The sequence below is a fragment of the Pleurodeles waltl genome, chromosome 11 (genome assembly GCF_031143425.1).
Source record: "Pleurodeles waltl isolate 20211129_DDA chromosome 11, aPleWal1.hap1.20221129, whole genome shotgun sequence".
NCBI lineage: Eukaryota > Metazoa > Chordata > Amphibia > Caudata > Salamandridae > Pleurodeles > Pleurodeles waltl.
In genome coordinates this window covers 578,230,341-578,302,429 of record NC_090450.1, presented here as the reverse complement: position 1 = coordinate 578,302,429, position 72,089 = coordinate 578,230,341, and positions in this window count along the sequence as shown.

The following is a 72,089-nucleotide window of genomic DNA, read 5'->3' as shown; positions in this document are numbered from 1 at the left end:
GAAATGGGCTACGTCTTTAACAGCCACTGATGCAGATTACATTTTTGACCCAAAATTACAAACTCAAGAATTTCTGCAATATGAAGTTGAATATCCAGTTCCCGCTGACACGTTACCTATTGATCAATATCAAGTAGTCATGTACACCGATGGCTCTGCGCAGCCGGCGGTTGGAACAAAACACCAATATTCGACTGCATGTGCGATAGTGAGCGGCCATATGGAGGGGGAGAAATTCTGCCCCCAACATACTTATACACAAACCCTAGGGGATTGTACGGCACAATTGGCTGAGCTAAAAGCTCTACTTATGGCAATAGAACATACGGATCCGACTCAGTTTACACTGATTGTGATTCGTATTATTGCGTCCAGTCTTTTAATGAATACCTACATTACTGGTGCTTGAATGGGTTCAGAGATTCAAAAGGCAACACTATAAAACACAGACTACTGTGGGCGAAGGTAGCAGACCTGAAGGAGACGCTACCCAAAGTCCATGTTGTACATACTCTTGGACACCAGCGCATTGGAATACACGTTGCTGGGAATACTTTGGCTGATGAAGCTGCGAAGTCGGCAGTGGCGGTTGCCACTGAGGCTGCAGTGACTCGTTTGAGTTCCAAACCAGACACAGACATTATGGCTGCCATAAAAGCTACGGTTGATGGCACGCCTGATTCTAAAGGATTTCCTAATAAATAGCGATACTTCATGGGAAGTATGCTTAACGCTGAGGTTGAAATACCACGCGTAGGCGTACGCGACATCCCCAATAAAGTTGTAAGACCACAATTGATTAAAGCAGCGCATGAGGGAGTGGCATCTGCACATGCTGGCGTGGCCGCCACAATTTTGCTATTGCAGGCCCGTTACTGGTGGCCTGGTCTCTATAAAGAGACTTAGCAGTATGTCCTTTGTTGTGACATCTGTCAACAAATTAAAATTTCAATAGCTAAGTGCCCGCCGCAGACACAACCTCTTAATATCCAACAGACCGTTACAATATGTGTACTTGGATCATTGCGGTCCATTAACACCGGATAGTGCATACAAATATATACTAGTAGCTGTAGATTCTTGCTCTAGATTTGTGTGGGTGTGGCCACAGCGCTCGGCTGACGCTCGAACTGTTATTAAAGATTTGCCTGTCTTTGTCAGTACATATGCAGTTGCGGCATTCCATTCGGACCAGGGCCCTGCTTTTGCCTCAATAGCATTCAGGGACACCATGGCTTTGTTGGGGGTCCAGCTCCAGTACTCGTCTCCATTTCATCCAGAGGGAAATTCTGTCGTGGAGCAATTAAACAGCGATTTAAAGCAATCCTTAACAGCCAGAGTCTTAGGTACGGGTCGTAGTTGGCTAACCCACCTGTATGGAGTTCAGAGAGCACTAATTAACTTGCCTAGAAGGTCCCTGGGGGGTCGTACTTCATATGAGTGCCTGTTCGGAACACAAATGTTTGTTCCGGATCTTGATGGTCCTGGTGTGGAGGCGGCGGAAACACCTTTTGACATAAATGATCGTGTCACTGTTTTGCAGGAATTACAACAGTTCCGTGAAGATAACTCTTCTAAAAGTGCTGCCTCCACAGGAATTAAGGATGTGCCAGCAACACCTACTGGCTGGATTCCCAGGATTGGGGATCTTGTTCATGAAAAGGTCGCAGTGAAAAAAGAATTTGGCCCTTCTTATTGAGCACCAGTCCCTGTGTTGGGGATACACGGAACAAGAACTGTTATTTTACCCCCATTGCCAGGTGCCAAAGAAAATCGCTTTGTTTCTATTGACAATGTCATGTTACAACATGTGGCCGATTCTGCACAGCAGACCAAGAGGAACGTCCAGTAGTTCCTGAATCCATCTCACTACTGGGGAAGATGTTCCGCTTCAAGTTATCGATACCATCACTATTGCCTCTCCGAGCTTGGGGAGGGTGGATGATGATCTCGCATTAGTTCCACTGACAACGAATAACTTAGAAACATTTGATCGAGTCACCATGACTACTGACGTGACGGATGGTGCTATCTACAGTGTACCACCACGAGAAACACCAACTCCTCCATTGAATACGGCGACACCTTTTTCACGAACTGCCTCTGGGTACTTTGCCAACAACAACGATGGTCTATCGGACTCGTTTGCCTCTTCGACTACTGATCTGTAGGGTCCCCGTAAGCTGATGTATTGGCTTAAAGATACGTATTTTGTTTTTCCATGGAATTATCTGTGGCTCTTATAGACTATGCTAGCATTTTTTCTTTGGATTGGGTTTGTGATTACCTTTTTCCTGCTGATACATGGTCATTTTCTTCCTGAGAGATCAGCGGTTGAACAGGTGGAGGAGGTGTTGAAGCCACATTTTTCATCACATAGGGTTCGAAGAGACTTGTCCTTTGTGAACATTTCTGCAGTACCAATTCCGGATGGGATTGTGTGGGATAAAGTAATGTTTGATATATACGGTCCCACTGAGATAATTCAAATACCGTATGTCCTAAAGTTATCTATGAATGATATAGTAGTACTGGGCATTGTATCTGATGATTGGGATGTGAAGACAGTTGATTCCATGATGACTGAATTACAATACTATACTGTCTATGAAAATTAAGGTGTTTACCAGTTTAAAGACAATTATGGTGACATGTTTTGATATAATTATTATGGGCACCACTTTATACATAAAGCAAGTAGTCCAAAACCGATATTTGACTATACACAATGGGAACATTGCCCGACTCCCCAGCAGGGAAGTTCCAAAACTTATTCTGACAAATTTATGTATTTTACTGGGCATCATCAAATGATTGCTAAGTCATATTTTTTTAAGTTAACTCCGTCTAAAGATAAGCAAATGTTGTTGACTAACACGAAATTTATATACTCAGATTCTTTTGTTTGCCGACTGTCGATTGAAGGTTATGAATATTGGTCAAATAATGTTGATTTGAAAAGTGTTTGGGGAACAAAACATTGGCAGACAAAGGGTAGAGAAACATTGTTTAGAGCTTTTCTCATTCCCGTCCAAATTATATTTTTAAATGAAACAGTGCAACAGACTAGCTGTTTGGGCTTAGCAACAATTAGAGAATTGAACATGCCTAGTATACCTGTCCCTGCAAAAATTAATAACTGGCAGAGATACATAAATGCCACTTTTAGTGAGCTTACATACTGGGTCCAGAATGGTACATTTAACACTTCAGTGACACATCCGGGCGGGTGGTTATTGTGGCCTATAGACACCAACGGGTGTCATCAACGTTTTGTCACCTCCTCAGGGCGTTTCCGGACGAGTTGGGCAGACCCTCGCTACATATCACCAGTACATGCTGAAATAATTATTACATATAGTGTGGGAAAATTGTGCCAACAATGGTTAAAATCATCCTCGCTAGATGCAGTCAAGACACATCTCCAGGGGTGTGGAATTTATTAAAATATCTACTTGTCCAGGGGACAGGTTGCTTCTCCAATCTACTTGTCCTGTATAAAGATCTACTTGTCCCTTTGTCGCCATGTAGTGTGGCGACAAATTATGGCAGCAATCTCATTATGTAAGTGCTCTGATAATAGCCTCTCTGATTATGCCAGGGCTACTACCATAGTACGGCTTGAATACGTGCAGTTTCAATCCCTACTGTAGCAATTTCCTTATTTTGCCACCTTTCTGCAGATCTGCATACTGGGGCTGGAGGAAGCAGTAAGCAATAGTTCCAGGGCTGGAATGCCTTTGAGTCTGCAAACCTACTAACCTGCATGTTTTAAACATTTTTACCAGCTTCTCTCTAATATTTTCCCATAATAAGAAAGGTTGGACATTTACTCCTGACAATGGCAGAATTAGTACTTCTTCCAGGGTTGGGAAGAAAGTGGCTGGAGTTAAAATGAACTTGCAAATGCTCAATAGATTTTTACATGAGCAAATCTACACATCGTATTTACCCATGCTAAAATACAGTTCACAAATATTTTATTGGGGTACGACATATACCATGGGTGCACTTTTGTGACTTTCTTTAAGAATTTGGGGCCACATGTAGGTAGGTTCAGATTTGCGACCTGCAAATTGCGAGTCGCAAATCCGAATGTAGGATGGTGTCCCTGACACCATCTGTGATTCGCAAGGGCTTCCCAAATGCCCACCTCATGAATAATCATGAGGTGGGTCGCAATTTGCGACCCCCTCGCGAATGGTGGCCCTCACAGGGATGGTGGCCTGCTGGAGACAGCAGAACACCATGTCTGTGACTGCTTTTCAATAAAGCAGTTTTTTTTGTTTTTTTTTTGTAACGCAGCCCGTTTTCCTTAAAGGAAAACGAGATGCATAACAAAAACGAAAAATGAAACATTTTCGTTTCATTTTTTCAGAGCAGGCAGTGGTCCGCAGGACTACTGCCTGCTCTGAAAAAATTTTTACAGTGACATTCACAATGCGGAAAGGGTCCCATGGGGATCCCTTCCCTTTTGCGAAAGTGTTAGCACCCATTTGAAATCGGTGCAAACTGCGATTGGTTTGCGCCCGCGTTCACGGTCACAAAACAAACCTACATTGCACTGCGAGTCGCAATTAAGAAGGGACCCCCCCTTACTAATTGCGAGTCGCAAACCCGTTTTGCGATTCAGTAACCAGGTTACCGAATCGCAAAACTGGGTTTGTGCATCGCAATGTGCTTTTTGCACGTCGCAAACAGCGAAAGTCGCTGTTTGCGACATGCAAAAAGCTACCTACATATGGGTCTTGGTCCCTAATTAGGTCTGGTGTTAACAAAGACATTTTGTTTTTATTAAACTTCTATTTCTCTCTCTTTCGGCTGGCTTTACTGCAAGTGATCGCATTCTGCTCTTCCACAAGGAGTATATTGCCCCACAAAGTAGTTTTGTTCAGTTTCAAGAACAACAGTGGCAATCAGTGACGTAACGAAACTGGAGGGTGCCCCTTTGCAAAGAACATGGAGGAGCCCCTCTACAGACTCACTCAGGGCAGGTGCTGTGCTGAAGGGACCCCCTGGAGGGCGGCTGCGGGGCCTTTGTTATGCCGCTGGTGGCAACGTGTGCTTTTAGAGTTCAAAAACTGTTTGGGGGGGTTTTGCCAGTGTTTGTTACAATATTGAGGGCCTGGTAGCTCCCACAACAATAAAGTGTTACAAAAGCCATGTCAAAACAAGACACGCATTGATGAAACTAAAAGACTTATAAAAATATGTCAGATCAGTTGGCTTTGTCAGTGTTTGTTTATTTTCATGCTTCCCATAATCGTGTTGAAAATGGTTACACTGATTTTCCATTAGAAATATTTTTGAGAAATACTAGCATGCATCAACACATTTTACTAAATGACACTTCATTTGCATCTAATCAGAGAGCATTCTGGGAGCATTATACTTAGCCTCATAGCCTAAACTTTTCAAACATGTGAATACACGTTTTTTTTTTTTTTGTACTGGAACCAACGTCAGTAGTGAAGTGTGACCTTAAAACATTTATTTACAGCACTCACCCTAATAATGAAGGCTTTCAAATAATGAACCATAAATACAAGTTCGAACAGCATTATCTTTTGGAAACACATTACCTCAACTGCAGAGAGTTCCACTCTCTGTAAACAGGCAGCCAAAGGGTTTGTGCTGCAGGGGGTTGGGCCTACTTGTCCCAAGGACAAAGTAAACATAAAAACTTGTTGCCCTTGACCCCAAACAAGATGTCCCGATAGGAATTCCACATCCCTGATCTCACTCTCCTGTCTAATAAAACTGACTTGCAAGATTTTTTGTCTGGCCCACCAAGTAGGAAGCGTTTCTTGTATGAAGTATACAATGAAATATGGAAACTTTCCCAGCAGGAGGCTGCAGCCCAGTTAAGGCAGATAGATCAGGAAAATTTGAAAACCGCATTAGCTATTGTGGATAATGGAATTCACACCTTGTCCGACCGAATATATACGATTAACAACATTGTTTTTTCTGCTATAGACATTATACGATCTGATATGTCTTCTTTATATCATGGACAAAGTCAGACCCGGTCCATTATGCAGTTGGGTTGGACACTTCAGACATTGAAGGCGGGTTGCGTTCCGTGGCAGCACATCAGTGCCAGGGAGATATTTCTTTCCTTTAATCTAACATGACAACAACAACTAATGGCTAAGAAGGAGGCGACTTATGTCATGCTCAACATTGAAAAATTAGAAAGGTTGCCTTTTACCGTGGCCGAAATCCCCTCTGCAGAGTGGTTGATACACGGGGTTATTAATCTGCCCATTTCTACGTTACAGTTCACTTCTTGTTTGAAACATGTTTCGGCAGGCAGATATGAGAAGTTGGGAGATAGTTATATCCATGAGGTGTGGGAGCTTCCCTTCTTGTACAAATGCCTCAATGGCATGAAAGAGGTCTTTGTTAGTGGTAGTGAATGCAAGACTTCAGTCAGCCATTCGATGATTTGTAAGCAGCTGTCCTTGCATGGGGCATGTAATGCCTCGGTTGCGACCTTGGCTTGCTATCTGAATGGAGTTCCGGTCCCCTTGATTAAACGCACATTCCAGGTGCTTTCAAACGGCAGCTACGTCCTCCTCAATAGTGAAGACTGTTGTGGCATGCGGGCCGGAATAGTTTACGTTGTTTCGGTCACTAAGGTCGTTACTTGCTGCAGGAGTGTGTTGTTTCCCCCCACTAAATTAAGGGAGGTAACAGATATCTGGCCTCACATTGCTACTTCCAAAGTGAATTTCGACAAGTTAAGTAGACTAAAGGCTTTATTGTTTCAAAAGCATGTGGCCCTGACATCTGCACGCGAGACCTACGCACTTCAAGTGGCAAGGTCATCAGTGGAAATACAGTCCCTGTTAAATACCAACTTTCCGAGCCACTTTGGTGAACTCGTGGGACGTATATTTAATGCGTCCAGCACAGCTGGATTAGCACATTTTTTCAAAGCCGTTGGTGTTGGTTTCGTTCACAGCTTCTCTTCCATATTCGGTTTAATACCTTCGGCTATTCATTCAATTTTTGGAAGCATTTTGGGGGGATTTCCGATAACTTTGGCTTTATTGGCCGGCATTTTGCTGTTGCTGTTGTTTTTCCGCAATGGCTGTCCCGCCGCAACAAGGACGAATGTGGGCGCTCCCATCAGCGCAGCTGTGTCGTGAACGCATGATGCAGCATTTTGGAGCAACACTCCTGGAACATTTGGGGTGTTACTGGTCTCTGTCATTCAGACCGGTTTTGGATTGTTTGCAGCCCGTGTTTCGGTGCCGTTGGTGTGATTTGGAACATGCACTGGACGTCTGTCTCTCACAGCGACGCCCCCCCAGTGGTTGATGCTGAGCTGTTGATGTTCCCGATAAGGGCTCATTACCAGACATGCACACTGCAGCTGCATTTGCTTAGTGAGGCTGCTTACGAGATACCCTTCCTGGAGGAAGTTGATATTAACTTGTTCACAGGCTCTGTACGGGATGCCGCCTTGGTTGACACTGGGGCTTTGGAACACACCTGCTCCTTGATAGTCTTTGGCATGGATTTTCCGGTTTTGTCATCTGCCGAAGTGGAGAACCTCCTGCTTTCCATGACCACTGTTTGAATTGGATCTGGTCTAAATTGACACTGTTACGTGAATTTGGCTCTTAGCCGCATGCTTATTTTTAAATTGAGGATTAGTGTGCTTTGGTGTCCTCTTAACTTGTTGAAATGTGATAGGGTTTTAATTATATTTTAGCTTCGGCCTAAACCACTTTCTACCAACAAGCGGATGGTGTAGTGTGGCCATTTTATTATAGCTTCATGCGCGTTAGCTTAACCTATTAGGCCTCTGTGCACTTTGCCCTAGATGCATTTTATTTAGCCTCGCACTGTAATTTTACAATTACCAGTTTCACTGTCTTGTTTTATTTCCTTCTATCACACTGTTTAGCTTACTTCAGCACTGTGTTCGCAAACAATACATTCTTGCTCACTCTGTGCTTCAGTCAAGGATACAGTCTGGTAAATTGCCGATAGACGTGGTAGAAGTTTAGTCTTTATGGTTCGTAGACAGTACACATTCTTATGCAGGAACATCGGGGTGTTAGTTCACATCAATAGTATAAAAACACTTTCTAGTCCCAGTACACGTAAGAGGGAGATTCCGACCAGGAACCCACAACTAGATGCTGACTGCCCTGTTGCAGATGCTGATCCAGATCACAGGCCTTTGCTAAGGTATGAGGGTTGATGTCCCCCCGGGGGAACCTGAAAGGCAGGCTTAGAGCTTCACATGCTGTGCTCAAAATATAACTTAGACAGGGAACGTACTCTAGTTGCACTATGATAGCATTATTCTTATGTTTCACTCTCCTCGTTATTATTTCAATCCTACTGTGTTGTATGGTTCTGGTTATTGCGGCTCACGCCTTGTTATCTAAAATGCAGTTGTTTTATTAAACCATTCTTTAAAACTCAAACTGCCTTTGTCATTTATATATATGAGACCACACTGTGTATGAAAGAACTGGTTGTGACCTGAGTGACCACGACTTCCCTGGGAAGCGCTAAGATGTCATGCGCTCGGCTGCCCAATTGTCTCTTCCCTTTCGGAGACATAAAGTACTGTTAGTTAGCCGGAGGTCAACCCGGATCTGGGGTGACAAGGGTCATTCGCCGTGGGTCAGACTTAGTCCCCCACACTGTGAACGATCTTACCACCCAAACAATTCAGTAGTCTCATTAGAATAATGAGAGCCTACGCGACAGTGCCAACCCAGGCCTGGACCCCTGAGGGTTGGCTTAAGGTGCTCTGTCAGCCTCTATGGGTCCAGCAGAACCAACACATCTCCTCTGCTGCACAGCACAACCCTAAGCAGAACCAACACATCTCTGCTGCTGCATGGATTTGACCTGTGACAAAGAACTGCATAGCCATCACAACTTGCAACGCCTTTGGAACTGCCTCTGCATGACACATGCTCAACTCAGACATTTACAACTCTTGACTTTGGCAGCCTCGAAGACGACACCGAATCGCACCCTTGCAGCTTCTCAGAACTTACACATTGCCCAATTGTGTGCCGCATCCTTGACTCCAGACTTCGCATTGCAAGCACTGTTGTTGGGAGTCTCGATGATGATAAAGGCCATTGCTTCGCAGCCTTACCGCATCTCAGAACTGATGCATCACTTCAGCTACATGACACAACTTCAACGCGGATCCTTACAATGTTCCGCAAACCAGGATTTATGGTACTGTGTTCAACTAGCGTGACGGTGTCTCTGTAGTGAGCCTGTGCTCCATTGTGGTCAGCCTGAATGTGTCACTTTGTCCTGGTCGCAGGCAACCACATATCCACAGTTGTCAATTTGTGCTTTTTCGCGCTATTTTCACTAAAATCTTTAAAATTGCATCTCTCATGTTCTTCTGATTGGATTGTTATACTTTTGATCTTTTTTATTTATTCTAGATGTTTCTAATTTCGTGTGGGATCCTTTTTGTTGGTGTTTCCTCTTTTACTGTTTGATGTGTTGCACAAATACTTTACACATTGCCTCTTTGTTAAGCCTGGCTACTCTGTGCCAAGCTACCAGAGGGTTCAGCACAGAAAAATGTAGGATTGGTTTGTGCCTCACCCTGACCAGGATTCTGTTTGCAGCATGACCAGAGTTCACACCCTAGTGAAAGAACAACTCAATTTCTCACATTGGTGAACAGTGGTGACAATTAGCACTTGCTTGTGGAGTACAAATGTGAAGTTTGAGCTGGTTAACCTGTAGTACTACATTGTGGGCCAGCTCAAGGAGTTCTGTAAGAAGAGAGAACTTCCAGTTAAGTGCACCACCTGAAAGGTAGAGCTGCAAATATGTTGACTTCCTGGGCAGACCCCCATTAATCAGTGGTTGAAGCCACAGGAGGGGACAATTAGATTAAGGGACCTGGATAAAACCCTCCATTGGCACCACCTGCAGTTGAAGGGTGTGACTTGACTCCTGAAGTGCAGCCCCTGCCAGGGAAGGGACCAGTGTCTCTTTCCGTAGCCTGTCTGCAAAGGAGCTGCCGGAAAGGAGGGAGGAGAGAGAGTTCAGACTGCATATGGCCCAGTTAAGGATGGATGAAAAAAACTGGGCATGGAGGCTGCAGAGAAGAAACTGGTCCTGGAGGGCTTGAAAGCTGAGGCAGAAAGAGCCTTAGAGGAAAATAAGTTGTTACTGGCTCATAAACTAAGTCTGAAGGAGCTAGACCTCAAGGCCAAGCAGGCAGTGATGGCGGCAGCATTTGTTCAGTGCTCTATGGAGACATGAGGGTCCATATTCCCAAAGGTCTGGTGCCTGACTTTGCTGTGGTGGATGACATTGACAAGTGGTTTGGGGCTTATGAGATTGTTTTACAGATGCACAGGATCCCTGTAGAGGATTGGGGGCTAGTTTGTGGAAGCACATCCCTAGCAAAGGGAGGGGCACCCCCTGGTCCTAGACAAGGAGGGCAAGATGAGTTAGAACTCATGAAGAAAGCCCTTGTTAGGAGGTTTGGCCCTACCCCAGAGAAGGTTGGGTGAAGGGCAGTGAAGTAAAGGATTATAATGGTTATAAAATTAAATTGCAAGGGAGCACATGTTCAGTCTTTGGTTTGCAAATCTGCACCAACACTTGATTGACAGTAAGCTCACCAAGCCCAGGGAGTTTGCTAAGGAGGTTGACTGCTCATTCACCACCAGGGTCCACAAGAAGGTATCTAGAGGGGGGTTCATAACAAGGGTGGACAGGCTTACCACAAAAAGAAGGAGGGGGAGGCAAAAAAAAAACTAAGAAGTCCCCTAAAGCCCCCTCGGGTCAGTTATCCCATCCCCAAACAAAGAGTCAGAAATAGTTCCTTGATCATAAGTCCTCCAGGAAGGCACTCCCTAAGTGATATGAGTGCCATCAAGAAGGGCACTTCAAGGGGGATGCTAAGTGTCCTAAGTGGGAACGTTCCCCGATAGGCAGTCACAGAAGTTGGCTGGTGTAACACTTAGAGAGGAGATTGTCCAAGCGAGTGGTGGGGACAGTATAGAGGTTACCTTAGTGTTCCTGGGTGACATATGGTGCAGAGAACTAACATGCCTAGTAATACTAGGAAATACAGTCAGTGGGTCACCATCAATGGGCAGAGGGTGGAGGCTCTGAGAGTCACTGAGGTCAGCATGATAACTGTCATATGTCATCCGGTGACCTCAGAGCAGGTAGTCCCTAATATATTCTTCCAGTTGCTGTAGCTGACAGTCATGAGAGTGGCTCAGGTTCCCTTTGAGTTGGGGGCAGGAGCTCCAGCTTCCTTGAGGGCAGCTGTAAGTCTGTCCTTGCCTGTGGATTGCTTGGCAATGACCTGTAGCACACCTTTTGGGAAGAGATGGAGCTCAGGTCACACTTGGAGATGTTAGGGCTGCATGAGTGGGTGTGCCTGACCACATGGTTCATGGCCTCCCGATGAGGTGGTCAGGAGGAACTGGAGCCTGGAAGAATTGCCCAAGTGTCTGCCAAAAAGAGGAAAGGCAAGGGGTGCGGGAAACTGCTCTAGAACTCCCTCGGCCTGGGAGGAGGCTGAACCTGAGGATGATGCTCTGGAGCTTACAGGGGATGATGTTACCACCTATCTGAGCTAAACAAAACTGGCAGTAGGAAGGGGGTTCTCCAGGGAGGAGTTCCACAAAGTGCAGATGGAGTGCCCTACTCTTGAGGGCCTACGACAGCAGGCCGAGGCTCAGACAGCTAGCGATACCTCTGGTGATCACCTGATTTACTAGGAGAATGATCTCCTGTAGAGTGAGCCTTAGGTAGCTGTGACAGGGAAACACGCGTGTTGGGGGTCCCCTGGTGCTACAAGGCCTTCCTACTATAGCTGGCTCATGATGTACCCATGGCAGGTCATTTGAGGCAGGGCAAGACCTTTGACAGGCTTGTCACCCATTGTTAGTGGCCTCGAATGAGGAGGGGACTCAGATGCTTTCTGCAGGTCCTGTCCTAGCTGCCAGGCAATAGCAAGGTTGAAGGAAAGCGCAAGGCTCCCCTGCAACTTTGTTCTGTTGTTGGCACCACCTTAAAAGAGTAGGCATTGATATTGGTGGGCCTCAGGACCCCAAGACTGCCATGGGCAACAGGTTCATCCTGGTTTTGGTGGACCATGCCACTCGATACCCGAAAGCAATCCATCTCAGGATGGTGCCTGCGCCCACACTGTCCAGGGCACTGATGGGGATTTTTACCCATGTGGGATTCCCCAACGACATGGTGTCAGAATGTGGTACCAACTTCATGTCGATGTACATGAACAACATGTGGAAGGAGTTCTCCACTCCTCACCACCCTCAAACTAATTGGCTTGTTCAGAGATTCAACAAAGAACCTTAAAGGCATGATCATGGGTCTGTCAGATGCCTTAAGTCGGAAGTTGGACATCCTCTTGCCATCCATGTTTTTTGCTTACCAGGAGGAGCCCCAGAAGGGGGTTGACTTCTGTCCCTTTGAGCTTATGGATTGGCACCTGGTGCAAGGACTTCTCAATCTGGTGAAGAAGGGATGGCCCAAGCTCCCAAGGAGACCCCCAGAATGTCGTCAGCTACATGCTGGCACTCCATACTCAGATGCAAAGCTAAGGCAAATCTAAAAGCCAGCCAGGAGGTCATGAAACAGTGGTAGGAACAGAAGGCCACACTGGTTGAATTTAAGCCTGGACAAAAGATTGAGTGACGGAGCTTGTGGAGCCCAGGGCCCTACAAGACCGTTGGTCTGGGCCCTATGAGGTGGAAGAGCGCAATAATGAGGTCACCTACCTGGTGGGTCTCAAAACTCCCAGGAACCCTTTTAAGGTTTTGCACATCTATCCCCTCAAAGCCCACTTTTATAGATCTGAGTTAACCATTCTCCTGGTCATGGATAATGGAGTGGAGGAGGAGAGTGAACCTGTCCGCAGCCTTTCTTCCAAGGAGCAGTATGAGACAGTGGAGGGTGTCAGCCTCTCTCCTACACTTACCGTAGAACAACCAACAGATTGCCACCAGTTGTTGGGGCAGTTTTCTTCTTTATTCTCCCTTACCCCAGGTTTCACTACATGTTGTACCCATAATATTGATACTGGAAACAGCACATCTGTGAAAAGTAAAATTTACAGTTTGTCTGATAAGGTGAGATCCAGCATCAAGGAGGAGGTCTCCTTGATTGGTTAAGCCAAGAGGTTTGGTCCCCTAGGCTAGCCCACCAGGTACTACCCCAGAACATAGATTCTGTGTGAATTACTGGGGGCTTAAAGCAATACCAAGACTTACGCACACCTCATCTCCAGGGATGATGAGTTCATAGATTGTTTGGGAGTTGGCAAGTGACTCAGCATGTTTGATTTTACACCTGGGTACTGGAAGATTGCCGGGTAATGACCTTTGGGTTGAAGAACGTCCCTGCTTCCTTCCAGAGGTTGGTCAACCAGGTTCTACGTGGGTTGGAGAACTTCAGTGCTGCCAATCTAGATGACATTGCCATCTTCAGCTCCACCTGGAAGGACCATTTGTGCCACCTCAGAGAGATGCTTCTGGCTCTGCTGAAGGCAGACGTGACTATCAAGGCCAGTAAGGGCCAGATAAGGCAGGGTTCAATAATCTACTTCAGTCACCAAGTGGGAGAAGGCAAGGTGCAGTCTTCCGGGACAAGATTGAAACCCTCCCCTGAACACCCCCCTCCCCTTCCATGACCCAGACAGATCCTACAGGATATTTGTCAAGGGCCATGACACCATGTAAGGAAATGCCTCTTTTTGCATGTCCACCCCCACATTTTTGGACTGATGCTGCTGGTTTTTGGACTCAGAGAGCACTGAGGCCTGCTAACCAGACCTCAGTGCCAGTGTTCTAACCCCTTACAAAGTGTATGTCGAATTGGCTATACCCAATTGGCAAGTACTGACTTACTTATAAGTCCCTAGTGTATGGTACTCATGGTACCAAGGGCATGTAAGGCAGAATCTCCACCCAGAGCTGCAGCACTGATTGTACTACCCTGAGTGTGACAAAGCACAAAATGGATCCCAGCCTGTGTCTGCAGACTGGAAGGGCAGAGCTTACACTGCTAGTTTGACTTTTCCATTTAAATTAATAGCAAAGCCACCACATCCTTTGACAATAATGTAAGTCTTGCCTAAAGAAGATATATAGGGCCCTATGGGAGGAACTATGTATGATTAAGTGTGACATATATTTTTCATCTGTCTTAGCAGCAACACTTGTTGTTTGGCTGCGAAAAATTAGTCGCCCTATTGACTAACACCACTGACTTACTTATAAGTCCCTAGTGTATGGTACTCAGGGTACCAAGGGCATGTAAGGCAGAGTGTCCACCCAGGGCTGCAGCACTGATTGTACCACCCTGAGTGTGACAAAGCACAAAATGACTCCCAGCCTGCCACTGCAGACTGGAAGGGCAATGTTTACGCTGCTGGTTTGACTTTTCATTCAAACTAATAGCAAAGCCACCTCTTCCTTTGACAATATATGTAAGTCTTCCCTAAGGGAGACATATATGGCCCTGTGGCAGGAACTGTATGTCATTAAGAATTACATATATTTTTCATGTGTCTTAGCAGCAACACTTGTCGATTGGCTGTGGAAAAATTAGTAGCCCTACGGGCTAACAGAAGGTTACGGGCTGACACCTTAGCCTGGCCGACTCCTGAATGTTACTGCCTAACTGGGTACTGTAAGGTGTCCCGTTGACTGTGGCATTAAGCCGGGCCTTATGCCAAGTGAAATGTAATGTTACTATTATTGTAATGCAACTTTTAGAAGGTTTACATTCTGTGACTCAGCTGGTCCAGTAGCCTCACGTTGGCACTGGCCAACAGGCACCTTTCTGCCCGCCTGGGGAGTTGTGTGAACAATAGCAGCCCGTGGAAGGGCAAGGTGTCACCTCCCCTTTGGGGGAAGCCTCTCGAGGTGTTAGCTCAAAAGTCAAGCTTCAAAAGGGAAGCCACCCTTAGATAACACTTCAAAGAGGCTGCCCTTTGTTCAGGTAGACTGACTGGAGACATGGCTGGAGGAGGAAGACCAATGCCCAAGCTGTTTTTTCCTTCGGCATGTAGCCCCCAGGTAGCCACAGCTCTAGGATAGGCTACCAAACTCTCCACAGTTGTAGGAAGGTTCAGACATCTTGAGAGGGACTAGAATAGTACACCCTGGGATTGCCAAATGTCACACTTCTCTGGAAATGTGTCACTAAGAGGGAGGGGACCTGGTATCCTATTGGCTAGTGGCAGCTTGGTCCCCTCAGGGCACTTTCCTGTGATAAATATGGCACCCTGAACCTCAGATCACATCGCAACAGGAAGCAGGACAAAAGAAGGACTGACCTGCTGTCATTGGTCCTGCACGAAGAGAGGCTGTACTGTCAGCTGAACTGCACCTGCTGCACTTTGATGTTAGCGAAGTTGAGACTGTGCCAGTTGCTCCTGGTGTGGAGAAGAGTCGGGCCCTAGCCCCAGATCAGAGCTGTGACTCCAAAGATCAGTTGGCTGATCCCCTGGAACCAGCTCCAGGGACAAAAGAGCTGAAGAAGCCCAAACCGGCAAATTGGTAGCCACCGCAGAAGATTTGCAGCTACATACTGTTGGGTGCCCCAAGAAGCTGGCAGCCAAAATTTTTAACCAAGTCTGAATAGACCTGGGAGTGTCATCAGAGCCCACATTGTCATCCAAGAGGGACACCATCCTCCACCGAAGGTTTTCGCTTCAAGTTCTGTATCCTGAGACCAGTAGCCCAGCAGCAGCTATCCTTCTACTGTTTTGAATAGGACTTTGTGGAACCCCGACCTCTGTGGCTAACGTCACACCACATCACCTGTGAACCAAGGACTCACCACAAAGGCCCCCCATGGACTGCACAAAAACCAGAGCATCTTAGAACATCGTTTCATCCTGCATCCTCAGCATCAGGACCACTCCATTATAGCCTAAGGCGGTTGTGTTGTAAAGTTCTGAACTGGACTGGAAACACTCTGGCGGCCAGGTAGCTGGCAAAATCTACCCCATTGTCCCCCCAAACCTTCATCCTGCCAGATTTTGTCACCCAAGCCGGGCCAGAGTAACCAAACTAACTTTTGAAAAGTTTCCAAACTTTTTGTTGCCCATTGCTTGTTTACGATTGGATTGAAAAGCGATAACATTTTCTAAAATCTGTACCTCCAGTGAATTTTGGTGATCAAGGTCTCTAAAAATATAGGGGGTCATTCTGACCCTGGCGGCCGGTGACCGCCAGGGTCACCGACCACGGGAGCACCGCCAACAGGCTGGAGGTGCTCCCGAGGGCATTCTGACCGCGGCGGTTCAGCCGCGGTCAGAAAGGGTAAACCGGCGGTCTCCCGCCGGTTTACCGCTGCCCCATTGAATCCCCCATGGCGGCGGAGCGTGCTCCGCCGCCATGGGGATTCAGACACCCCCTACCGCCATCCTGTTCATGGCGGGAATCCCGCCATGAACAGGATGGCGGTAGGGGGTGCCGCGGGGCCCCTGGGGGCCCTGCAAAGTATTTCAGTGTCTGCTTTGCAGACACTGAAATACGCGACGGGTGCAACTGCACCCGTCGCACCTTCCCACTCCGCCGGCTCCATTCGGAGCCGGCATCCTAGTGGGAAGGTTGATTTGCCCTGGGCTGGCGGGCGGCCTTTTGGCGGCCGCCCGCCAGCCCAGGGCAAATCTCAGAATCCGCAGCGGTCTTTCGACCGCGGTGCGGTGTTCTGACGGGGTTACTTTGGCAGGCGGCCTCCGCCGCCCGCCAAAGTAAGAATCACCCCCATAATCTGTTTTTATAACTTGGTGTATTTTTTTCTTTTGTGTTCTGTGACTTTTTTATTTCATTTTGTGGTACTGTTAAATGCTTTACACCAAGTTCCTTTTTGAAGCCTTGCTGCTTGAAGCCACAGCTACCCAGGGTTGAGGTAAATGTACAAATGCACCTGACTGGGCCCAAGACAGTTTTTGTGAGTGTATTCCATGGTAAGGTCACACAGCCATACCGTATAATACCAGGGGCGGCTCCTCCGTTAGGGCGGAGGAGCGACGCCTCCCTCTCAGAGCGCGTGTGCGTTTGGCCTGCCGTCTCGGGTCACAGTTGCCGGGCTGGAGAGAGCATGCACAGGCTCCAAGTCTGCCTGTGAGCACCCTGGCTGGGTGCTCCCAGCCAATCCTGATGCTGCTCTGAGCTGCGTCACGATTAGCCGCGAGGCAGGCTGGGAGCCTGAGCCTGCAGTGACGAAGCAGAGGAGACAGAGGAGCTGTGCGGCAGCGTTCAGGTGTTTTAAAAAAAAAAAAAATGTAATGTTTATTCCCTCCCTTGCCACAATCTGCGCGGCACCGAACCCCTTCTGCGCCCACGAGCCTCAACTGTCTGATACATCTAAATCCTCAAACACCATTGTTGCACCCTTGACAGAGGTGACTTCCAAGAACCAGCCACATCAGATGATCTGGAGAGAGGTATGCCAGAACATATTTGATACCATGAAGGAGGCTACATGCACTACAGCAGTGTTCAAGGCCCCTGAATTCTCCAAAGAATTTATTGTGCAAAAGGACGCCTCTGAGCATGGAATAGGGAATGTGCTCACACAACTGAATGAAGAGGGTCTGAATCAGCTTTTTGCCTTCATCAGTAGGAGGTTACTTCCTTGGGAACAAAGGTGAAGTGTAAAAGAGAGGAAAGCCTTTGCAGTGGTCTGGGCACTGAAGAAACTGTGACCATACCTTTTTGGTGCTCACTTCTGGATTCAGACAGACCACAGCCCCCTCAGATGGCTCATGCAGATGAGGGGTGAGAATCCTAAACTGTTGAGGTGGTCTGTCTTCCTACAGGGAATAGACTTTACAGTGGAACACCGTCCTGGAACTGACCACACCAATGCTGATGTTCTTCCGCCTTAGTGAAGAGAACGCCTAAGGGGATGGGTAGTTCAGCTGGAGTGGGGTGACATGGGGTAGACCTGCCATACTTGGTGTGGTTTTCCCCTAACCTTTTGCCTTCAGACCTCTTGCTTTTGCTGACTTTGTTTTTGCTGGCCTTAAGACTCTGCTAACGAGTGTTAAAATGCTTGTCCTCTACCCTTAAAATATGTTGATTTGGCGAGTACCCAATGGGCATATTTAATTTACTTGTAAGTCCCTACTAAAGTGTCACCTACTTAAGTATCACTTTAAACATATCTCAGGCCTGCCATTGCAGCCTGTGTGTGCCATTTCGACCTGGCAAAATAAACCTTTTGCCAGGCCCATATCTTCCTTTTTTAATACATACAAGTCACCCCTAAACCAAATCTGAAATTGCAATTCTACAAATGCCACTTTTAAAAAGTTGGCATTTTCTTGCCGCAGCAATTTGGTGCCATCAGTCTGTCTCTTGGTCACATAACTGGGTGTGGGTGACAGTTGAGATTTGTGTACTCCTCCTACACAGCCACACACAATGGGGAGCTTAGGTGTGACTGGATGGGCCATTAGTGGAAGGATGGGAGGGAGGAGGTGGACCCAGGCCCAAACCCATTTTGCTCTTGAATAGGCTGTGCTTAGTCTCCACACAAAGGGCTGCCCGCCCACTGCGGGTTAGTCTGCAGCCAGGGCCAGAAAGGCAGGGCACCTGTACACTTCAAAGGCAGTCCTCTAGACGCTTCTCCCAATTCAAAGACACAACTGTGTATGTATATATACTGGACCTCAAACACCAACTATTCAGTAAACCTCTGGGCCTGTGGAAACCTTCAGGAAGAAGGACTGCTGTGCTGCTACAAGGACTGCCACTCTGCTGGACTGCTGCTCTGAAGGAACTCATGTTCTGGTTTGCTGACCTACTCCCTGCTCCCCTCTTGCTTGGATGAGAAGGCCTGGACCTGTATCTCTTGAACCCAGAAACCACAGTGAAAACAAGGGCTAGCTGTTGGCCTACTGATCTGAAGCCTCAGGGACATAGGCTTCCAACAACCTTGCATCTACACCTGGGCTCTGCCACCTTTGAGTCTACTCTGCCAAGCAGAGCCACCCTAGTCCTGGATCCTTGGAAGTGGACTTAAGGTGCCCTGCCAGCCCCTGTGGATCCATTGGAACCTACGCATCTCCTTTGCTGCGCAGTGTAACTTCGAGCAGAACTGACACATGTCCGCTGGTCTGTAGATTGGACCTGTCACAAAGACCCACATTGCAATCTGCAATGCCTTCAGAACCATTGTTGCATGATGCATCCTTGGCACAGACTCTCACATCTGTACAGAAGCCACGACGACCGACTCCACATCACAGCCTCGCAGCTGCTTTGAACCAACACATAGCCCTGGCTGTGTGCCGCCTCCTCGACGCCAGACTTTTCATCGCAAGCACCATCAATAGGTATGGATTACAATGCAGGCCCTCACATTGCAGCATTGCTGCATCTTCAGGTATATGAAGCATCTTCATGGATCTTTGTAACGCTCCACAAACCAGGATTTAAGTTACTGTGTTCAGCGGGCCAAATTGGATCCCCATAGCTGGCCCATGCTCTATTGCGGTCAGCCTGAACTTGTTACTTTGTCCAGATCCGTGTGACCAGATATCCATAGTTGGTGCTTTGTGCTATTTGGCGCTATTTTCACTAAAGTTTTACAAATTGTATATCTCCGCTTCTACTGTTTTGATTGTTTTCATTTTGGCCTTGTTTTATTTATTAAAGAAAGTAATGTTTTCTAACTTGGTGTAGGAACTTCTTTGTGTGGTGTTTTCACTTTATTACTGTTTCTAGTGTTGCACAAATACCTTACACATTGCCCCTAAGTTAAGCCTAACTGCTCTGTACCCAGCTATCAGAGGGTTGAGTACCTGTTAATTTAGGGTTGGCTAGTGCCTCACCCTGACAAGGATTGTGTTTGCTGCTTGACCAAGGCTCACATCCCAATCATCCCACAAGCCAATTTCTCACAATCTCCGTAGAAACAGGAATAGCAAAGCTATGTTCTAACACGAAGTGTTGGAGATGAGCTCAACGGGGGTGCAGCATTGTTCACATTCTGTGAGAATGTGCAAGAGTAAAATTATGTTGATTGTATGGGGGACATTGAAGGGTTGATCTTGAGACAACATGCCCTCTTTCTGCAAACATGCCATTGCTTCAAGATAGTTCTACCATTCCAGAAATTGCACACCATGTCAGGCGCAGGTATTCTACTTAGCTAGCAGTAACTAGGATTGAAATCCTAAGGCTCTGGAAAATGGCTAAAGTCCCAAAATACGGCACATGGTTGACAGAAATTTTACCATTGGCTCATGTGAGAGAATTATGTACAGGTTAAATAATCAGCTACCTAAATTTGAAGAGATTTAGGGCTTTTTCAGACAGAGATCAGTGCCTCATAAATATCGCTATCACACACTGTATTAACTTTGCATTGCATAAAGACACTACCATCTTCTACCGATAAGAAAAAGTAAAGATTACCCTTTGTTTTTGCACCCTCACCGTGCTTGAGCAGTGATAATTTTATATTGGATGTGGATCTTCCCCCTCCTCACCACCCTTCCTATGTACACTCACTCCTCTGTGTTCTTATCTCTTGGAGATGTCGGATTGTGAGGGGAGTGAAGGAAAGGTACAAACTTTAAAGGAAGTGTTACTGTTACAGCCATGCTAGTGTAAATTTGTACCAAATTATTACTATTATTGTTCTGTGCTGCACTGCCCCTCCCCCAATAAGGAACAGACTTTTGTTTTAAGTTATATATATCTGTATATACCTATATATATAGATTTATGTGTGTCTGAAATTGATATTATTATTATGCATATACATTGCTTCTATTCAATAATATATATTTTTTTAAAAGTATTGTTGAAGCGGGGCATGCGGCAGAATGGGCGCCAGGGTGTCCCTCAGCATACCTTGCTGGCTTTCTTATGTCATAAGTAGTGCTTCTTCAGCTTTTGACCCTGCCAGAATCACCTCTTAAAGCCTTGAACCCTGCCTAAGCAATTTCAACAACTTGAACTTCAGAACAATACACACAATACAGAAGTAAGTTTCCATCAAACAAATATACAAAAAATTAAATATTTAATTTACACAAATTTAGAATAGGGTCTCAACTTAATTTTAGGCATCCAGTATCATCAAGTTCCTCGTCCAGTATCAAATCCCTTCACATTTATCAAGTTTTTTTTAATTTCAGTTTCAATTTCCTATGTAAATTTATTTTATGAATCTGGTAATATTTAATTTGCTAAGCAGTTGCCTCCCCCCGGAGTTGGCTTTGAGTACACCCAGGAGTCCATGGACCACTGGTTAAGAATCGCTGGATAGAGGATCAATGCAATGGTGTTTTACAGGCCTGTCAGACAATGAAAAGAGAAACTTAGGTCGACAAAGGGCCCAATGGCAGGTTTTATTCCACCTGGCAACCCATACCAAACCACAAGTCTAAATGTGCCCGTACCCCTTATTTCCCAACCATCTGCTCATTTTCCTCCACTTCTTTAAACTCTGCTGTTTTCCATCTAGGTTTTTCACTTCCTTCTTTAAGTTTTTTACGTTCAATTCTAAATGGCAGCTTCAACACTTGTAACTTCTCCTCTGTATTGCCGCATGTATTGTGACAGTGGAAACAACAGTTCAGTAGGGGTGTATTTATCGATAGTGCAGCAGGTGAGGTAGCACCAAGTTGTTGGAGGGGCCCACTGCACCCCAATTAAAGCAGTTTATTTACTATGAAACCAGCAAATTGAGCCAATTTTCTTGTTTGCATTAGGGCCAATACACTCTAGATACGCCGCTGATTCTTCCTCCATGATAATGAGGCTATGTCTTCAATTGCTGTCTATTGCCAACCAACACCAGTGACCTACCTTTCCCTAACTGGCCCACACACACTCGGTTTACACATGCGAGCACACATAATACAGGCGCTCGCACACTCATAAACTCACGTACGGCCTGCCATACAGTTATTTAATTATAGTTTACAAACAAATACATTCTGGCAAGCATTTGCTATGTTTAATTTTTACAACCAAATACATTCTGACTGACGGAGCACTCCCTCTGATGTTAGTTCCATTTTGCCCCTTGTTTCAACTGGCTTCGGTCGCAGTTTTTCCAATTGGCCACAGACAGTCACACTCATAACTGCTTCATCAGGGACACACGAGACTCACATTGTGAATGAATGCGGAGGGCCTAATTAGAGCTTACTTTTATATACATAATCAAGCTAAGATATAGGCCCTCTCCAATCCCTGGCTGGCTGTGGCAGCCCTGGGGAATTCTTCAGCAGCAACTCCGCATAAAGCTACAGAAAAGTTTAATGCGCTTACACGCTCATTGGCAGCAGAGCAGCACCTGACCTGCACTGGTAGACATAATTAACCGGACCCTGCCATGCCCACTTCACCCCTGTTGGTCAGAGTATTGGTATTCTCCCTGGCTAAGGGAAAATCTGGTTCATTTAAAGAACTGATGTTAGTAATTCATGAACGGACATCAGTAGGAGGCTGTCTCGGTTTATGGTGTATGCCTTTGGTGTGGCACCCTAAACTGAGTCCAGGCAACCCTTAGTGATAGTGAAAAGGTGTCCAGATAGCAAAAGTCTATATACACGAAATAACCAACAGAAATAGCATAAAATACACAGGCTCCTGTGGAGGGGGACACCCATATACTAAGTAAGTGGAATGCGAAATAGTGAACCCAACCAAGGTAAGTGTGGGAGTTAGCTAGGGGCTGGGGGTAGTTGGAAACACTAGCGGTAAGTACGGTAAATGTCCCCAGCGACCAGGTGCAAGGTACTTATCCACCCAGTCGTCCCATATACTAACACAGGGAGTAGTGGTTGGAGTTCTTGTGATTTAATACCCTTCCCAGTGGACCCAGAGGAAACCAACAGACAAGAGGAAGATTGGAGATTGCCCCCACCCGAGGAAACCCAGAAGTCAGGAGTACCGGGAGTTGAATGCAGAGGGGAGAAGGGACTCCCTTTGAAGGCAGTGGAAGTCTCAGATTGTCCAGCTGCTGTCACGACCCGTGGGCCAGGCTGGTGGAACCCAGGGACGGATTCCAGACCTGGAGGACCTGCAAAGGAAGGGGACAGAGCCCAGCACCCTTGGAGGTGCCCGGGTGGTGCAGGGGACAATGCCCACCCTCCTGGAGGTGAATTTCCTAAAAGTCAGTGGAGGAATAAGTTCAGCTGCGAGGTCCAGGAGCTGCAGGATCCCAGGAGTCGCCAACGAGCTGTCCCTCGATGGTCACCGGATTGCAGGAGGGTCAATGACCAGCCAGGTCACCATGAAGCACTGGCAGATGCAAGCAGGAGCTGAAGAGGTATTTGCAGCATTTTGTGAACCAGCAAGGTCCAGGAGACTCTTCCCTTGAGGGAGAGTCAAGGCTGGCCCTCAGCCTGCAAGAAGGCCAGGAGAAGTTGTTGGAGCCCCCACAAGCGATGGACACAGAGAGTTACAAGGATACCTCAGCAGCACAACAAAGCAGAAGTCACACGTTGCAGGAGTTGTAGGTCAGGGGCTGCTCTTCGAGTTGCAGAGTGCTGGAGGCTGGGGCTTCTTGGCACCTGGAAATCTCCTGGAGGAAGAGTCAAAAAGCCTTGGCAAGTGCAACAGTTGCGGTGCACAGTGGTTCTAGTCCAGTGGCAGGAGCAGGGGCCAACAGTCTCCCAAGTTGGTCAGAAGACAAGCAGGACCCAGAGGAAGCCACATACTCATCACCTGTGAAGCAGAGCCTTTCGATGTCCATGGAACAGCATAACCCATCAGCCGGTCAACATTGTCTTGAGGTACCTGTGGATGTAGGGGAGTGACTCCTTCACTCCAAGGGAAATTCCAGGTGCAAACAGGGTCCCTGTGACCCTGGAAGATGCACAGCCTTGGATGTTGCAGAATTCTTGCAGGATCTGGAGAAACAATGATGCAGTGGGAGCCTTCCCACCAGAAGCAGACATGTTTTGGTTCTAAAGCAGATCAGCAGTGGTTCCAGTGGCCAGGAGCAGAAGATGTCTTGCAGAAAGTTCCTTGTAGAGTCTTGCTTGACAAATCTGAGGACCCACCTGCAGGAGAGCCCTTAAGCAACCCTAAAAGGGTGTTGGTCATTCCCTGAAGTGACTCACCTATCAGAGGGGGTCAGGGACGTCATCTATCTAGCCTAACCAGTCAGCTACTCCCAGGGGCCTCTACCCATCTTGTTTTCAAGATGGCAGAATCAAGGGGCCACCTGGCAGAGCTCTGTGCACCTCCCTAGGGGAGGAGCTGGACAGGGGGATGGTCACTCCCTTGTCCTTTGTGCAGATTCACGCAAGAGTAGGAACCGGGGGTTCCGGAACTGATGCAAACCGGATTATGCAAGGCAAGCACCAAATGTGCCCTTCAAAGTAGTCTAGTGGTGCTCAGAGGCTACCCCACCCCAGCCCTTAGAAACCTAATACGCAGGGGGAGGTGGTCACACCTCTCCCTTGCAGGAAATCCTTTGTTCTGCCTCTCCAGCCTAAGCCAGGCTCGCCAGCAGGATGGCAGAATAGTTTCTGGAGTCAGCAGCAACATGAGCTGGCAGCTAGATCCCGTAAGGCTGCACAGGCAGAACTGGGGGATCCTCTAAGGAACTCCCAGAGTACATGGCATCATGCAACTAACACTGGAATCGAGTAGTTGCATGACTCCAACATGTTTGATACCAAACATGCCTGGTTCAGAGAAGCCATTATGTAGTTGGACCACTTGTGTTGACCAGTGTCCCCTACATACCTTAAGATGGCTTCACCGCACTTACAGAGTCCAGGAAATGGGGTCTGGGGTCTGTAGGTGCACCCTGCTAATACAGGGGTACCCTCACACTTAGGGACATGCACCCTGCCCTTGAGTTGAAGGGCCTACCAGAAGGGTGACTTAAAATATCTGAGTGCTGGGACCAGGATATAAGGCAAGCCTTATATCTGTGGTGAAAGGGTGCATGCACCATTTCACACAGGCTGCAATGGCAGACCTGCAGACATAGATTTCATGGGACCCCATGGGTGGCATAATGCATGCTGCAGCCCATGGGGCCCCCCTGGTGTACCAAAGCCCTGGGTACCTAAGTACCAAATATTAGGGACTTATATAGGTGCACCAGTATGCCAATTGTGGGTGCAAAAAGTTTACCAGCAACCTAATTTAGGTGAGAGAGCACAGACACTGTGGTCCTGATTAGCAGGATCCCAGTGAATTACAATATAAATACACTGACATCAGGCAAAAGGTGGGGGTAACTATGCTAGAAAGATGGCACTTTCCTATAACACCAAGGAGCTGCATGTAAAATGCAAGGCATATGTTTTTAACCTTAGGACTCGATTACAGAATGATTGTAATACGTTTCTGCTGGTCAGCCCAGTGGAAACATCGTACTATGATGGGGTGAGGCCACTGGCTTGACAGCGGGCTCACCCCCGCCGTATTGGCGGTCTCGGTGCCAGTGCCATCAAGATCATAATAAGCTCCTTCGTTTTTTTTCCCTCAGTCTTAAACTAGTCTAAAGTTGCTTCTTGGTTCTAATAAACTTTTATTAGTAAGTGCTACATAAAAAGTTATTGTTGTAATTACTCATATGGCTTGACACAATTGACATTCTTACATTGCATACATGTCACTTTCATATACAGCTTGGCTAGGTCAAAAACCTACTTCCTAACATATTTTATCTTGGAAGCACTTGTAAAGGCACACATGCTTTCTTGTCCATGCTTGGAGTGTCTTTTTTGTGTAGGAATGGCCTACTATCTCCAGGGGCAATGCCAGGTGGTAGATTGATACTGGAGTCTAGTATTGCTCCAGAAAACAATACCTTACACGAGAGAAAAGAACCTGGAGACCAGAAAAACCATCCAGCTGACAAGGCCAAGCAACAAGACAAGGAGCAAAAGATAATTAGCAGGAGAAGCTGAGGAATCCACAAAGCCCAGTAAGCGAGCAGTCAAGTAGAAACAGTTGCAACACAGCTGGACTGAAAATGGACGCCCCTTTTATAGTGCTAAATAGTATGTTTAGCCATCTGGAGTTGAGAGACAGAATATGAACCGAACCTATAAATATTAGTAGAATCATAATGTGTCTTTTTTTGAATTGCAAATAAATATAACACTTAAAGCAACAAGAAGCTACAAGAATAGGTGCAAAAATTTGTCAAGACTGAATCAATAGCGCTCCATATAGAAATACAAAGCTAGAAGACTGCAAAGGAGAACGCATTAGAGTCTGGTTTACAATACGGTTGCCTCTTTTCCCTGTATTAGGGGTGAGCATGCTAGTTTCTAACTCCTTAGGCTGATAAACAGGACGTACAACTTAGGAGATGACCTTCAAGAACATAGAAGATAACGTTTGCGCCTAGATTATAAACACAGCACTTGTTTACATTGTCATTCTCTTATCCTCCTCAGTCAAAGAACCTTTAGTGAAAGCCGCTCATTTGGATCATCTTCCAGATCAGGAACATTTGGTGGAATCTTGAGCACATGCCTGGAATGAGGTTTTTACAAGGAGTGTTTATGGGCGCTCAGTTCGTCTTTCCTGAAGACAGTTATCAATCTAAATGGTCAATTGAATGTGGTTGTGTAAGTATGCTGGCCAGCATCTTTCCCAAGTTCACCCTTGAGTTCATTTTTAGACGTTTTTGAAACAAGGTGAAGAGAGCTGAAACAGGCCAGTTGATCTCCCTAGCTAGGGCATGAATTTTGGAAATATAAATATGTAAATCCATGGCATCTGGCTGAGTTCCATAATCTCCTCTTGGGCAGAAAACGTGATGTCTTGGGGATCAAAATTTTTCTTGAATTCCATGACAAAAGTAGGAACATTTTTCAATAGTAGAATGCCATCTTAAACTGAATGAATAGCCTACACCAAGGCATTGCCCGTTGTATTGCTGACAATAATGTCCAGCTAGATCAATAAGTGGCATAAATGTAGGCCTTAAAAGTGAAATGGAAGTGGTAAGTGTCCAAAAAATGCCTTTAGTTTCCTGAGGTTGCTGTGAAATTTTAATTCTGCCAAGCCAGCCAAAGGACACTCCAAAGAGCATTGTAGAACAGCAGGGGATTATGGCAAGGAGGCATTTTCAGTAGTAAAACTTTGGACCTCAAAAGTTAGGTTCTTTACTGCTATTGGTAATTCTTGTACCTAATTCATTTCTTTACTCCTTTGGTGTTGTAACCTGTCAATAGCAGGCATTCTCGGCGACACTTGAAGTGTCCTTTTCACACGTAGGAATGCCCTACTATCTCCAGAGGCAGCACTAAACACCAGATTGATATTGAGAGTCTAGTACTGTTCCAGAAAGTAATACCCAGCAGGAGGGAAAAACTGGAGACCAGAAAAGCCTTCCAGCTGACTAGGCAAAGGAACAAGAAAAAGAACAGCCTAAAGAGGGGAATTGACGGAGTCCATCAAGCAAGCATCATGTAGAAACAATTGCCAAACAGCTAAACTCTTGCTAGGCACTCCTTTTATAGCTCGAAGCAGGATGTGAGGTATTCTAGGGATACGTTTGGCAGTCTTGGATTGGGAACAGAATATGAGTAAACCTTCAATTATCAGTATAATCATAATGTGTCTTTTTTTAATTGCAAATGAAGATAACACTTAAGGCAAGTTCATCAGTCCTGCAGAAAGAAGAATACTGTTCAACATAATTTTCTCCTGAATGCAGCATCAGAGAGAAGTCAACATGCAGGAGGAAATTGTGCAACAATTCTCTGTGTTGGTTTGATTGAATCGATAGATGTCAGAGAAACACAAGTTGACCGCTGCAGACAACATAGTAGCTTGGGTTCAGGGAAGGTGTTTATGTGGTCCCGATACTGCAGCGGAGAGATGGTCAAGAAAGGCTGTTCTGCGATTGGAACCCGCACAAGGAGACACCATTTGACGGCCAATCCCACTGAAATTTGCTCAGATCAAGCTCATTCAGCGGCGGCTCCTCCATTATGGTGGACGAGCGTGTTCCCTCCCCCCCCCCAACCCACTGTGAGCCAGCAGAGGGAAAGGTAAAAAATAAAATAATTATAAAACCATTTTATCATTTTAATTTTCGTATGGTCCTAGGGCCCATTGACACCAGGGCTGGGCGTACCATAATGCAGCAGGAGGAGGCACAGTGAATGCGCATGTTGGTTTGGCCGGCTGGCCAAGCCTGGTCAAACCGATTTGCACATTTAGATCTCCCAACCCGGCTGTGCTGCAACAGCTGGGTGGAGAAGAGGCACAGGCTTCCAGGCCCTGGGCGGGCAGTAAACCAGTCCACTCAGGCCAATCACTGCACTGCTATTATGCTGGAATCAGTGTTGTCAGCATGAGAGCAATGTTTTGATTGGGAGCTGGGAGCCTGCGCAGTGTGCTCCAGCCCTGCGGAATCAGAACCAGAGACAGGGGGCGGCGGGCAAGTAAGTAAAATTGTATTTTACTTACACACACACCTATCTCCCCACCCTCTGCCTCCTCACTTATAATCACTAGCACCCACCTCTGGGCTCATTAATAACTGACGGATGCAGGATTCCAGCAATACTTCCCCCACTACTTTCTTAAACCCACAAGGAGTGCCCCAGTCAAGGATGGAGGGTCCGTGTCCGGAGCAGAACATGAATCACACCTCTGGTGTGGTTGGAGGGTTTCATCTAGAAAGTAGGGTGAGCAGATTTTGAAAAACAAAAAGTGGGATACCCCACAAGCAAAGAAGCAGGATTACAGTTTTGCATCAACATATGGGCACAAACCTCACCAAATCGAGGAACTGAGGGGAAATAAATGCATTTCTCATGCACAGCATCCTCATAGTTAATTAAGTTGATTTTTTCTGAAGGCTGCTAACTAATCCTGCACCGCACACATGAATACTTGCCTTCTTCTGTGTTCATTCGACCCTCTCTAAAAGTTGGATTTTAAAACAGGGCTGCCTACTGCATGGTATTACAGGTGTGCACCTCTGCCCTTATTAATCCCAGCTATAAGCTACCTGGAATCTTGATATTGTTTTTGCTCAGCACACATAACATTCATGTGTGCTTTCTAAACCTTAGGCCTTTCATCATGGTTCTGAGATAAAGAAACTAGCTCTGTGGTTTTAAGCAGTGCGGTAAGCATGCTGTCTAGTAGCCATGAGAGTAAAGTCCATGTCCTGGGTCATATACATGGTTTGGCAATGTATCATGTTTCTAATCAACAGTTATGACCAGACCTTGTTTCTTTTCAGGGATAAGCAGCATGTGTGCAGACTTCACATGTGTAACTTTCCACTTAAATGTAATACCCAGACCCTGCACTGACATGCCCATGTGTGTTGTGTGACTGGTACCAGCAATCCATACTGTTTGTGACTGTGTAACTGTAGATTCTAGTGTGATGCATTTTTGATACACATGGTAAAAAATAGCAATCGCCATCAAAATGGAGTTTAGGTGACGCCTCCTCGAACAGTGGAATTGTACTGCTTGCTTTCCTGAACTTGAGGGTGTAGTCTTAAACAATGAAGTGCAGCAGGAGAGAGACATGGTTGCCTTGATTGTTCAGTTTCAAACTTTTAGGAAGTGTCTTGTGGTTATCTCTCTCCTGGGCACTGCCGTTTAGCTTATAGCAGGGGAAGGGCTGGTAGGTCAGAAGATTTTATTGTTGAGAAGAGGTAATTTTAATGTCAGAACCTTCCCCCACAATAACTCCTGTGAGTGCTACTCCCGAAGGTGCTTTTGTGTGCTTCAGGTGGTGTTAGCATTGTCACTACCTGCTATGAGAGCCTTCGCACTTGACAAACAAATGTACCTGCTCTTTAGAAAGAAAAATAAATTATGAAAAGGAACTATCCACAATAAACCGGTTTGCTGGACATTGAGAGTGGGGTCAACATCCTACTTGGTTCCATTCCAGGTTCTTCACTGACCAGGGGAGAAAATGATCCACAGAGTACTCAAAGGACTACTGAGATCCAGGGTTTGTTCCTTCCACAGCCAGCTTCCCACAAATGAGTGCCTGATGTCTGGCCATCTTGCTGTGGGTCTGCCTGGCCTGGAAAGTGAGGTATGGAGTTCCTCACCCTGCAGAAACAAACTGCCCAAGGAGGAGAAGCCCAACCACTCTGTGAGGAAGCCCTTAAGAATGGGACTGCTCTGGGGAATGTAATCAGTGCCGACCTGAGTCTAGTGAAGGTGTTCCAACCTGCCTATATGTTTCCACACCCAGACAAGTCAGGTGCATCATCTTGGGGCCCCAATATATGTCCACCATCACTGCCGCCAATATGCCTCTCATCTGCTAGAGGCTGGAGAAGTGGTCTTGACTGCTGCTATGTTGAACCTTGTGACTGAAGATCCAAGACTGCCACAGTGAGATGATTCTTGTTGGCGAGGGACCTTGAGATGCTGTAAGACCAACTCTTGCCTGGAGCCACCTTACTTCAGCATCAGTGCTGAAAGTCAGAGAAGGCAGGACTGATTGCTGTCACTTCTGAGAGCTACAAGCAGGACTGCTAAGCCATGCTCCGATTACCAGCTATGGAGTCGTTGTACACATTTGTTCCAAGCAGACAATCCAGCAGGTAACTTATGCCACATGAACTTGAACAGGGACTCTGCCTCCATTTCCTAAATCTACAGTAGGTTAGTTAACCCAGCGGCACTGAATCACCCTAAAGAACCTTATTAGTGAAGCACTTAGTGACAGGCCTACAGAGCGCAGAAACAGGAAGCTACTCTCACCATAATATAATGAGCTTGCCCTTGTGTTGATTTATGCTTGAATATATCTGTGTGTGTAGAACCCCATTAGATCCATCTTCAGACCTTATAGCTGATTAATATTTCTGTGAGTAGTGTTACTTTTTGATTTGTGTTTGAAGCACTTCGCTTTTTACAAAGTAAAGCAATGGGCATGACAGTACTGTTGTGTCTTTTGCTTCACAGTTTGAGTTCAGTGCCTCAACATCACACTATCTGCATTGGACTGCTTCTTGCCCTAATTACCCTGAGAGTCAAATGTGGAAAGGGTTTACTTGATGCCCAGTTTATGGTGATGTAGTAGCTCAGGCCCCAAGACATCAGTGGTAAAAAGCACCAAATTCCAGGGTTGTTTCTCTGTAACCTTTAATTGCCCTGTGCCCCTGAAACGGTTCTGACATAAGGACATGTGCTAAGTTTACTGAAATATACCAGAACAGCTGGTGAAAAACAGTGAGTGCCCTAGCAAATCCTGGGCGCCTGGTCACCATACTGAAGGGGAAGTTCTGATGCTACACTGGGGAATATGATATCCTGTGGCAGTGGGCAACCTTTTTCTGCAGTAATCTTCCCTTACTTGTGACGTCCTAAGTAGCTGCCTTGTATTGCCATGCCACAGAACTAAACCTGTGGAGAAATACATCACACCTTCCTGGCAGGAACAAAAACAACACGCTCCCAGTACCTTTCCAACCACACACCCTAGATGGAGTTGCTTGCTGTTGTAGTGTGGTTAGTTTTACGTATCCTTTGCGCATTAGCTTCAGGCTTTAGGCCTTTGTGCACTTTGCCCTGGATGTATTTTATTCATTTGCTTGCAGCTTAGAGCCTCTGTGCACTTTGCTCTAAATGCTTTTTATTAGGCTTCGTACTGTTATTTTTCAAATAGCCAGTTCTACTGTCTTGTTTTTTATTCATATCACACTGTTTAGCCTACTTCAGCACTGGAGTTCTCCATAACACATTCCTGTTCACTCTGTGCTTCAGTCAAGGATACAGTCTGGTACATTGCCGATAGACGTGGTAGGAGTTTAGTCTTTGGCATTCCTGCGTAGACGCTCACTGCCTCGTTGCAGATGCTGAACCAAGATCACAGGCCTTTGCTCAGGTATGAGGGCTGATGGCTCCCCAGTGATTCAGAAAGGCAAGCTAGAAGCTTAACATGCTGTGCTCGAAATAGATCAAGCAGAGGGAGAGTAGAAACTAATAGACACGATGATAGCTTTGTTCTTATGTTTTACTCTCCTGGTGACTATTTCAATCCAACTGTGTTGTATGGTTCTGGTTATTGCGGCTCACGCCTTATTATCTAAAATGCAGTTGTTTTATTAAAACATTATATAAAACTTATACTGCCTTTGTCATTTGTATATGAGATCATACTGTAAATGAGAGAGTTGGTTTGGATCTGAGTGTCCACGACTTCCCTGAGAAGTTCCAAAGATGTCATGCGCTCGGCTGTCCAATCATCTCTTCACCGTGGGAGAAATGAGGCACTGCTAGTTAGCTGGAGCAAAAAACTGATTTAGGGTGACAGAGTTCCTTACACGTGGGTCAGACTCAGTCCCCCACACTGTTATCTATCCTGCTGTTTGAGAAATCAAGTAGTCTCATTTAGGATAATGAGAGCCCACGCGACATGGCGCCACCAACGATTGGTCTGGCTCTAATATTTAGGTCCGGCTGACTCTCTCGGTCTCATACATATTTTGACTACTCGGTTCCGTAAGCAGAGACGTCCGTGGGGCTGAGGATTTCCACCGCCACGGGATAGGTACATCCTATTACTTAGTGGTTGGTTGTTCAAGCTTGAACTTTAAAAGGAAAACCCCGATATTGGTGTGCCTTCTCTGACCTAGTGCTATTTTTAAAAATGGCGAATCCTAATGTAGTGAATATAGCAATCAATATGCGACAACCGCTCACAGGACATCTGGTGGCACATGGACTGACGGTCCAAGGGGGTCCAGTCACTTTTGTGGTGGACGCCTGTAGGAGGCTGGACTGGCTTGTAGTGAGTACCAAGGGGTACTTGCACCTTGCACCAGGCCCAGTTATCCCTTATTAGTGTATAGGGTGTCTAGCAGCTTAGGCTGATAGATAATGGTAGCTTAGCAGAGCAGCTTAGGCTGAACTAGGAGACGTGTGAAGCTACTACAGTACCACTTAGTGTCATATGCACAATATCATAAGAAAACACAATACACAGTTATACTAAAAATAAAGGTACTTTATTTTTATGACAATATGCCAAAGTATCTTAGAGTGTACCCTCAGTGAGAGGATAGGAAATATACACAAGATATATATACACAATAGCAAAAATATGCAGTATAGTCTTAGAAAACAGTGCAAACAATGTATAGCTACAATAGGATGCAATGGGGAAACATAGGGATAGGGGCAACACAAACCATATACTCCAAAAGTGGAATGCGAACCACGAATGGACCCCAAACCTATGTGACCTTGTAGAGGGTCGCTGGGACTATTAGAAAATAGTGAGAGTTAGAAAAATAACCCTCCCCAAGACCCTGAAAAGTGAGTGCAAAGTGCACTAAAGTTCCCCTAAGGACAAAGAAGTCGTGTTAGAGGAATAATGCAGGAAAGACACAAACCAGCAATGCAACAACTGTGGATTTCCAATCTAGGGTACCTGTGGAACAAGGGGACCAAGTCCAAAAAGTCACAAGCAAGTCGGAGATGGGCAGATGCCCAGGAAATGCCAGCTGCGGGTGCAAAGAAGCTTCGACTGGACAGAAGAAGCTGAGGTTTCTGCAGGAACGAAAAGGGCTAGAGACTTCCCCTTTGGTGGACGGATCCCTCTCGCCGTGGAGAGTCGTGCAGAAGTGTTTTCCCGCCGGAAGAACGCCAACAAGCCTTGCTAGCTGCAAATCGTGCGGTTGGCGTTTTTGGACGCTGCTGGGGCCCAGGAGGGACCAGGAGGTCGCAAATTGGACCTGAAGAGAGAGGGGACGTCGAGCAAGACAAAGAGCCCTCACTGAAGCAGGTAGCACCCGGAGAAGTGCCAGAAACAGGCACTACGAGGATGCGTGAAACGGTGCTCGCCGAAGTTGCACAAAGGAGTCCCACGTCGCCGGAGACCAACTTAGAAAGTCGTGCAATGCAGGTTAGAGTGCCGTGGACCCAGGCTTGGCTGTGCACAAAGGATTTCCGCCGGAAGTGCACAGGGGCCGGAGTAGCTGCAAAGTCGCTGTTCCCAGCAATGCAGCCCAGCGAGGTGAGGCAAGGACTTACCTCCACCAAACTTGGGCTGAAGAGTCACTGGACTGTGGGGGTCACTTGGACAGAGTCGCTGGATTCGAGGGACCTCGCTCGTCGTGCTGAGAGGAGACCCAAGGGACCGGTAATGCAGCTTTTTGGTGCCTGCGGTGGCAGGGGGAAGATTCCGTCGACCCACGGGAGATTTCTTCGGAGCTTCTGGTGCAGAGAGGAGGCAGGCTACCCCCACAGCATGCACAAGCAGGAAAACAGTCGAGAAGGTGGCAGGATCAGCGTTACAGAGTTGCAGTAGTCGTCTTTGCTACTATGTTGCAGGTTTGCAGGCTTCCAGCGCGGTCAGCAGTCGTTTCCTTATCAGAAGGTGAAGAGAGAGATGCAGAGGAACTCGGATGAGCTCTTGCATTCGTTATCTGAAGTTTCCCCAGAGACAGAGACCCTAAATAGCCAGAAAAGAGGGTTTGGCTACCTAGGAGAGAGGATAGGCTACTAACACCTGAAGGAGCCTATCAGCAAGAGTCTCTGACGTCACCTGGTGGCACTGGCCACTCAGAGCAGTCCAGTGTGCCAGCAGCACCTCTGTTTCCAAGATGGCAGAGGTCTGGAGCACACTGGAGGAGCTCTGGACACCTCCCAGGGGAGGTGCAGGTCAGGGGAGTGGTCACTCCCCTTTCCTTTGTCCAGTTTCGCGCCAGAGCAGGGGCTAAGGGGTCCCTGAACCGGTGTAGACTGGCTTATGCAGAATTGGGCACATCTGTGCCCAAGAAAGCATTTCCAGAGGCTGGGGGAGGCTACTCCTCCCCTGCCTTCACACCATTTTCCAAAGGGAGAGGGTGTCACACCCTCTCTCAGAGGAAGTTCTTTGTTCTGCCATCCTGGGCCAGGCCTGGCTGGACCCCAGGAGGGCAGATGCCTGTCTGAGGGGTTGGCAGCAGCAGCAGCTGCAGTGAAACCCCAGGAAGGGCAGTTTGGCAGTACCAGGGTCTGTGCTACAGACCACTGGGATCATGGGATTGTGCCAACTATGCCAGGATGGCATAGAGGGGGCAATTCCATGATCATAGACATGTTACATGGCCATATTCGGAGTTACCATTGTGAAGCTACATATAGGTAGTGACCTATATGTAGTGCACGCGTGTAATGGTGTCCCCGCACTCACAAAGTTCAGGGAATTGGCTCTGAACAATGTGGGGGCACCTTGGCTAGTGCCAGGGTGCCCTCACACTAAGTAACTTTGCACCTAACCTTTACCAGGTAAAGGTTAGACATATAGGTGACTTATAAGTTACTTAAGTGCAGTGTAAAATGGCTGTGAAATAACGTGGACGTTATTTCACTCAGGCTGCAGTTGCAGGCCTGTGTAAGAATTGTCAGAGCTCCCTATGGGTGGCAAAAGAAATGCTGCAGCCCATAGGGATCTCCTGGAACCCCAATACCCTGGGTACCTCAGTACCATATACTAGGGAATTATAAGGGTGTTCCAGTAAGCCAATGTAAATTGGTAAAATTGGTCACTAGCATGTTAGTGACAATTTGAAAGTAATGAGAGAGCATAACCACTGAGGTTCTGGTTAGCAGAGCCTCAGTGAGACAGTTAGGCACCACACAGGGAACACATACATGCACACCTATGAGCACTGGGGCCCTGTGTGACAGGGTCCCAGTGACACATACATATAGGCCACAACCTTATGAGCACTGGGGTCCTGACTAGCAGGGTCCCAGTGACACATAACAAACATACTGAAAACATAGTGTTTTCACTATGAGCACTGGGGCCTAGCCATCAGGATCCCAGTGAGACAGTGAAAACAGTGACAAACATCCTGACATACACTCACAAACAGGCCAAAAGTGGGGGTAACAAGGCTAGAAAGAGGCTACTTTCTCACACAACCCCCTCCCCCAAACGAAGGACAATAAGGCTAACCTTGGCCAGTTGAGACTTTATTGTCTAAGTGGTGATAAGTAGAGAGTAGCTCTGCAATAGACTGGTTACTCCCTTTATCATCCACTATATGGTTACTTCCCTGTGGGGATGTAAACCACCTTGTTTGAAGTTTTTTAGCTAAGCAACAATGTGAAGATGTATTTTCAGAGTTTCTATCAGTAAGTTTTAGTTTAGAGCAGTGGGAATTGTCCACTGAACCTATTTGTAGTGATGGAAATGCCAGACAGGGATGCTGTCTCAGAAAAGCCATAGCTGGGCAAAAACTTTGTCCATATGGCTGGAAGAGAGAGCAGGGATGCTGTTTCTCTTGGGTTGGAGCAGGGCAGGGATGCTGTCCTATCAGCTCCACACTAGGGCAGGGATGCTGTCCTAAGTGTTGTGAGGCAGTGCAGAGTTTCTGCACTAAAGTTTCTCTGGGAGGGTTGGAGGGATGCTCCATGTTAACTAAAATGGTGCTCTTTTTCTCACCAATGTTAGTTATCCCACAGAGAGGTACTTCCACCTCAGGGAGTACAGTTTTGCCAACTGATGATTCCCTTGGAACAGGTGCCACCCCAGGAGAGGTTTCTCCCACCACAGGAATGGTATCCTGAATGGTAGGGTGGTTAGGGGATACTGTGATACCCTTTTTACCTGTTGATGGAGAGGGTTCCTGAGTTTTCAGGCCTTCTCTCCTTTGTTTTTTCATTTCAGTAGAAATGAGAGGGAACAATTCCTCAGGGATGCCCAGCATGGCTGCATGGGCATAAAACTCTACATCAGCCCAACCTGAGGCCTCTAGGTCATTACCTAAGAGACAGTCTACAGGTAAGCTAGGTGATACCACCACCTGCTTAGGGCCAGTAACTCCACCCCAACTAAACTGAATTATAGCTAAGGGAAGAAACTTAGTGGAGTTATGGACATCAATAATCTTATACTGTTGTCCAATGATGTGTTGATCAGGGTGCACTGGGTTTTCAGTCACCAAAGTGAAACTGGCACCTGTGTCCCTGTAAGCCACGGCCTCAACACCATTTATTGAAACTGTCTGCTTGTACTTATCCATTGTAAGGGGACAAGCAGCCAGTGTGGCAAGGCCAATGCCACTAGGTGTGACAGAAACTGTCTTGGGAGTGACTACCCCAGTTTCTACTATGGACCCAAAAGTGAACCCAACTACACCCTTAACTTGACTGTTGCCAGCAGTCCCACCACTAGTACCACTACTGCTAGGGGCACTAGAGCTTGATGTATTAGTGGTGGTAGGCTCAGGGGGTTTACCTGGACAGGACTTATCCCCTGGCCTATGGCCTCTATTTTTACACACAAAGCACCAAGGCTTTTTAATGTGTGTGGGTTGAGAAGAAGAGGAAGAATTAGTTTTATCCCCACCCTCTGAAGAGTGTTTAAGATTTGAAGTGGGATCTTTGGTTTTACCCTTATCCCCATGCTTATCTTGAGATTTTTCACCATCTTTCTTCTTATTGCCATCTTTGTCACCCCCTGTATGAACTTTTCTGTTCACCCTTGTTCTGACCCATTTGTCTGCCTTCTTTCCCAATTCTTGGGGAGAGGTCAGATCAGAGTCTACCAGGTACTGGTGCAACAAAGCAGACACACAATTATTAAGTATATGCTCTCTCAGGATTGTGTTATACAGGCTTTCATAATCAGTAACTTTACTGCCATGTAACCACCCCTCCAAGGCCTTCACTGAATGGTCAATGAAATCAACCCAGTCTTGTGAAGACTCCTTTTTGGTCTCTCTGAACTTTATCCTGTACTGTTCAGTGGTTAAGCCATAACCATCCAGGAGTGCATTCTTAAGAACTTGGAAATTATTAGCATCATTTTCTTTCACAGTAAGGAGCCTATCCCTACCTTTTCCACTAAATGATAGCCATAAGATAGCAGCCCACTGCCTTTGAGGGACATCCTGTACAACACAGGCCCTCTCAAGTGCAGCAAACCACTTGTTAATGTCATCCCCCTCCTTATAAGGGGGAACTATCTTGTGCAGATTCCTGGAATCATGCTCTTTTGCAGGATGACTATGGGGAATACTGCTGCTGCCACCATGGGTATCTAAACCCAACTTCTGTCTTTCCTTCTCTAATTCAAAAGACTGTCTATCCAAATCCAGCTGTTGCTTTTTAAGCTTCAGTCTGGTTTGTTCCACCCTCAACTTATTGAGTTCCCTCTCTAACATTCTGTCATCAGGGTTGGTGGGAGGGACATTTCTAGAAACAGAGCTATGATGGGAATGAACAGAAGGAGACCTGTCCCTTACAGAAGCCACCCTAACAGCTTGGTTTACAGAAACATTACTACCAGTATGGTGAGAATAAATGCTTTTGCTATGATGTGAGACAACACTATTTATATGGTGTGGCTCATCATCATTACCATCTATGCTAGATTGTCTAGTAATGGGCAGGCTAGGAAGTTTCTTTCCTGAATCTTTTCCTGGGGGAGTCCCTGAATCAGATTGAGAACTATTAGGTACTTTTTCAACAGATGGGGCACCTATGGCCTTATCCTGTTCTCTAAGCATGTTAAGTAACAGTTCCAAGGAAGGATTCTTCCCTACACTCAAACCTCTCTCTATACAGAGACTCCTTGCTCTTTTCCAGCTAAGGTTGTCATATGCAAGTTTGGACAGATCAACACTTTGGCCTGTGCCAGACATTTTTTTGAGAGAGTTAAAGTGATAGAAAAAGAGAAAAAAGTTTTTCGAACTTTTTGGAAAGACAGAAAAAAACTTTTAAAACTTTTATGAACTTTTTGAAAGTTTAGAAGTACTTTTCAGCACTTAGAGAAGAGTGAAAAGAGGAAATGCAAAACTTTTTGGCTATGTGTATATACACTGACCTTGTTTTGTATATTTTTCTCTTATGAAAAGTACAATGACAAGAGTGGTAAGTAGTCTCAAGCACTTATCCCACCACTGCACAACCAATGTAGGAGGCTGGACTGGCTTGTAGTGAGTACCAAGGGGTACTTGCACCTTGCACCAGGCCCAGTTATCCCTTATTAGTGTATAGGGTGTCTAGCAGCTTAGGCTGATAGATAATGGTAGCTTAGCAGAGCAGCTTAGGCTGAACTAGGAGACGTGTGAAGCTACTACAGTACCACTTAGTGTCATATGCACAATATCATAAGAAAACACAATACACAGTTATACTAAAAATAAAGGTACTTTATTTTTAGGACAATATGCCAAAGTATCTTAGAGTGTACCCTCAGTGAGAGGATAGGAAATATACACAAGATATATATACACAATAGCAAAAATATGCAGTATAGTCTTAGAAAACAGTGCAAACAATGTATAGCTACAATAGAATGCAATGGGGAAACATAGGGATAGGGGCAACACAAACCATATACTCCAAAAGTGGAATGCGAACCACGAATGGACCCCAAACCTATGTGACCTTGTAGAGGGTCGCTGGGACTATTAGAAAATAGTGAGAGTTAGAAAAATAACCCTCCCCAAAACCCTGAAAAGTGAGTGCAAAGTGCACTAAAGTTCCCCTAAGGACAAAGAAGTCGTGTTAGAGGAATAATGCAGGAAAGACACAAACCAGCAATGCAACAACTGTGGATTTCCAATCTAGGGTACCTGTGGAACAAGGGGACCAAGTCCAAAAAGTCACAAGCAAGTCGGAGATGGGCAGATGCCCAGGAAATGCTAGCTGCGGGTGCAAAGAAGCTTCGACTGGACAGAAGAAGCTGAGGTTTCTGCAGGAACGAAAAGGGCTAGAGACTTCCCCTTTGGTGGACGGATCCCTCTCGCCGCGGAGAGTCGTGCAGAAGTGTTTTCCCGCCGGACGAACGCCAACAAGCCTTGCTAGCTGCAAATCGTGCGTTTGGCGTTTTTGGACGCTGCTGGGGCCCAGGAGGGACCAGGAGGTCGCAAATTGGACCTGAAGAGAGAGGGGACGTCGAGCAAGACAAAGAGCCCTCACTGAAGCAGGTAGCACCCGGAGAAGTGCCAGAAACAGGCACTACGAGGATGCGTGAAACGGTGCTCGCCGAAGTTGCACAAAGGAGTCCCACGTCGCCGGAGACCAACTTAGAAAGTCGTGCAATGCAGGTTAGAGTGCCGTGGACCCAGGCTTGGCTGTGCACAAAGGATTTCCGCCGGAAGTGCACAGGGGCCGGAGTAGCTGCAAAGTCGCGGTTCCCAGCAATGCAGCCCAGCGAGGTGAGGCAAGGACTTACCTCCACCAAACTTGGGCTGAAGAGTCACTGGACTGTGGGGGTCACTTGGACAGAGTCGCTGGATTCGAGGGACCTCGCTCGTCGTGCTGAGAGGAGACCCAAGGGACCGGTAATGCAGCTTTTTGGTGCCTGCGGTGGCAGGGGGAAGATTCCGTCGACCCACGGGAGATTTCTTCGGAGCTTCTGGTGCAGAGAGGAGGCAGGCTACCCCCACAGCATGCACAAGCAGGAAAACAGTCGAGAAGGTGGCAGGATCAGCGTTACAGAGTTGCAGTAGTCGTCTTTGCTACTATGTTGCAGGTTTGCAGGCTTCCAGCGCGGTCAGCAGTCGTTTCCTTATCAGAAGGTGAAGAGAGAGATGCAGAGGAACTCGGATGAGCTCTTGCATTCGTTATCTGAAGTTTCCCCAGAGACAGAGACCCTAAATAGCCAGAAAAGAGGGTTTGGCTACCTAGGAGAGAGGATAGGCTACTAACACCTGAAGGAGCCTATCAGCAGGAGTCTCTGACATCACCTGGTGGCACTGGCCACTCAGAGCAGTCCAGTGTGCCAGCAGCACCTCTGTTTCCAAGATGGCAGAGGTCTGGAGCACACTGGAGGAGCTCTGGACACCTCCCAGGGGAGGTGCAGGTCAGGGGAGTGGTCACTCCCCTTTCCTTTGTCCAGTTTCGCGCCAGAGCAGGGGCTAAGGGGTCCCTGAACCGGTGTAGACTGGCTTATGCAGAATTGGGCACATCTGTGCCCAAGAAAGCATTTCCAGAGGCTGGGGGAGGCTACCCCTCCCCTGCCTTCACACCATTTTCCAAAGGGAGAGGGTGTCACACCCTCTCTCAGAGGAAGTTCTTTGTTCTGCCATCCTGGGCCAGGCCTGGCTGGACCCCAGGAGGGCAGATGCCTGTCTGAGGGGTTGGCAGCAGCAGCAGCTGCAGTGAAACCCCAGGAAGGGCAGTTTGGCAGTACCAGGGTCTGTGCTACAGACCACTGGGATCATGGGATTGTGCCAACTATGCCAGGATGGCATAGAGGGGGCAATTCCATGATCATAGACATGTTACATGGCCATATTCGGAGTTACCATTGTGAAGCTACATATAGGTAGTGACCTATATGTAGTACACGCGTGTAATGGTGTCCCCGCACTCACAAAGTTCAGGGAATTGGCTCTGAACAATGTGGGGGCACCTTGGCTAGTGCCAGGGTGCCCTCACACTAAGTAACTTTGCACCTAACCTTTACCAGGTAAAGGTTAGACATATAGGTGACTTATAAGTTACTTAAGTGCAGTGTAAAATGGCTGTGAAATAACGTGGACGTTATTTCACTCAGGCTGCAGTGGCAGGCCTGTGTAAGAATTGTCAGAGCTCCCTATGGGTGGCAAAAGAAATGCTGCAGCCCATAGGGATCTCCTGGAACCCCAATACCCTGGGTACCTCAGTACCATATACTAGGGAATTATAAGGGTGTTCCAGTAAGCCAATGTAAATTGGTAAAATTGGTCACTAGCCTGTTAGTGACAATTTGAAAGTAATGAGAGAGCATAACCACTGAGGTTCTGGTTAGCAGAGCCTCAGTGAGACAGTTAGGCACCACACAGGGAACACATACATGCACACCTATGAGCACTGGGGCCCTGTGTGACAGGGTCCCAGTGACACATACATATAGGCCACAACCTTATGAGCACTGGGGTCCTGACTAGCAGGGTCCCAGTGACACATAACAAACATACTGAAAACATAGTGTTTTCACTATGAGCACTGGGGCCTAGCCATCAGGATCCCAGTGAGACAGTGAAAACAGTGACAAACATCCTGACATACACTCACAAACAGGCCAAAAGTGGGGGTAACAAGGCTAGAAAGAGGCTACTTTCTCACAACGCCCATGCAGCCTATAGAACAGAACTTTTTTATTCTTGGGTCGTATTTCCAGCAGTTGATGGGGGTACAAACACTTTTCACGAATACACTGTTGCGAATGTCCCTGGACAATACAGGGCTTATGCATATTTAGAGATACCTTTATCTTATCAAGAACACCATAATTGGCTTGATGGCGCCCTCCCAGACACAGTAGCACAAGTTAGGTTAGGTCCACTAAGTAATGATGGTCCTACCTGGCCTTTATTGGCTACATATACACCTCATCCTGCGGCTGCTCAATTGACAGTGGCTGAAGTTCGTCGTTTATATACAGACTTAACGGCTACATATAGACGATTAGTTCAGTTTGTAATGCAGACACTAAATACAAACGCAGCGCGTGCTGCTCCGGCGCACCCACAAGCAGTGGTTCCGGGTATTAATCCAGCCACTGTGCACTCAGTTATGGGTAAAGTACCGGCTAAACGTGAGGAGACTCCATTTTGGCTGGCGCAGAAAATTAATACGCTGGAAGCAGTATTTCCCCATATGGGACCTCAGGATAAACATAGAATATTGACGATGTGTTTGCCGTATGGGATGGTTCCTCCGGTGGACCTTTGTAATACCTGGGGCACGGTGTTTGCCGCGCTCTACACTACGGCACACGGTACACCGACATTAGCTAATTTACCGGAAGTGCTTAAACAAATTCAAGATGAATATGGGGCTGCCCCTGCCTTAGATTTGGGCATGCAGTTAATGGGCAATTTTGCCGCAGTTTCTTCTATTATTTTGAGTAATCTCAAGGGAGAGGCAGTAGCACTAGCAGTGCGAATGCGTCTTCGGGACGTTCCGCAGATTAATCAGGAGCGAGAACTTCCGAGAATAATAGCAGAGATATATTCCAGTATTGGTCGCGATAGCCTAGGGGCTAGACCGCAAAAACACCAATTACAGGGTAAAAATAATGAAGATAATGCTAAACAACAGCAACCTGAGGGTGCTAAAAAGCGCTGGGAAAACAAACAGCAAACACCTAAGAAAGATGAGGGACAGTCTCCGCAACCGGAGACACCGCAGGATAGGTATAATCTCAGGAATAGGGATAATTTGAAGACGCCTGAAAGATATCAATATACTGATACACGCCAATCTCGTTCCTTTCAGGACTCCTCAGAGAAGAGAAGTGAGAGAGGTGGGCGGTCAGGGCGGAGAACCGAGTACGTGAAACCAAGACAGGATTCACAACGCTCGATGGAGGTTTCTATTAAACAAGAAGAGAAACCGCTGCAACAAAAACAGCAATTTAAAAAGAAGAAAGTGGCAGCAGTCTCAGTTAGACATGCCGCTCAAGAAGAGAGTTCTCTTGACGAACAAGACATGGGCGTTGGCACTGTTAGACAGCGCGGCAGAGGTCACAATAGTTCGCCGGAGTCTTCTAGAGCATCTGGAGGTGAAAGCAACTGATGACTTCATACCAGTCGAAACGGCGGATATGCGAGTCTCTGATCCTGATAGAGTATATAAAGTGACTCTGCAATTAGAAGGGGACATTGACCGCATTGTACACGCCATCTTTTGGGACCATGTGGTAAAATCATATGATGTTCTGCTGGCCGAACAAGATTGGCCGCCTGACTTTGTTCGCGACTGTCCAGTGGGGGAAGAGGTTATTACACCTTCCTTCTCACCACTTGTTCCGGGAGAACTAGCGGAGTCCTATAGTAAATTATGGGCTCTTGCACAGGCCCCCGCTCTATATAGAAATAATGTGGGGTGGGATAGACAATCACCTTATCATGTAATTCCAATAAAGGGCGAACCTCAGCCGCAGCCGCAGTATCCTATCAAATTTGAAGCAAGGGCATCGGTTAGGAATATTCTTACACAATTGGAGTACCAGGGTGTAATTGAGCCCTGTGTCTCGCCGATGAATAATCCCTTATTTCCGGTTGCTAAACCGGACCATTCATATAGGATAGTGATGGATTACAGACATTTAAATGGTCATACACTCGCATATGCAATACAGAATTCACATAGCGCAGCGCTTATGAATAATATAGTGCGTAAAAAAATACAAAACAAAGTTAGATATCTCGAATGGATTTTTCTGCCAAAATATAGCACCCGAAAGTCGGGACTATACCAGTTTCAGTGCGTTTGGTTCTCAGAAAAAGTTTTGTCGTTTGCCTCAGGGGTATAAGAATAGCCCAGGACTGTTTTCGGCTTGTGTAACTGAAATTCTGCACGAGTTGGACCCTGAAGCGTTATCATATGTTGATGACATATATCTGACAGACGATGAGATTCTGAAACATCTAAGGCGTGTATCACGCATTGTTGTGGGGTTTGCTGAAATTGGCTATAAGTTTAATTTTAAGAAATCGAAGATTGCCTTCCTCAGCGTCATTTTCCTGGGATATGAGTTGTCGAGAGAGGGCAGAAGCCTAGCGCCACATTTTTTGGAGAAATGTGCTCAATTGCAGCCTCCTAATACGATTCGGAAGCTCCAATCATTGTTGGGGTTTCTGAATTTTGGCAGAACTTACATTCCTGAATATGCTACGCGTATAAAACCCTTATACGAGTTGATTCGTCCGTATTTTTCGAGTAGATTTTGGACGATTGAACATACACATATACTACGAGATTTGCAGACTGATCTCTTAGCAGTTAAACACTTACACACACGGGACAATAAGACACATTTGGTCATCAGGGTGATACCTGGGGCTGTTGGGTTTACGTATGTCACCTTTAATGAGGGTGAGACAGTCCCGATTGCATACAAGACCCACTTGTATTCTGCTGCAGAACAACGATTTGCACAGACTGAGAAAATACTCACTGCAGTACAGATGGCTGTGATTAAAGAAAGACCGCTTGCCCAGGGCCAACACATCATTGTCGTTTCCCCGATACCGGCCTTAGAGGCTGTTACAAAAGCAAGTGTTCCTAATTCGAAAGCTTTACACCCGCAATGGATACAATGGGCTACGTCTTTGACAGCCACTGATGTAGATTACATATTTGACCCTAAACTGCAGACTCAAGAATTTCTTCAATATGAAATGGAGTACCCAGTTCCTGCTGGCACATTGCCTATTGACCAATATCAGGTGGTCATGTATACCGATGGCTCTGCGCAACCAGCGGTTGGGACTAAACAACGGTATTCTGCTGCATGTGCGGTGGTGAGCGGCACTATGGAGGGGGAAGTGTTCTGCCCCCGACATACTTATACTAAAACCTTGGGAGATTGCACAGCACAGCTGGCTGAGCTCAAAGCTCTATTGTTAGCGCTGGAGCACGCGGATCCGGCGATTTTAACCTTGCTGGTCTGTGACTCCTACTACTGTGTTCAGTCTTTCAATGAATATCTACACTATTGGAAGTTGAATGGGTTCAGAGATTCTAAGGGCAACACCATTAAACACAAATTGTTGTGGGGTAAGGTTGCGGATCTGAAAGAAACGCTTCCTAAGGTCCATGTTGTGCATACACTTGGACACCAGCGCGTTGGGATACACGTTGCTGGGAATACTTTGGCTGATGAAGCCGCGAAGTCGGCAGTGGCTGTTGCCACTGTGGCCGCAGTGACTCGTTCGAGTTCCAAACCAGACACAGAGATTTCGGCTGCCATAAAAGCTACGGCTGATGGCACGACATTTCCTAAAGGATTTCCTTCTAAGTATCGTTACTGCTTGAGTAGTGCGTTCAATGCTGTTGTTAATATTCCAGGCATTGGTGTACGTGATTTACCAAATAAAATTGAGAGACCTCGATTAATTTCTGCAGCACATGAGGGGGCGGCATCTGCACATGCTGGTGTGGCTGCCACTATTTCGCTTTTACAGGCTCGTTACTGGTGGCCTGGTCTCTATAAAGAGACAAAGCAATATGTCCTTTGTTGTGATGTTTGTCAACAAATTAAAGCTTCATCGGCTAGACGCCCGCAGCAGACGCCCCTTCTAATTTCAAATAAACCTTTACAGTGTGTGTACTTGGATCATTGTGGTCCGCTGACCCCAGACAGTGCATACAAATATATTTTGGTTGCTGTAGATTCGTGCTCCAGATTTGTGTGGGTCTGGCCACAACGCTCGGCTGACGCTCGGACTGTTATTAAAGATTTGCGCATCTTTGTCGATACATTTGCAGTTGCGGCTTTTCATTCAGGCCAGGGCCCTGCTTTTGCCTCCAAGGCATTCAGGGACACCATGGCTTCGTTGGGGGTCCAACTCCAATTCTCATCTCCATTTCATCCCGAGGGAAATTCTGTTGTGGAGCATTTAAATCGTGATTTAAAGCAATCCTTAACGGCCAGAGTTATAGGTACGGGTCGTAGTTGGCTAGCCCACCTGTATGGAGTACAGAGAGCACTTAATAACTTGCCTAGAAGGTCACTGGGGGGTCATACTTCATATGAGTGCCTGTTTGGAACACAAATGTATGTTCCTGATCTAGATAGTCCTGGTGTGGAGGCGGCAGATACGCCCTTTGACATAAATGATCGTGTCACTGTTTTGCAGGATTTACAACAATTCCGTGAAGATAACTTCTGCAAGTGCTGCCTCCTCAGGAATTAAGGATGAGCCAGTAACTCCTACTGGTTGGATACCCAGGATTGGGGATCTAGTGCGTGAAAAGGTCGCAGTAAAGAAAGAATTTGGTCCTTCTTATCGAGCACCTGTCCCTGTGTTAGGGGTTAGCGGCACGAGAACTGTGATTTTACCGCCGCTGCAAGGGGCTAAAGGAAATCGCTTTGTTTCCATTGATAATGTCAAGTTACAACATGTGACCGATTCTGCACAGCAGACCAAGAGGGACACCCAGTAGTTCCGGAATCCCTCTCACTACTGGGGAAGAAGTCCCGCTGCAGGTGATTTACACCGGCGCTGTTTCCTCTCCGAGCTTGGGGAGGGTGGAAGTTGATCTTGCGACTGTTCCACAGACATCTATTAATTTGGAATCTTTTGATCAAGTTGCTGTACGTCCTACTGATGTTTCTGAACATGTGGTTTATAGTGTGCCAAGGCGAGAGCCTCCATCTGCTTCTTTGTTCACAGTTGCACCTTTTGCAAGAACTGCCTCTGGCTGCATCAACGACACTGATGATGCAGTGTCCAGCTCCTCGTCCTCAATGTCTTCAGTCCGAGGTCCATGTAAGCTGCTGTGTTGGCTTAAACGCACATATTTTGTTTTTCCTTGGAACTATTTGTGGCTTTTTATGGCTGTTATGACTCTTTTTTTGTGGTTGGGATTTGTGGTTACTTTTTTTCTAGTAATACATGGTCATTTTCTTCCTGAACGATCTGACATTGAGCACGTGGAGACTGTGTTAAAACTACATTTTTCGTCTCATATGGTTCGAAGAGACTTGTCCAATGTAAACATTTCTGCAATACCGATTCCAGATGGGATTGTGTGGGATAAAGTAATGTTTGATATATATGGTCCCACTGAATTGATTCAAATACTGTATGTCCTCAAGTTATCAATGAATGATATTGTTATACCAGGCATTGTTTCTGATGATTGGGATGTGAAGACAGTAGATTCTATGCTGACAGACTTGCAATATTATACTGTCTATGACGATGAAGATGCTTACCTATTTAGAGATAATCATGGTGACATGTTTTGCTACAACTATTATGGACACCACTTTATTCATAAAGCAAGTAGCCCTAAGTCCATATTTGATTATGTGCAATGGGAACATTGCCCAACTCCTCCACAAGGGAGTTCAAAAACGTATTATGATAAATTTGCATACTTTTCTGGGCATAATCAACAAAATGCTAAGTCGTACTATTTTAAAGTTACTCCGTATGCTAATAAGCAAATGTTATTGACCGATACTAAATTACTGTATTCAAATTTGTTTGTGTCTAAACTTTCGGTTGAGGGGTATGAATATTGGTTTAAGACTGTTGATTTGAAAAGTGTCTGGGGAACGAAAAATTGGCAAATGCAAGGCAGGGACACATTATTTAGAGCATGTATTATCCCTGCGCAGATGATTTTCATCAATGACACGGTACAACAGACTAGCTGTTTGGGCTTGGCAACGATTAGAGTTAAATTTGCCTAGTATACCTGTCCCTTCCAAATTGAACAATTGGCACCGATATGTTAATGCTACGTTTAGTGAGTTTACACACTGGGTCCAGAATGGTACGCTTAACACTTCAGTGGTACATCCGTGCGGGTGGTTATAATGGCCTGTAGACACTAATAAGTGTCATCAACGTTTTGTCACCTCTTCAGGGGGGTTCAGGACTAGTAGGGCAGACCCTCGTTACATTTCACCAGAACATGCTGATATCATAACTACATACAGCGTGGGAAAGCTTTGTCAGCAATGGTTGAAGTCGTCCACGCGGGATGCAGTTAAATCACATCTCACGTTACTGTCTAATGATACTGACTTACAAGATTTTTTGTCAGGACCTAAGGTACCACGGAAGAAACAATTTTTATACGAAGTATATAATGAGATTTGGAAGCTTTCACAGCAGGAGGCAGCGGCCCGGTTGAGGCAAATTGATCAGGAAAACCTGATGCAGGCTTTGTCTGTTGTAGATAATGGCATGCATACCCTTTCTGACCGTGTTTACACAATTGACAGCATCGTTTCTTCTGCTATAGACATGATTAAATCAGATATGTCTTCTTTATATCATGGGCAGAGTCAGACGCGGTCCATCATGCAGCTAGGTTGGACTCTTCAGACCTTGAAGGCGGGTCGCGTTCCGTGGCAGCACATTCGTGCCAGAGAGATCTTTGTCTCCTTTAATTTAACTCGTCAACAACAGCTGATGGCTAAAAAGGAAGCGACGTATGTCATGTTGAATATTGAAAAATTGGAGAAACTGCCTTTCACGGTTGCTGAGATTCCGTCAGCTGAGTGGTTGATTCATGGGGTAATTAATCTGCCTATCTCCGCTCTGCAATTTACTTCTTGTTTGAAGCACATTCCGGTTGGTAGATATGAACGGTTGGGAGACAGTTACATACACGAGGTGTGGGAGCTTCCCTTTCTATACAGATATCTTAATGGTTTGAGGGAGGTTTTTCTTAGCGGTAGTGAATGCGAAACTTCTGTCAGCCATTCCATGGTTTGTAAACAGCTGTCCTTGCACGGAGCGTGTAACGCTTTGATTGCTAACTTAGCTTGTTATCTGAAGGGAGTTCCAGTCCCGGTTATTAAAAACACTTTCCAGGTGCTTTCAAACTGCAGTTACATTGTTCTTAACAGCGAACGCTGCTGTGGCATGGGTGCCAGAATAGTTTACGTTGTCGTTGTCACCAAGGCCGTTACGTGCTGCGGGAATGTGTTGTTTCCCCCCACTCAAATTAGGGAGGTAGCGGACATCTGGCCTCATATTGCTACTTCCAAGGTTAATTTCGACAAGTTGAGTCAACTAAAGGCTTTATTGTTTCAAAAGCATGTGGCCCTTACATCTGCTAGCGAGACCTACGCACTACAGGTGGCGAGGTCATCAGTGGAAATACAGTCCCTTTTAAATACTAACTTTCCGAGTCACTTTGGTGAACTTGTGGGACGTATATTTAATGCGTCCAGCACTGCTGGAATTGCACATTTTTTCAAAGCCGTTGGTGTTGGTTTTGCTCACACCTTCTCTTCCATATTCGGTTTGATACCTTCGGCTATACACTCTATTTTCGGAAGCATTTTTTGGGGTTTCCCAATTACTTTGGCTTTATTGGCTGGAGTCTTGCTATTGTTGCTATTTTTTCGCAATGGCTGTCCCGCCACGACGAGGTCCTATATTGCTGCTCCCGTCAGCGCAGCTGTGTCGTGAACGCATGATTCAGCATTTTGGAGCAACACTCCTGGGACATTTGGAGTGTGACTGGTCTCTGTCATTCCGACCAGTTTTGGATTGTGTGCAACCCGTGTTTCGGTGCCTTTGGTGCTCGTTTGAACATGCACTGGCTTTCTGTCTCTCACTGCAGCGCCCTCCAGTGGTCGAAACTGATCTGTTGATGTTCCCGAGTAGGGCTCATTCCCAGACTTTTGCACTACGGTTGCGTTTGCTTCTTGAGGCAGTTTATGAGATTCCCTTCCTGGAGGAAGATGGTATTGTCTCATTCATAGGCCCTGCACGGGGTGCCGCCGTGAATGGTTTTGGGGCTTTGGAACACACCTGCTCCATGGTACTTTGTGGCGTGGATCTTCCGATATTGACATATATCGAAGTGGAGGAACTCCTGCTTTCTATTGCTTCTGTCTGACAATTGGATTTTTTTTCTCTCCTGCAAAATTGACATTATATTGAATTTGGCTTTATCGTCACATGTTTCCTAAATTTATGACTTTGTTGTCTTCTGACCTTGTCGAAATATATATAGTTTTATGTATTGTTTATATCTGGGGCATACTTTTATATTATTGGAACCACTTGCTACCGACAAGGGGAGGGTGTAGTGTGGTTAGTTTTACGTATCCTTTGCGCATTAGCTTCAGGCTTTAGGCCTTTGTGCACTTTGCTCTGGATGTATTTTATTCATTTGCTTGCAGCTTAGAGCCTCTGTGCACTTTGCTCTAAATGCTTTTTATTAGGCTTCGTACTGTTATTTTTCAAATAGCCAGTTCTACGGTCTTGTTTTTTATTCATATCACACTGTTTAGCCTACTTCAGCACTGGAGTTCTCCATAACACATTCCTGTTCACTATGTGCTTCAGTCAAGGATACAGTCTGGTACATTGCCGATAGACGTGGTAGGAGTTTAGTCTTTGGCATTCCTGCGTAGGGACATTTTGTGATCACGCTGACATGTTAGTTATAAAATCACTTCCTTGTCCCAATACACGCAAGAGGGAGATTCCGACCAGGGAACCACAACTAGACGCTGACTGCCTCGTTGCAGATCCTGAACCAAGATCACAGGCCTTTGCTCAGGTATGAGGGCTGATGTCTCCCCAGTGATTCAGAAAGGCAAGCTAGAAGCTTAACTTGCTGTGCTCGAAATAGATCAAGCAGAGGGAGAGTAGAAACTAATAGACACGATGATAGCTTTGTTCTTATGTTTTACTCTCCTGGTGACTATTTCAATCCAACTGTGTTGTATGGTTCTGGTTATTGCGGCTCACGCCTTATTATCTAAAATGCAGTCGTTTTATTAAAACATTATATAAAACTTATACTGCCTTTGTCATTTGTATATGAGATCATACTGTAAATGAGAGAGTTGGTTTGGATATGAGTGACCACGACTTCCCTGAGAAGTTCCAAAGATGTCATGCGCTCGGCTGCCCAATCATCTCTTCCCCGTGGGAGAAATGAGGCACTGCTAGTTAGCCGGAGCAAAAACCGGATTTAAGGTGACAGAGTTCCTTACACGTGGGTCAGACTCAGTCCCCCACACTGTTATCGATCCTGCTGTTTGAGAAATCAAGTAGTCTCATTTAGGATAATGAGAGCCCACGCGACACTGTCTGTGTGGGTAAGTGCTTCAGTGCTACACATAGCGGTAGTATGTGCTATACAATGCTACAATTGAAATTCTGATGTGTTGGAGTAGTCCTGCAACTCCAGCTCCTGCTTACCCCCAGATCCAGTTGGGTTAGGAGGGATCATGTCATGAGGTGCTGTCCAGATGTACATCCCTCGAACAGTGGGATAGCAATGTTGCCATGCACCTAATGCAAGCAAGGAAAATGGGCTCCTTGCACCAGAGCTGGATACTAAAATACTACCATAATTAGGGCACAGTGTGACCCTCAAAACCCCAGGTCCTGTTTCTTCTTTATCTGCAACAATAACAATAGCTAGTCATCTTATCTTGTAAGGGGTCCATCTGAGATACCATTTACCTCATGTGGATCCCAATCCTGAGAGGTTGGAACCTATCAGATCATTGTCATTTGGTTGGAGTGGTATTACCTCACTCTGGCAGAATCTTCTCAAGGAAGGCTGAGGCCAGCAGCTGCAATCTAAAATTACCCCAGAACCCTTCGAGGGTATGTTCCCAAGGACCAGTCTGAAGCTGTGTAAGACTGTCTGATGTGGAGTGAAGGCTCCATCTGGAATTATGTCTTGATATGAATCATTTTTATTGATGTGGAGCCCCACCTACTGTAGCACCCCCAATCTAAACTGTATTTATGAAAAATTGAGGATTGCCTGTAGTGGAACCCTGATAGTGCTGGCTTATGATGTTGTCTGCCTTCTAGTTGTTCTTATGTCCGTACTGTTTCTGAGACTTTTTAATCTATTAATGGCAGTTGTTTATAGGCTGGGGTTAGATGGTTTATAGAGACTTCCTCCATCTTCTTGTTCATGAGTCCATGTTAGTGGATTAGAGGAAGAGGCTATTTGAGGAAGGTCTCTATTCCCTCTTCTAAAACCCTTGACAGTGATCACTTCAGTTCATCTGAGCGCTGATTATGACACCCCACCGCACCTCAGCATTGCCTAACATGTATAGATGCCACAGCAGATCATCTGCTTACATCACTCTCTATATTTGTGGTATCTGGGTCTGCCATTGGTGCCCAAATTGATTACTCTACCGCCCTCTATGGAGGCTAGCCCTACACCGGATCTCCTGCCACCTTCTTCATGAAAGACCACATCGCACCACACTCTGCAGAACTAAGGATGCACTAAGAGACCACTCCCACGCATAATGGAGGTTGGCCACTGGCCCCCAACAGACACTGCTCAAAGGTTTGTTGCTTGTTTCAATTACCTGTGGTGCAGGTGGAATTTACCTATGGTGTACATGGAGGATGTGTACAGTATCAGTTATGCTTCTGATGTTAAAAAATAGCATACAAAACAAGATGGTCATTTCCTCAGTGTTGAGGGGGGTACCACCTGAGATTCAGACCGAAAGACTTTTTACTACCCGGCTAGATCTGTCTGATGATAGCTTACCTCCACTCAGGGTTTCTGACTTGTGTGGGGCACAGTTGACATTCATTTGGTCATGAAGATTTCCCTGCTGTATTCTGATGAGGACAAACTAGCAGTCGCATATACCTCACTCAAGGAGTTTGCACTCTCTCCCTGGAAATTCACATTTCCCTGACAAGTTGCTGCCTAACCATCCTCTCACCTTCCTGACAGCCTGAGATGAAAGTCTGCAAAACTTGTCTACAGTTTTGCCACCTATAGTCATGATTTCTGAACCAAGCACCCAGCTTGACTCTCTGACTTCAGCTAGTGCCACCAAATTTCAAATAAATAATGAAACCTTAAACCACTAGATTCTACCAGTACTGAGGGACATCTGAACAGAATCTTGACTCTGGAAATAGCTGTTCAACCAAGGCTGACACAAAGCCTATTGGCAGTGGAGAAAGGCTACTTCTAGACACCTGCTGTAAAAGAAAACAAAGATGTTCTATCCACTGTAGAAGAGAGTGGGCTGCCTCCAGATCAGTAGGAAACATAGGAAGGCCGAAGCCACTGTGTAGCTTGTCACAAGGAAGTGGGCTGCCCATCAGCAATGACAAACTTACAGCCTGGCTGGTCATAACTAGCCTGAAGAGGTTTACTTCACTATAGAAGCTCTAGGAGAGATTACAAGACTCTCGAGAGTGAGACGTCTGTATGGCTATGACCATCTCATAATATTGTATGTATTTAGAGAGGCCTGCATCAGCCCAAGAGTGGCATTGGGCTTTTTCCTTTCACCTTGGATATTACAGCAGTGTTATTTTGTATAAGGAATGTTACCCTGACCCTGAAACTAATCTCTCTAACCCTAATAATTCCCGAAATATCAGCGTTTAAAAGTGTGACTAGACCGTAACCTGCAGTTTCCTATTTGGTAGTGGGCGGTAAAGGTCGATTGGACGCCCCACCGCCTGAAAATTTAAACTACAAATGTTCTTGAGATATGGGCTATAAAAGTTCAGTACCCTGAGAGTCTCCTGTGGCTTCCAACGTATTCCCAACACTAATCCATGTGTTATGACTGATTCTGGGCAGTAGTTAACCCTGTAACTGATCTCCTTTAGAAGTTTTGAACAATGTCTTCTCCCCTCTCACTCGTCACTGGAGCTCACTGCTTTCATTTATTTCTCACTGCAAGCTTGCATTTTGAACCAGACTTTGGGCACCCTAAAACGTAATTTGTTCTGTGACTGGAAACCCCAGGTCATTTTTGGCTGTTTTTTTGGGGGGTATTTAAAAAAATGTTGCGTGGCTGCTCACTTTAGCAAATGTTTAGCTGCCAGATTTGAAACCTACTCAGTGCTCTCCGTCCTCTGCCCCATGGATGCTGTGAAGTAGGGCATATGTCAAGCTTAACATAGCATGCTTTATGTGTTTTGACTTTCTTTCTGGAACCTTTACTGTTATTGGCTACATGCTGTAAAGAAAACCATAAAATGAGGACACAGACCTCTCCCTGTAGGATAAGATTGCCTCTGTAATTGCTTCTTACAGCTTTAGCGCTAAAACTATATGGGATCCAAACTAAAGCGAAGGAGCCGACTCTGATGGGATCACATCTTAGCCCAAGAATCTTTTGCTTGGTTTTATTGTTCGTTTTACTGGCTTGTCATTTCATATGTGAAAACAACCTATTCTTTTTAAGGGATATAGAGCGGAGTGGACTATGAAGTTTACTGCGTGTGAGTACAGTGCACACGAGGTCCAAAGCTCATACCCCACACTGCTGTACATTAACTGTCCAGCCTAGCTACCTCCAGTGACTGCATGAGGGCCCAGAGAATGGGTTTCATATCTTTACTCTTAAACTCCACTTGCCGTCTCTCCCCTCTAGGCTATGCCTCTCGCCTCAAATACCCCCCCCCCCCCCCCCCCCCGTATATTATTTATCGTCTTTCCCCTGCTCTCTCTTCTGTTTCCCACAAACTGTCTCTCCTCTCTTACTTCTCTTTCCTCATCTTTTCTCACTCTGGTTACCTCGCCCCCTCTGACAAATCCTCTCGCTTCGCTTCTACTTCTCTGCCTCCTCTGTTCCCCTTTAATTGTCACTGAAACCTCCCCTCGCCTGGCCCTTTCTTGTCTACTCGTTCCCCCCATCCTCTCTTTTCTTTTGCTGTCTGACACCGCCTGTTGTTTCCATCTCTCTTTTGCCACCCTCACCCCCTTAGTTTTTCCGCCCGATCTTTCATCACTGCCATCTTTGGGATTCCTCTGCTCTGCCCCCGGTGTTAGCTGTTGCCGCTCTTCTGCCTCCGGTTGTCGTGCCGGCTTGAGGGAAGCCCACATAGGCTATCCCGGGTTCGCACGGAGGGGGAGTATGGAGGCAGAAACACTCCCACATGCAGAGGCGGCGCCAGCCGTGCTGCACCTGCGCCACCGGAAGAACCGAGAAAAATAAACTGAAGTCATCTCTGGTGTCCCCACAGAGCTATGGGCTCAGTAGATGGATGTTTGTTGCAGCGCCGGAAGCAGGCGGAAAAATCAAATACCGCCTCGTTTTGGTGTCTGTAAATTTAACAGTTGTTCGCAATATTGAGCAATTGGGGCTCCGGTTGAAGGAGTGGAGAAGAGTGCAGGTTTCAAAGGATGGGGAGCAGCACAGTACCCAGGGGACAGACTGCCGTGCAGACGTGGTAGGAAGCAGCGAAGGGTCCTGGTTGAGCAGTGGTGGTTAGGCTTGGACTGCCCTGGCTACATAGGCAGTGAGGGACACTAGAATAATGCAATTTTTTGCCGCTGCTGTGTTTCCCTCACAGCTATAGATTTGCCTCAGTTTCCACTGAATCCATAGTCTACTGCATGATCTACAGAGTTTAACAACAACAAAATCTAATTCAGTCACATCATAAGTTTCTAAAAATGTGGTGACACGTATTCCTGCGTAGTGGAAGACCCTTCAGAAAGGTTGACTAGACATCCTACTGTTGTTATTTGCTCTATTTTGCTGATAAACTGGTACTAACGAGGTGAAATCTTTGCCCAGTGTTCCCATATGTAAAAATGTCAAACCAATGGCACCGTACTATTCCAAAATATGCTGCAACACATAGCATTATTTACCTTTTCTTACCCCATAATTTGGTTCTCCCTGCCTTATAATTTCAGTAGTCCTGTTTATAGGCCTCTCTGGCATTGCCCAAAGGATTAATGTAGGAGGCTGGCCTGGCTTGTCGTGGGTACCTAAGGTATTACACCTTATACCAGGTCCAGTTATCCCTTATTAGTGAAATGTAGGCAGTGTTCTAGCAGCTTAGGCTGTCTAGAGGTAGCTGTAGCAGAGCAGCTTAGGCTGAACTAGGAGACATGTAAAGCTCCTGCAATACCACTATAATTACCCAGTACTTATACACAATAAAATACAATACTCCGTGTTACCAAACATAAAAGTACTTTATTTTAGTGATACAAGGCCAAAAATATCTTAGAGGCAATACTCCTTCTGGAGGTAAGTATTATACACAATATATACACAAGTAACCAAAATCAGGTAAGTAAATAGTCATAGAATAGTGCAAACAGTGAAAATACAATAGATTGCAATAGGCCTAGGGGCAACGCAAACCATATATTAAAATAGTGAAATGCGAATGTCAAATTCCCCCCTAGGCAAGTGTAGTGTGTAGAGGGGCGCTGTGAGTGTAGGAAAACACCAAAGGTAAGTAAAGTACCCGACCACGGAGCCCAGGAAAGCAGGAGTAAGGTACAGCAAGTTTCCTCAGGACACACTACAAGTTGTATAAAGGATTTTGCAAGAACCAAGCAAGACTGCAAGCAACAAACAATGGATTCCTGGTCCTGAAGACCTGTGGAGAGAGGAGACCTAGTCCAGAAGTTGAAGAAGAGTCCAGTAAGGACAGAGCCCCTGCCAACCTAGAACAAGCATTTACAATGCATCGGGTCTCGCGTTTGCTCATGTTAGAGCTGATCGCGTTGTAAACTCCTAACCCGACTTTTCACCTATCGGGCAAAAGTGCATTTATGTACATAACCCGGAAAAGTGAAATCAAGTACGTAAAGCGCTCGACTTCTGCCAAGCGAGATCGGGCTCGTAAATTTGAGAAAAAAAAGTCCACGAGCCCGATGGAAAACAGCGATCCTCGCATGTTTTCTGTACTTGGTCGCTGCACTGGAGGAGGACTAGCCACCGGAAAAGGAATGCCATATGCGTGCCTTCGACTAATGAAAGCAAGCAGATTTTATTAGGGAAGCCCACCAACCAATAAAAAACACTGACGTGAAGTTGACAGGGCTCCGAGCCCTTTTATAAATACAAAAGAGTCTCGCTGCAAAACGCATGCGCTAGCGCATGCACCGCAGGCTCGACCCTAAAAAGGTGCAAGAGTGGACTCTCCGGTCAGAAGAAAAGTACAGAAGAGCACCAAAGAAGATGGCTGCGGGTTCCTGCATGGTGCAGGAGATGTCCCACATCGAGTTGTTGGATGTAGGCTGTTTGCGTCGCTGGATTACTCCGACATGCCTTGGTTCAAGCAAGTATGCGTTTTGTGTCAAAAAGGAGCTGCCTGGACCCAGGAGGGACCTGGGTGTCTCAACTCGGACTGAGGAGACAGAGGGGGCTCTCAGCACTTCAGAGAGCCCTCAGAAGACCAGGCAGCACCCACGGGAGTCCCAGAACACGGGGACAAAGAAGATAAAAAGTGCGGTCATCGCAGCACTACACTGGAAGGTCCCACGCCGCTGGAGATCAACTCAGAGAGGTGTGCTTCACAGGATGGAGTGCTGGGGACCTGGGCTACGCTGTACAGGAGACAAGGAGTTGCAGATGATGCTGTTCACGGGGGTACTGTCCCAGCACAGGGAGACAAGCTCTTACCTCCACTGAATTTGGACAGCTGGACCTTTGGACTTTCTGGGTCACTTCGCTCCAGCACCTGTGTTCCAGGGAGCGCGCTTGTCATCAGGAGAGGAGTCCATGAGTACCAGTTATCGTCGAAGGAGGGTGCCTGCAGAAGCAGGGAAGTGACGCAGTCACTCCATGGGAGATTCCTTCGGTTCTCCTGGTGCAGGGTGAAGACAGGCAGTCCTTAGAGTGCGCACACCTTGGAAACTGTTGCAAATGCTGGCTGGAGCTAGAGTTGCAGGTCACAGGAGTCGTCCTGGATTCTTTGTTGCAGTTACAGAGGTTCCTGGAGCAGTCTATGGTTGATCCGATGGTCAGGAGCTGAAGCAGAGGATGAAGAGGAGTCCTGGAGGAGTCTTGAAAACCGAATCTGAGGAAACGCCCAGAGGAGAGACCCTAAATAGACCTCAGAGGGGGATTGGCTACCTACCCAGGTATGCTCCTATCAGGAGGGGTCTCTGACATACACCTGCTGGCACTGGCCACTCAGTCTCCACACCTTGGAATCCAAGATGGCTAATGCCAGGGACACTGGAGGAGCTCTTGACACCACCCCTGGGGTGGTGATGGACAGGGGAGTGGTCTCTCCCCTTTCTTTTGTCCAGTTTCACATCAGAGCAGGGACTGGGGGTCCCTGAACCGGTGTAGACTGGATTATGCAAGCAGGGCACCGTTTGTGCCCTCCCGACATTTCCAGAGGCTCTGGAGGCTACCGCTCCCATGCCTGTAACACCTATTTCCAATGAGAGAGGGTGTAACACCCCTCTCCTAAAGGAAATGCATTGTTCTGCCTTCCTGGGATTGAGCTGCTCAATCCCCAGGAGGGCAGAAACCTGTCTGTGAGGTGGCAGCAGCTGGGGCTGCAGTGGAAACCTCAGAGAGCTGGTTTGGCAGCACTGGGGGTCCATGGTGGAGCCCCCAGGGTGCATGGGATTGGCCTCCCAATACCATATTTGGATTGGGGGACAATTCCATGATCTTAGACACCTCACATGGCCATCTTCGGAGTTTCCATTGTGCAGCTACATATAAGTATTGACATATATGTAGTGCACGCTTATAATGTTGTCCCTGCACTCACGAAGTCTGGGGAATCGACCCTGGACAACGTGGGGGCACCTTTGCTAGTGCAAGGGTGCCCTCATACTCAGTAACTTCGCACGTAACCTTCAGTAAATGAAGGTTAGACACATAGGTGACTTATAAGTTACGTAGTGCAGTGTAAAAATGTCTGTGAAATAGTGTGTGCTCTATTTCACCCAGGCAGCAGTGGCAGTCCTGATGAAAGGTTTGTATGCGCTCCTTATGGGTGGCACAAGAAATGCTGCAGCCCATAAAATCTCCTGGAACCCCAATGCCCTGGGTACCTAGGTACCATATACTAGGGACTTATAAGGGGGGGGGTCCAGTGTGCCAATCAGAATTGGAATATGGAGCCACGAAGCTGTAGTGACAAATTTGGTAAGTAGAGAGAGCATAAGCACTGGAGTTGTGGTTATCATAACTTCAGTGACACAGTCAAGCATACTGACAACACATATAGGACACAAACTATGAGCACTGGGGTCCTGGCTAGCAGGATCCCAGTGAGACAGACAAAACACACTGACAAACAGGCAGAAATTGGGGGTAACATGCCAAGAAAGATGGTACTTTCCTACACAACCCCCCCCCATCCCCCAAACGAGGGACAATAAGCCTAACCTTGCCCAGATGAGTCTTCATTGTCTAAGTGGACATATCTGGAGAGTCCATCTGCATTGGAGTGGTTACTCCCAGGTCTATGTTCCACTGTAAAGTCCATCCCCTGTAAGGAAATGGACCCCCCTCAACAATTTAGGGTTTTCTCCTTCCATCTGTTTTAACCATAAGAGAGGTTTGTGGTCTGTTTGAACAATGAAGTGAGTCCCTAATACGTATAGCCTTAACTTCTTCAGGGCCCAGACCACAACAAAGGCCTCCCTCTGTATCGCTGACCAACGCTTTTCTCTAGGGGTCAACCTCCTACTGATAAAAGCAACAAGTTGATCCTGGCCCTCTGAGTTCAGTTGTGATAGCACTGCCCCAACCCCCAGTTCAGATGCATCTGTCTGGACAATTCATTTTGATTTAAAAGCTCTTTGACAGCTAGCTGACCACAATAGCTTTTTAGGCATCTTTTTAGTGGTGAGGTCATTAAGAGGGGCAACAATGGAGCCATAGTTCTAAACAAACTTCCTGTAATACCCAGTGAGGCCAAGAAAGGCTCTGACCTGGGTCTGAGTAGTAGGGGGAGCCCAGTCTAACATAGTCTGTATCTTCCGCTTTAGTGGTTCAATATGTTCTCCACCTACCAGGAGGCCCAGATAAACCACTTTCTGCTGCCCTATCTGGCATTTTGAAGCCTTGATAGTGAGGCCTCCCTTTTGCAGGGACTCCAAAACCTTCCACAGGTGGACCAGGTGGTCATCCCAGGTGGAGCTAAATACAGCAATATCATCTAAGTATGCTGCACTGAAAGCTTCAAGACCTTGGAGGACTGTGTTCACCAGCCTCTGGAAAGTGGCAGGTGCATTTTTCAAACCAAAGGGCATAACTGTAAACTGACAATGCCCTCCAATGGTTGAAAATGTAGTCTTTGTCTTACCATCCTCTGATAACTTGATCTGCCAATACCCTGCAATCAAATCAAAGGTGCTTAGATACTTGGTAGAGGCCAGGGTATCTATGAGCTCATCTGCCCTGGGTATTTTGTGACAATCTGTTTTAGTTACAGTATTGAGCCCTCTATAGTCCACACAAAACCACATTTCTCTCTTTCCTTCTTTGCTATGAGGTTTGGGGACAAGCACCACTGGGCTGGTCCAGGGGCTATCTGGGTGCTCAATACCAGCTAGGTCCAACATTTTCTGCACCTCAAACTTAATACCATCTCTGACATGATCAGGCTAGCTATAAATCTTACTTTTGATAGGCAAACTGTCTCCAGTATATATGGTATGCTCACACCAAGAAGTGGTACCAGGTGTGAGTGAAAAAGGTTCAGAAAACTGGCCTAGTAAATTTGTGCAGACCTCCCTCTACTGTGAGGCTTTCTGAAAGCACAACTCCTTCCACTAAGCCATCAGCTTCAGTGTTGGAGAAGAGGTCAGGGAGAGGGTCACTCTCTTCCTCCTGCCCCTCATCTGTGGCCATGAGTAGGGCTAAATCTGCCCTATAATAGTAGGGTTTAAGGTGGTTGACATGAAGTACCCTAAGGGGACTTCTGGCAGTGCCAAGGTCTACCAAATGGGTGACCTCACCCTTTTCTCCACAATAAGATGTGGTCCACTCCATTTGTCCTGGAGTGCCCTTGGTGCCACAGGCTCTAAAACCCACACCTTCTGTTCTGGGTGGTACTCAGTCAGGACAGCCTTCTGGTCATGCCATTGCTTTTGAAGCTCTTCGTTGGCCTGAAGGTTTTTAGTGGCCTTTTTCATATACTCAGCCATCCTTGATCTTAGGCCAAGTACATAGTCCACAATGTCTTACATAGGGGGCTTCAACGGTTGCTCCCACCCCTCTTTCACAAGATCAAAGGGACCCCTCACAGGGTGACCAAAGAGTTCAAAGGGGCTATAGCCACTCCTTTCTAGGGTACCTCCCTGTAGGCAAAAAGTAGGCATGGCTGGAGGACATCCCATCTCTTTCTGAGATTTTCAGAGAGTCCCATGATCATGCCTTTGAGAGTTTTGTTAAATCTCTCAACGAGTCCATTTGTTTGTGGATGGATAGGGAGTGGTGAATTTCTAGGTTACACCACACTCCTTCCACATAGCTTTTAAGTATTCAGACATAAAGTTACTACCCCTGTCTGATATTACCTCTTTAGGAAAGCCCACCCAGGAAAGTATTCCCAGGGGGGCCTTTGCCACTGCAGATGCTGTAGTGGTCCTTAAGGGGATGGCTTCTGGATATCTTGTGGCATGGTCCACTACCACCAAGATGAACCTATTACCAGGAGCAGTTGGAGGGTCAAGGGGGCCAACAGTGTTAACCCCTACCGTTTCAAAGGGCACGCCAACCACTGGCAGTGGGATTAAGGGGGCCTTTGGGGTGCCACCAGTCTTGCCACTGGCTTGGCAAGTCACACAAGAGCGACAAAAATCTTTTGTGTCCTCTGACATATGAGGCCAGTGAGGGACAAGTCTGTCCCAGGTTTTGCTATGCCCCAGATGTCCAGCCAAGTGAATATCATGTGCCACAGTTAGGAGGAATTCCCTATACTGCAAGGGAATGATCAGTCTCATGGCAGCACCAGGTTTAGGATCCCTTGCCTCAGTATAAAGGAGATTGTTCTCCCGGTAACTCTGTGTGAGTCACTGATATCCCCATTTTGCTGTTTGACAGCTTGCTGTCTTAGACCCTCTAGTGTGGGACAGGTCTGCTGTGCCACACTCAGTTCCTGCCTGGCATGCCCCCCTGCACCCAAGAGTTCAGCTGTGTCAGCTTGAAGCTCCTCTGATGTAGCTTCTGCACAAGGAGTTTGGCGCCTTTTCATCAAAAGGGGAATCTTCTCTAGAGGTACGGATAGTGGACAAAGGTTTGCCCATGTTACCCCTAGTCTTTGGGAGCAAGTGGTCCATTGTTCCAGGATCCAAGTTTCCATGCCTTCCTTGCTGCTTGGCCTGAGCCCTGGTAAGAGCAAAGATGTGCCCTGGAATGCCCGGCATAGCTGCATGGGCCTCCAACTCTACTTCAGCCCAAGCTGAAGTCTGCAAATCATTGCCCAATAGACACTCTACAGGTAAGTCAGTGGGTAACACCACCTTTTTAGAACCAGTAGCCCCCCCTCAGTTGAGATTCACAACAACCATGGGGTGGCTAACATTGTTGTTATGGGCCTCAGTAACTTGGTGCTGATGACCAAGTAGGTGTTGTTCAGGGGAAACCAGTTTCTCCATCACCATAGTGGCACTAGCACTGGTGTCCCTGTAGGCCTCAACCTGAACACTATTTATTAGGGGTATTTGCTTGTACTTATCCATATTAAGGGGACAAGCAACTAAGGTGGAAAGGTCAATGCCACCATCAGAGACTAAAACAGCCTCAGTGGTCTCCCTAAGTAGACCAACCCCCACTACATTACCAAAAGTGAGCCCAGCTACACCCTTTGTTTAGCTATTTGTAGAGTTTTTCCTACCACCACTGCTATTACTAGGGGCACTAGTGGAAGCAGTGGGCGTTGTGGTGGTGGGAGGCTTGATATTTCTCTTGGGACAAGTGGGGTCCCTTGCCCAATGGCCTTTGTTCTTACATAATTAACACCAAGGCTTTTTCTGATGATTAGAAGAGGATTTAGACCCACCACCCCCAGAGGATTTTTGTGGGCCTGATGAGGACTCTGATGATTTTTTATCTTTGTCCCCACCCTTGTCATTGGACTTACCATACTTCTTCTTGCTGTCCTTGTCACCCCCTGTATGAACTTTTCTGCTCACCCTTGTTCTGCCCCATTTGTCTGCCTTCTTTCCCAATTCTTGGGGAGAGGTCAGATCTCAGTCCACAAGATATTGGTGCAACAAATCAGACACACAATTGTTAAGAATATGCTCTCTCAAAATCAGATTGTATGAGCTTTCATAGTCAGACACCTTGCTGCTATGCAACCAACCTTCTAAGGGCTTCACTGAACAGTCTACAAAATCTATCCAGTCCTGTGAAGACTCTTTTCTGGTTTCTCTGAACTTGATTCTATATTGTTCATTGGTTAAGCCAAATCCATCCAATAGTGCAGTTTTTAGAACATTGTAGTAGTCTGAGTCATCTTCTCTAATAGTAAGGAGTCTATCTCTCCCCTTGCCAGAGAAAGACAACTACAGGATAGCCGCCCACTGTACCTGAGGGACCCTCTGAACTTTACAGGCCCTCACACGTGCAGCAAACCACTTGTAACTGTCACCCGCCTCCTTGTAAGGGGGGACAATCTTGTGCAGGTTTCTAGAATCAAATGTGTTTTCTTTAACACTGGAACTTCTGAAACTACTGCTGCTGCTGCCACCATGGGGAACTAACCCCAGCCCCTGTCTCCCTTTCCACAGCGAGGGATTCCCTATCTAAGGCCAAATGTTGCTGCTACAGCCTCAGTCTGACCTCCTCCAACCTCAGCTTTATGAGTTCCCTATCTAGGGAATGATCCTCAGGGTTGGATGTGTGGGACACCTCTGATACAGAAGTGACATGGGAATGAGCAAAGGTTGACCTTTCCATAACTTGAGTTACTCTAGTGATCTGGCCTCTAGGTATGAAGGGTGCCCTACCTGTGTGTGACCCCTTCCCACTATCAGCTACACTAAGAGGTTTGTTAAGGGAAAGATCTGTGGAAGGACCCTCTCCTGGATCTTCAGGACCCTCTCCTGAATCTACCTGGGTGGAATCTCCCTCTGCCTCCCCTTCTGGTTGTACCTGACCATTAGGATGCTCCTGGTCATCTTGCAAGAGGAGATTCAAGAGAAATTCCTTGTTAGGGTTCCCAAATCCTAAGCTTCTTTCCAAACAGAGGCCACTCAGACTTTTGAAATTCAGACTTTCATAAGTGGTCTTAACAACCCTGGGGGTAGCCTCTACAACAGACATAGTAAGAGAAAAGGTTAGGGAGAAGAGTAAAAAGTTGGCATACTATTTAACCTAACTTTTTAGAGGAAAATAAAAAGCTTTTCAGAACTTTGAAAACTTTGAGAAAGTTTGAAAGAACCTATAAAAGTGAAAAAAATGACTGCTAGGTATAATTGTATATAGCTCTAAGTATTGGAGTACACTTTTCTTGTGTAAAGCACCAGTAACAAAGTGGTAAAGCAATTGCAAGTACTTATCCCACCGCTGCACCACCAATGTAGGATGCTGGCCTGGCTTGTTGTGGGTACCTAAGGTACTTAAACCTTACACCAGGTCCAGTTATCCCTTATTAGTGAAATGTAGGCGGTGTTCTAGCAGCTTAGGCTGTCTAGAGGTAGCTGTAGCAGAGCAGCTTAGGCTGAACTAGGAGACATGCAAAACTCCAGCAATACCACTATAGTTACACAGTACTTACACACAAAAAAGACAATACTCATTGTTACCAATAATAAAGGTACTTTATTTTAGTGACACAAGGCCAAAAATATCTTAGAGGCAATACTCCTTCTGGAGGTAAATATTATACACAATATATACACTAGTAACCACAATCAGGTAAGTAAACAGTCATAGAATAGTGCAAACAGTAGAAAATACAGTAGATTGCAATGGACCTAGGGGCAACACAAACCATATACTAAAATAGTGGAATACGAATTCCCCTCTAGACAAGTGTAGTGTGTAGAGGGGCGCTGGGAGTGTAGGAAAACACCAAAGGTAAGTAAAGTACCCCACCCAGAACCCAGGAAAGCAGGAGTAAAATACAGCAAGTTTCCTCAGGACACACTACAAGTCGTGATAAAGGATTTTACAAGAACCAAGCAAGACTGCAAGCAACAAATGATGGATTTCTGGTCCTGAAGACCTGTGGAGAGAGGAGACCAAGACCAGAAGCTGAAGAAGAGTCCAGGAAGGACAGGAGCCCCTGCCAACCTAGAAGAAGGTGCAAAAGTGGATTCTCCGGTCAGAAGAAAAATACAGAAGAGCTCCAAAGAAGATGGCTGCGGGTTCCTGCATATTGCAGGAGATGTCCCACGTCGGGTTGTTGGATGCGTTGCTGGATTCCGCCAACAAGCCTTGGTTCAAGCAAGTACGTGTTTTGCGTCAATAAGGAGCTGCCTGGACCCAGGAGGGACCTGGGGGTCTCAACTCAGACTGAGGAGACACAGGGGTCTCTCAGCACTTCAGAGAGCCCTCAGAAGACCAGGCAGCACCCACGGGAGTCCCAGAACATGGGCACAAAGAAGATGCAAAGTGCTGTTGTAGAAGCACTACCCTGGAAGGTCCCACGCCGCCGGAGATCAACTTAGGGAGCTGTACTTCTCAGGCTAGAGTCCTGGGGACCTGGGCTACGCTGTGCATGAAGAACTTTTGGAAGAAGTGCACAGAAGCCCAAGGAGTTGCAGATGACGCTGTGCACAGGCGTGCTGTCACAGCATGGGGAGGCAAGCTCTTACCTCTACCAAATTTGGACAGCTGGACCTTTGGACAGTCTGGGTCACTTCGGTCCACCACCTGTGTTCCCGGGAGCACGCTTGTTGTCAGGAGAGGAGTCCCAGAGTACTAGTTGTCATTGCGTTAGGGTGCCTGCAGAAGCAGAGAAGTGACTCAGTCACTCCATGGGAGATTCCTTTGGTTCTTCTGGTGCAGGGTGAAGACAGGCAGTCCTCAGAGCGGGCACACCTTGAAAACTGGTGCAAATGCTGGCTGGAGCTGAGGTTGCAGGTCACAGGATTCGTCCTGGATTCTTTGTTGCAGTTACAGCGGTTCCTGGAGCAGTCTGCGGTTGATCTGACGGTCAGAAGCTGAAGCAGGGGATGCAGAGGAGTCCTGGAGGAATCTTGCAAACCGAATCTGAAGAAACACCCAGAGGAGAGACCCTAAATAGCCCTGAGAGGGGGATTGGCTACCTACCCAAGTATGCATCTATTAGGAGGGGTCTCTGACATCACCTGCTGGCATGGGCCACTCAGAGGTCTCCAGAGGGTCCCCACACCTTGGAATCCAAGATGGCGAACACCAGGGACACTCTGGAGGAGCTTTGGGCACCACCCCTGGGGTGGTGATGGGCAGGGGAGTGGTCACTCCCCTTTCCTTTGTCCAGTTTTGCACCAGAGCAGGGACTGGGGTCCCTGAACCAGTGTAGACTGGATTATGCAAGGAGGGCACCGTTTGTGCCCTTCAAAGCATTTCCAGAGGCTGTGGGAAGCTACCCCTCCCATGCCTGTAAGACCTGTTTCCAATGGGAGAGGGGGTAACACCCCTCTCCTAAAGGAAATGCATTGTTCTGCCTTCCTGGGATTGAGCTGCTCAATCCCCAGGAGGGCAGAAACCTGTCTGTGAGCTGGTGCTGCAGTGGAAACCTCAGAGAGACAGTTTGGCAGCACTATGGGTCCATGGTGGATCCCCCAGGGTACACAGGATTGGCCCCTGAACACCAGATTTTGATTGGGGGGGACAATTCCATGATCTTAGACACCTCACATGGCCATATTCGGAGTTACCATTGTGCAGTTACATACATGTATTGACATATAAGTAGTGCACGGTTACAATGGTGTCCCCCACTCACAAATTCCGGGGAATTGACCCTTGACAACGTGGGGGCACCTTTGCTAGTGCAAGGGTGCCCTCACACACAGTAACTTTGCACATTGCCTTCAGTAAATGAAGGTTTAACATATAGGTGACTTATAAGTTACTTAGTGCAGTGTAAAAATGGCTGCAAAATAGTGTGTGCTCTATTTCACTCAGGCTGCAGTGGCAGTCCTGATGAAAGATTTGTATGAGCTCCTTATGTGTGGCAAAAAAAAATGTTTCAGCCTATAAGGATCTCCTGGAACTCCAATGCCCTGGGTACCTAGGTACCATAAACTAGGGGTTTATAAGGGGGGTCTAGTGTGCCAATCAGAATTGGAATATGGAGTCACTAAACTGTAGTGGCAAATTTGGAAAGTAGAGAGCATAAGCACTGGAGTACTGGTTAGCAGAACTTCAGTGACATAGTCAAGCATACTGACAACACATATAGGCCACAAACTATGAGTACTGGGATCCTGGCTAGCAGGATCCCAGGGAGACAGGTAAAACACACTGAAAAACAGGCAGAAATTGGAGGTAACATGCCAAGAAAGGTGGTACTTTCTTACAGTTGGCTTGACAGGCCAGTGTGTCAGCTTTTTTGGCTTCATGCTGGCCTGTTTTATGGTCTGGTAGATCGCTTTTACAGTTGATTGCTGTGCTGTTACCACAAATATTGTCTGCAGCAAACACAAATGCATGCATTCTCCCGTACCTTGCCAAACGGATATAGAGCTTGGCCTTTACGAGTTGAAAACTGACAGGCGTTTCAAACGTGGGACCCTTTGTTTAGCTATCTGTTTGGCTAACGGGGGCCACTTTTAATATGATGGCCGGTCCTGTTTCTGTCCCACTCTGACCCTCATGGTGGTTCCTGGAAGAGTAGTGGAGGGGCTCTTTGGGACAGTGCAAAACAGTGTCCTGGTTGGAAGAATGCAGGAACCAGAGGGGAAGCGGTGCATGATCTATGGGTAGGACACAGCACGGTCTGGTGGTTAGCACAGAGTGGAGGTTTGAGTAGCTCTAAGTCCAAGGAGTGGAGTACTGCAGCATGCGGTGGAGCACCCTAATTTCCATAGGGCAGAACAGGATAAGATCTCTGTGGAGCAGCATAGCATCCAGGCTGAGGAGTCATTAGTGTGTACTTTAACGAGAAGCTTTCCTACCAGGCACCAGCAGGGCAGTGCTCTCTTAATGGCAGGATAGTAACAGCCTGGCAACCACAGTTACAGCTTCTCCTCTTCACGGAAATAAAACAGCGTTAACACAGACAATGCCAGCTTCGCTCCTTAACACAAATGCTGGTCTGGCTGCAACAGGCACCAAACCAAGCTTCCTTTACTTCGTCGAACAGAAACAGTACAGCAGCAGTTGAACAACCTTTCTCCTGCTAGTTTTGGGTTGCTTCACTGATCGTGATTATGTGCTTTTTTTAACAGCATTACAAAGCAAACATTGTTTCGTCTTGGCTGACCTGAGCAGCCTGGTCCGATTCGACGTGTGGCCTCTGTTTTCTGGTGCTCTACGGTTTTTTATGATTGTTGTTTTCTAAAGTATCTCTTTTGTGGTACTCCACTTATACAAATATGAGACTGCCTGTTCTGCTTATCTTCTTGTGCTAATTGATTGTTATATGACGTTTTGTGCCAAAAACACAGGTCTTGCTCTCTTGTAAAGCACTCTAATGCCCCTGTGCCAAGTCCATGGTATAGAAAACCCCAAATAAATGACTACTGCATTAATTGGACACTGTGGCCCTCATTATGAACATGGCAGTCCGTTCCGCGCTGCCGGCAGTGGTGGTAGAAACCGCCAACAGAGGAGTGGGCCGGACCACCAAATAATGAACCAAATGAAAGACAGGCATCCCGCAAACCACCCACCGCCAGCAGAGGAGTGCTGACCACGACGGCAGAGTCTGCCCACAGGCCGACGGAAAGGCCCAACCCGCCCATCAAATAATGAACCACCAGTCCGCCGCCAGTTCCGAGGCGGGAACCACAGCTACACAAAGCCAGGCGGAAATGAACCAAATAGAAGGAAACACTCACCGGAGGCCCACAGAACGCGCCGAAGCATGCATGGATAGAGAGCTGTAGATCATGCCAGCCCTGCTCCTTGCCATATACCTCCACGACCGAGACCGCCGACGAAGACGACGACGGTAAGTACCGCAACCTACTGAACAAGGGAAGAAAGGGCACAGTCACATACCCACCCACCCTGCTACGCCCCTCCCAACCCTTCACAGCAGCACCTGTCTTACACCCCACAGCAAGAAGTACTTACCCGAAACAAGGCTAATCCAACTTGACCATAGTACATACAAGTGCCCCACACCTATTAACAATGAAACAAAGGACCAGGGTTCAACGGCGTGCCGCCGAAACACAGGCGACACAGAAACTTTAATGTGAAGCTCACAGAGCCAAACAGTCCAAACTGGGCCAATGGCCAGTCCGTATGGCTACAATTGCCATGGGCCACAACGGACTCAACCTGGCTCCCACAAGTGCATGGTACTCCACCTAATGGGGAAACATATGGGCATCCAGGCACCTCACGGAACAGGGGCAGGGGGTGGTGGGGATTTGCGACGGGGTTGGGCCTTGGACTTTCGTTTGGAAGGTGGAGGGGGTGGGTTTGTCCTTTGAAGGGGGTGGGAGCTGTTTAGATCGGGTGGAGCTAGATGGACTCGGCTCAGTCTGGGCCTTTTTTTAATCTGGGGATGGGGCACAGGAATGTGAAGGGCAGACAGGGGTGGGCTGTGATGTGGAAGTAGTGGAAAGGGCAAAGAGGTGAGCACGTTTGGGGACAAGACGGGGTGGCTAGTGGGTTGGAAGAGGTCAGCAAGGGAGAGGAAAAGTTTTATCTGAGCAATTGGGGTGGTCCTGGATGAGAACGTGTTAGTGGAGGCAGAGGGTGTGGATGTATGTGGTGTAGGGGTGCGTGTAGTGGGTGCAGGTGACTGGACAGAATGCTGTGGTGTGGTGGATGTCTGATGGGTGAGTGTCTTGGTGCGTTTGTGTGTTTTGGGGGGTGGACACAGTGGGAGAAGACAGACAGCTAGTGTGGATGTATGTTGTGTGGGTGTCTGCAAGGGAGAAAACAGACAGCTAGTGTGGATGTATGTTGTGTGGGTGTCTGCAAGTCTGGTGAGTGTGCTGCATGTGTCAACTACAGTAGTTGTGGTGAGTGCAGGTGAGGTGTATGGGGTGCATGTATGGATGTCTGCTATTGTGGTGAGTGCAGGAAGAGGAGCAGCAACAGTGACTGAAGGTGCAGTGCATGAGGGTGTGGATGTAGAGGGGACAGACAGGAAGGCGGAAGAGGTGGGCACACTGGGGGAAGGGGATGTTGTTGTGTGTGCATGTGTCAGTTGGCTGTGTGAATGTTTGTGGTGGGAGGTGTGGTGCTTGTGTTTAGAAGTGTGTTTCTTTTGTGTTGATGTGCTTGACTGCGTGTCTGAATGTGTGCCTTTGATGGGTGAAGGGAGTGGGGTGCTGGAAGGGGTAGAGGAGGTTGGAGGGGGGGACGGAATGGCCAGGGAAACTGGCTGCCATCTGAGAGGAGGCCAGAGCCTGAAAAGATCTCTGTAGGGCAGACAAGGCACCGTGAATGCCATCCAGATAGGCATTTGTCTGCTGAACCTCTGATGCTAGCCCCTGGATGGCATTGACGATGGTTGTCTGCCCTACAGAGATGGTTCTCAGGAGGTCAATAGCCTCCTCTGTGAGGGCAGCAGGGCTGACTGGGGCAGGGAAGGAGGTGCCTGGGACGAAGGAGAGGCCCACCTTTCTGGGTGGGCTGGCACAGGCAACTTGTTGGGGAGCAGAAGGGAGGGTGGTGATGGAATGGGGGGTGGTGGAAGATGTCACAGTAGTGGTGTGGCCACTAGGGTCCGCCACCGCCGGGGAGCTCCCATCGGAGGAGGTCTCGGAGTCACTACCTCCTGTGGTAGTTGCCTCCCCCGTGGAACTCCCATCGCCCTCCCACCCACTGGTCCCCTGGGCTTCGGTTGTCTCTGCCTCTGAGGATCCGTGGGCTGCTGCCTTCCCACTTTCCGGTGCCTCAGCTCCCTAGCCAGAAGTTGATGCTGTACCAAACCAACAGAAGACAACAGGGATGGGGAGACAAAACAGGAGAGACACTTGTAAATAGCTGAATGGAGGTACATAATGGCCAGACATACACCCACCCAGAAGACACACCCAACAGGAAGCACCGTTCACTATGGCCATGGCCATGCCCCTGACTACTGACCAGAGCACTGCTCTACACCCATCCCCTGGAATACCTAAGGAGGCAACATATGGGAGACCTGACAAAGACACCCCTACACCATTTGGGGACCATAAAGTAGATGGACACCAGTCAAAGTCCCTGCCTCTAAGCAGCATGAACCCCAATGCACACCCAGACATCCTTCCATACTGAAGTATGTGAAATGAGTACTCACTCCCTTGTGACTGCTGTGCAGCCTTCAAGCGCCCATCCAGGTCTGGGTACGCCACCACCAGGATCCATCGCATGAGTGGGGTCAGTGCCCGATGGACACCCCTTCCACATTGGGAGGACTTCCCCAGCTGGGCTTCACTGATCTTACGTGCCCAGCGCCGCAGGTCCTCCCAACTCTTTCTACAGTGGGTGCTCCGCCGGTTGTAGACACCCAATGTCCGCACCTCCTTGGCGATGGCATGCCAATGTGCCCTCTTCTGGTGGGCGCTGACCTAAAAAGGCGACACAGAAATGGAACACAGAGGTCAGGCACTAGCACGATAGGAACAGCTGGTTAATCGTCCACTATGGGATGGACAGTACTGTCAGACATACAGGACATACGCACGCAGCATGCCATGCACCATGGCCCATGCAGGCTCAGAGGTGCATTCATATGTCCACTCAACACCATACATTACACACACACAGTGCCCCCCAAACCCAGACTCACCTGTACCTCTGGCCGTCTGTACAGTTTTGCGTTCAGGGGCAGGACCCCGTCCACTTGCTTCTCCAGTTCCTCCTGGGTGAAGGCCGGGGCCCTTTCCCCTGCAACACGAGACACATCCA